This window comes from Ursus arctos, unplaced genomic scaffold, assembly GCF_023065955.2.
Source record: "Ursus arctos isolate Adak ecotype North America unplaced genomic scaffold, UrsArc2.0 scaffold_9, whole genome shotgun sequence".
Taxonomy (NCBI): Eukaryota; Metazoa; Chordata; class Mammalia; order Carnivora; family Ursidae; genus Ursus; species Ursus arctos.
In genome coordinates this window covers 7,789,410-7,861,027 of record NW_026623111.1, presented here as the reverse complement: position 1 = coordinate 7,861,027, position 71,618 = coordinate 7,789,410, and the positions used below count along the sequence as shown (strand labels likewise).

Genomic DNA, 71,618 nt, shown 5'->3' with positions numbered 1-71,618 from the left:
CCAAACTCTGAATCAGAGGCGCACCTTTGTTTCCATTCCAGTATAACCAAAGAAAGCAAGCTCATGATACAGCAGTTTAATTAGAGTATGCAAATCACTACGCTCCCATTTCCCTCCTGTGTGTTCCAGGTCCTGCCTTCTTTCCAAGAGGAGAACGCAGCTCAGGAAGGGGGAGGCTGGAAACAAATAAAGCAAGCCATCTGCATGCCTCCATGGCAGAGTGGCGGGAGGGTGGTGAGGGGTGAAGGGCCACAGACTCGCTGCCACGGGGGCCAGCACGTGACATGAGTCACATGTTGAGCCTGGGAGGTGTCTCTTTGCCGTGGCTGAAAAGTGGAAAGCGTGCACTGCAAACAAGACATGACTTTTGTAAATGTCTTTTTAATAAGCATACGTTACAGTATCCTCTTTCATGTACAGTTTTTGAGATCTGACATAGGCCAGTGTAACCACCACCACAATCGGGATACAGGAAAGCTCCATTAACACACAGCAACTGCTTTCTAGTCAAACCCTTTGAATCCATATTCTCCACCTGCCCCGTCACCCTGGCGACCACCACCAGTGCTTCATCCCTATAGCTTTGCCTTTTGCACAATGTCATATAAATGGAAATCTGGCTTTGTTCATTTGCATAATGTGTAATGTATTTGAAATTCGTCCCTGTTGCTGCGTGTATCAGTAATTTGTTCTTGTGTGTGGCCCTGGGGCGTTCTATCGAATGGATACACCACGGCTGTTCAGCCATTCATCACTTAAAGGACATTTGGGTTGTTTCTGGGTTTTGGTGATTACCAATGAAACTGCTACAAATACTTACATACATGTTTCTGTGTGACCTGTACTTTTGTGTCCTTGGGTAAATACATAGAAGTAGGACTGCTGAATCGTGGGATGAGTGCGTGTTTCAGTTTGTCAGGAATCACCAAACTGTTTTCCAAAGTGATTGTGCCCTTTTGCACGCCCACCTGCAGTGCCCCACAGTGCTAGTCCACCCCTCACCAACACTTAGTATCGTCGGGTATGGTTGCTGTTGTTGTTACAGCAATTTAGCGAGTGTGAAGCGGCATTTCATTCTAGATTTCATCTGCATTCTTCTTATGACTGATGATGTCGAGCATCTGTTCACGGGCTCACTTGCCATCACCTATTCTCTTCAGTGAGATGTACGTTCAAACCTTTTGTCCGATTTTAAATGAGTTGTTTTCTTATTCCCAAATTCAATAAACAATTTCGAAGCTTCCAGTTTTTATTAACTAATTTTTATTAAGTAGAAGCTGAACAGCCACAATTATTATAAACAGAATTTAAATCACAGATAGCAACAGAATGCTAAATTTTAAGAAGCCCAAATATTTATAGTTCTAGAACAATGTTTCCGAAAGAGTCGCGTATGAATGAATCACTTCGGGATCTTGTTAAAAAAGTAGCTTCTGATTCAGTGGGTCAGGGGTGGAGCTTGAGAATCTGTATTTCTAATAAGCTTACAGGTGACACTGGTGTCAACGATGCCTACGTCACATTTTAACTAACAAGTGTCTAAAAGATCTTAGTTCAAATCTCCTTTTATAACCCCAAAACTGGCCAACACTCATCATGTAATTAAATCTTCCTTTACTTTTGGAAGAAAAAGGAACATGAAACTAATAAAGACATAAAGACCTCTGGAGGTACTGCTAGAACTTGAATAGGTGTGTCACAGAATTCCTGTGCCAAGTATCTGTCCGAAATTATGCTGTCACGTTGGTTGATTTTGCTAATAAAGAATAGAGGGATTTCCTCCTTGAAGTCATTCCAATAAAGAAATAGTTATCTATGTCCCTTATTAGGATCAATGATTGTTTTACCCTCAAAATCTTTGTCGTAGTCACAAAACTTTTTTTATTTTTCTCCCCATTATGTGGAAGCAGGTGGGCTATGTTCAACCTAGAGCCTAATTTTATTGTCCACATCTCTTTGAGGCCTGGAATTTCTGTCTGATTGTTAATTTTAAAAGAATTGGAATCCTACTAGCCCAAAGAAGAAAATTATTTACGATTTTGGGAAATACAAAGACTTGTTGTAAAAAGGGTTATATATACTTTAGTGGGTAACCAAGATGAGCCATTGAGATTCAGGAAGAAAATATTAAAACTTCTATTTTCGTTCATTTTTAAATTTAAAAAATAGGAAAATTGCATTTCACTGTTGTCGAGTGTATCAATGGACACATGGGTCTTCATTCTGTCTCTATGCCATAAAGTAGAAGATAAAGAATTCCATTTTGCACAGAAGTTTTAAACATCTGAGAGAGATTTTAATGGAGATGTCCAGTGAACAGACTGGCAGTCACAAGAGGAGGAGGGCTGGACCCGTAAACCAACGAGGTGTCATAATGGAGAAGAGTGGATAGGATTGTTTGAGTAACAAAAGAAGGCATTCATGGGAGGGAATTCAAACACTTCGATTTGAATTTCCCTGATGGCTAATGATTTTGCACATTTTTTCATGTGTCTGTTAGCCATTTGTATGTCATCATTGGAAAAGTGTCTGTTCATATCTTATGCCCATTTTATGATTTGTTTATTTGTTTCTCACGTATTGAGATTGAGAAGTTCTTTGTAGATCTTGGATACCAGTCTCTTATCTGTAGTGTCATTTGCTAATATATTCTCCCATTCCGTGGGCTGCCTCTTAGTTTTTTTGACCGTTTCCTTGACTGTGCAGAAGCTTTTTATCTTGATGAAGTCCCACAAGTTCATTTTATCTTTTGTTTCTCTTGCCTTTGGAGATGTGTCATGAAAAAGGTTGCTTTGGCCGATGTCATAGAGGTTGCTGCCTCTGCTCTCTTCTAGGATTTTGATGGATTCCTGTCTCACATCGAGGTCTTTCATCCATTTGGAGTTTATCTTTGTGTATGTTGTGAGAGAGTGGTCAAGTTTCATTCTTTTGCATGTAGCTGTCCAATTTTCCCAGCACCATTTATTGAAGAGACTGTCTTTTTTCCACCAGGTGTTTTTTCCCGCTTTATCAAAGCTCAGTTGCCCAAAGAGCCGAGGGTCCATTTCTCTGTTCTCTATTCTGTTCCATTGGTCTATGTGTCTGTTTTTGTGCCAGTACCATGCTGTCTTTGTGATCACAGCTTTGTAGTACAGCTCGAAATCCGGCACTGTGATGCCCCCAGCTTTGTTTTTCCTTTTCAACAGTTCCTTGACAATTCGGAGTTTTAGTCAGTTAGAATGGCAAAAATTGACAAGGCAAGAAACAATTGCTGGAGAGGATGTGGAGAAAGGGGGTCCCTCCTACATTGTTGGTGGGGATGCAAGTTGGTACAGCCACTCTGGAAAACAGTGTGCGAGGTCCCTTAAAAAGTTAAAAATTGAGCTACTATGTCCTAGCCATTGCACTACTGGGTATTTACCCCAAAGATATAGACGTAGTGAAGAGAAGGGCCATATGCACCTCAATGTTCATAGCAGCATTGTCCACAATAGCCAAATCGTGGAAGGAACCGAGATGCCCCTCAACAGATGATTGGATTAAGAAGTTGTGGTCCATATATACAATGGAATATTACTCAGCTATCAGAAAGAACGAGTTCTCAACATTTGCTGCAACATGGACGGCACTGGAGGAGATAATGCTAAGTGAAATAAGTCAAGCAGAGAAAGACAATTATCATATTGTTTCTCTCATCTATGGAACATAAGAACTAGGAAGATCGGTAGGAGAAGAAAGGGATAAAGAAAGGGGGGGTAAACAGAAGGGGAAATGAAGCATGAGAGACTATGGACTCTGAGAAACAAACTGAGGGCTTCAGAGGGGAAGGGGTGGGGGAATGGGATAGACCGGTGATGGGTAGTAAGGAGGGCACGTATTGCATGGTGCACTGGGTGTTATACACAACTAATGAATCATCGAACTTTACATCAAAAACCAGGGATGTACTGTATGGTGACTAATGTAATATAATAAAAAACATTAAAATTTAAAAAAAAGCAAAAAAAAACAAAACAAAACAAAACACAACACTTTGAGCTTCAGTAGAGGAGGAAGAACAATCAAGGGAAACCGAGGAAGCGGCCAAGAAGTCAAGAACCTGCATGGAGAAGCAGGTAGGCTCCTGGGAGAATGATATTTCAGAGAATATTAGACAGATGGGGCATCTGGGTGGCTCAGTCAGTTAAGCTCAGGGTCCAACTCTTGATTTTGGCTCAGGTCATGATCTCGGGGTTGTGGGATTGAGCCCTCTCCCCCCACCAGGCTCTGCACTCAGCACAGAATCTGCTTGGGATTCTTTCCCTCTGCCCTTTTCCCCACTTGCATGCTCTCTCTATCTCTCTCTAAAATACATAAATAAAATCTTCAAAAAAAAAATTAAAATAGCAGACAGAGTTTCAAGAAAGACTGATTAACCCCGTGAATTATTGGTAGAGGGCTTAGTAAAATGAGGGCAGAACATGCCTATTGGATTTGCTTATTGGGACCAATACCACTGGTGACCTCAGCAAGAGGACGACCATCTCTAAAGATCCCATGTGTAATATTGTGTATGCATAATTTTACCTAAATGGGTGTACACTTAAAAAAATAAAAAAAAAATAAAGATCTCATGTGCAAAATGCAAGCACATTTATTGTTGTAAACAGAGTTTGTTTTATTTGGGTGTAAATAAATACATGCATACTCCAAGTAAAATTTGGGGGGATTAAAGAATTGCAAAAGGTGACAAACAGAAATGTGTTTTAAATCGATTGCCAGTAACCCTATCATCGAAAGGCAATCTCTGTCATAATGTTGTGTGTCTAACTCCTGTGTGTTCTTACTTGGTAGGCTTTTGGCTTTTAAAAATCTCTTCCATATAATTGCGATTATATTTTAGGCACTGATTTCTCACTTCACTTTTTAACAAACACATTCTAAATGCTTTGTAAGCATAGCATACCATAAAGGGAACATACCATATAGATATTCAGCCCATTTAGATCGTTTCCAATTTGAAGGCTATTATAAATAAAGCTGAAGGAGCATCTTTCTGAACAAACCTTCCCCTGATTATTTTGGATTATTTTCTCAGAGAGGAAGATCCATCCGGTAATTCCTAGGTCCTGTGTTATGAGTGCCTTCAAACTCTAAGGAAGGACCTACTTTAAACGAATATTGATGTGCTGTAGATGAAGAGAAAGACCCCAAATTGACCCCAAAACAAGAAAAACTCCTGGCAGATTTAATTCAGCAGCGTCCATGAATACAACGTCTATTTTCCTTTTCCTCGTGATTTGGAATATTACTTTTCCATCTTTTCCTTCAAAGGTCTAAAATTTCTCTAGTACTGAGAAGGAGAACATCACTTCCAAGAAAAAGAGAATAGGGTGGGGGGAGAGAGAGAGAGGTGGGAAGGGAAGGGACGAGACAAGAAGAGAGAAGAAAAGGCCGTTTGCTGCCATTGATTTTAAGAAAGTCTTTGAGTCTCATGTAAACTTCTCTTTTTCTCCAAATATTTGCATTGCCAAAAGCTGGAGCGTTGGCACAGTAGACACTCACCAATTTTAGCTTCTCTGACCACCGACCTCCCCTGCCAGCTATCTGTAGTGTCCCATTTGGGAAACGTCTATTTGATAGAGTCTTGGGGAGAAGCACCTGCCCCTTCCTAGAAAAGGAAAAGCAACCACAGTTCTTCTAGTCTTGGCTTGAGTCACCAGGAGGTTAGCACATGGATTGGGTTCGACAAGTAGACAATCAATGCTGGGGTTTGGCTCTTGAGAGAGCGGTGCAATCATATGGGAACAGAGGTCAATCATCATTGCCATGGTGGTCTGAGCAGGCCAGCCCATGCCTGTGTTTGAGCTCTCCTGCAGTCCTTGATGTCAGCTCTTCCTGGTGATTACCGTCTCCACATCTGGTCCTCCTTGTTGTTCCATGAGCCCTGAGAATCCTTCAATAATCTCTCGCCTATGTTAACGTGAGTCAGTCTTCATTGCTTGTAAGGAAGTCTCTGCTTAGGCTCAATAAGCAGGGTCAAGTCACATGTAGGATTCTGGACTTTGTCTTTAGAGCAATAGAAAACCACTAATGGGTAAGAATTCTTTCAGCACAGGACAAATTATCTGTGGAGAGGGGAGGAGGCTGGAGGCCTAGGGAATGAATGAGCGTTGGGTAGAAAGAGTGGCAGCAGGAACAAAAAGGAATACACGGGTGAGGGCTTCAGGTCCTCAAGGAGCAGAAAGTGGGCTGCTTACCAGGAGCAAGGGCACTCTCACTTCTGCGTCATTCAGAGGCTCTGGACACCAGGGAAGGAGCATCGGGGGACTACATGTGTCTGGAAGCTGTTACAAGGACAAATGAGGATGCCCAGAAAGGCCTTTTATGCAGCTCCTGTGTAGACTCACAGATCTGTGTTTCTTCCACTTCATGGGGCCAAACATAATGAGTAATTTCTTAATAATCTGTTCCCCTGACAGCTCTCAACTCCTCCGTACTCATCTCTGACATGCAGAAACATGCCACACCAGCATAAAGCCATCTCTCCCACCTTCAAGAAGAGTTTCCCAAGCTTCACTGATAAGATTCATCTGCAATTCTGGTTAAAAATTTAACTTTCCAGGCTCTTCCTTCAGAAGTTCTGATTCAGGGGGACAGGAGTGGAACCTGAGAATGATTTTTAACAAGTTCTGTCATGTGATACTTGTCATCATGGAAGTTTCAGAAGCATCCTGTAAAGTCTTTTACCTGATGAGGGTATGGAGTAGACATCTAGCAGGGATTTTCCTGGTCATCTGTAGTTTCATCCCACAAAGGGGTGATTTGAAGCCCAGAGCAAGTGTTCTTGATTTTTCAGCAGCATCTCCTGGAGGGCTTGTAAAAATGCACATTGCTGGCCCCACCCCCAGAGCTTCTGTTTCAGAAGGTCTTGGTTGACATCTGAGCATTGATAGGTCTACAAAATTCTCAGGTGCAACTGAAGCTTCTGGTCCTGGACCGCATTTTGAGAACTGATGTAGAAAGAGCACAATGTCCCCAGGTGCGCAACGCACAATTATTACTCACCGATTCCTCCAGAGAAACCCCCTTCCAATCAACAGCCCCTCAGCACAGGACAGGGGATCCTCTCTACAGAGTTACAATACCTGAGGCACCAGAGACCTAGACCTCCTCCCGCACAATATATCAGAAAACAAAACCTGGAATTCTCCATGTGGTCCACAAGGAGACTCAGAGATGCAGCCACAATCCTAACGCTTTTTGGAATAAATGAAACCAAAGTAGGAGATCAAAGGGAGATGAATACCTGTAGAGAGATGATGTGTCTACAGTCCAGCCTTGGGAGACCCATGGCAGAGTTGAAGCAAGGAAACAGGCTAAACCACCAGGACCTTGGGACACATCTGTGCATGTTAGGGAGAGGACGGCCTGGATGCAGGGAAGGTTGTGCTGAACATGGTGCCAGGGTGGGGGCCGGGGTTGTTGACAGGGCCAGGCTGGAGCTTTCCCCTCTCCCCCACCATGTGCCGTGCTCCGGGGGCACACAGAGCATCATGCATAAGGTTAGGACCACAGGACCTGAAGGCTCTACTTTCAGGAAGGCTTTGGGTAAATTCCAGACAATGCGATGTTCTAAACACTTTTCATGAAATAACTCTCTTAATACACTAACCCAACAAGTGGATACAACAAACATTGCCTTTTACAGATTAAGAAACAGGGTCACAGAAAGCCACGTATCCTGGCGGAAGTCACAAGGTTGGGACTCCGTGGAGCCACATGTCAAACAAGGTCGTTTGACTTCAGAGACCACAGGCCAGACCTCAACACACCGCTGCTGCTTTTTTTTTTTTTTTTATGATTTTTTATTATATTATGTTAGTCACCATACAGTACAACCCCGGTTTCCGATGTAAGGAGGGCACATATTGCATGGTGCACTGGGTGTTATACACAACTAGTGAACCGCTGTTGCTTTTTAACAGCCTGCATCTTTCTTGATCACCTGCAACCTTCAGGTCATCATTTTAGCTGCTGGAGGTGGGGACCAGAGGAGGGAGAAATACAATAGATACTTCCCTTGCCTTGAAAAGAGTAAAATCTGGTAGGATGGACAGACCCACTTACAGCGAACTCTGAAACCAGGCAGATGGCAAGCAGAGGCTTCTACATTCCGTGAAAAGCTACGGGGATACAGAGAAAGAATGGATGGTAAGTCATGGAGACCCCAGGATCCTTTAATCTAGGCCCTAAGTGGATTGTAAGCAAAACAATAAGAACCAGTCCCTCAAGGGTTGACACTTGAAAGAGGATATCTTGGAGGAAGAAGCAGCTGATTCTGAGGCTCTGACCTCATTTTTCAGATTCTCCTTTGCTTTGCACCCCTCTCTGGTTCCTGCTATCACCATCCTGCTGGCTTCAGAGGGTAGTAATCTTTTTCAAACACTCTAGTCCAGACAAAAAAGACCTTTCTATTAACTCCCCACTGTACAGCTGAGGCCAGGCTGGAATTAACAATATTGAAAATCAATAAGCCCTTCGCTAAATGCTCAGGCACAGAAACAAGAAAATGAACTGTCCTGTATTACCAAGACTCTGTCTAAGAGGACTGCTCTGTCCACACGGAACCCCCCGGGGGAGCACGTGATGGCTGGGATGATGCCTGCTCTTCTTAGACCCTGAAATGCTTGAGTTCACAAATGCTAGTCTCATCCCTGTCAGTTATCTGGGTTCCTCAAAGTCTAGACAAGGAGGTGGAGAACGATCTTCCCTGGAGCTGGCGCCTGTCCTCTCAGGGCCAGCCTCCCCTGTTCTAACCCCCTCTTCTCCAAGCCATTGGAAGTAATTGACTTTCTCCTCTGGGCTTTTCTTTATGGCCTTTCAAAGAACACCATGGCTACCTTGTCTGAAATCCAGTCTGGACACTTGTTAATTAACTGCTTAAGTTTGATCCAGGTACCTTATCTTCCTGACTTTCTATTTTTCTGTTGGTGAACTTTGGGGTGTGAATTAGTGGTTAACCCAGTCCCCTTTCTGACCTTTCTATAATTCTAGGCCCATTGGTGGGCATGACTCAAGTTGCTCATCGCATATATTTTGCCTCAGCAGTAATACATTAAGGAAAATTGCCTGAACCTGAAAGGTCAAGTCTATGAGGAGGTTCCATGAGCCTAAGCTCAAAGATCCATTGCTTTTAAAGAACTAGACTGGGTGAGTGGGATCTGGGCTCCTGGATTCTCTATATCTACATACATGGTATTGAAGGTGCATTCGGACTAAGGGAATCCAGGGACCCTTCCCATCTCTGTCAAGCTCAGCCACTCAGGCACATGTAGAAATCGTGTGGCTGGTACAAAAACAAAGGCTGAGTCATCAGCTTCTCCCTCCGGCCCCAGCGTCCAGCCTGTGAGCCATCAGAAATGACAAGCAGGACTCAAGCTAGTGCTTTCCTCTGATCTACACACCATTGCCCTGGGAATTCACCAAAGGACCATCAGCACGTGTATGGAAGCGACAGAATTTTATTATGAGGATGATGATGATGATAAGGATCAAGCTCAAAGAGGATAAAGCCCCAGTGGAAACACAAAGTGGCCTGAGTTGACCTTATTGACCTCACTGTCATCCTACCTACTGTGTGTTGAAGGCCACACTATTGGCTAGAAGCTTTTCATCAGTAAGGGGCCTAGAACAATGCATGCTTCCCCTTTGGCAGGGGGTCTAGGAGAGCCAGATCTGGAAGATACAACAGAACAAGATGGAAATGCATCTCAATGAGTGTAAAGGCGGGATCAAAACCGGAAACTCTGCTCCAATGGAAAGTCAAAGTTAGGAGACGAGGATGGTAGGAAACAAATATTGAGACCTGGGTGCAGAACCAAAGGATCCAGAAGGTAGAAGAAGAGGCGAGCCAGGACCATTGAATGAGATGGGCAAATACTAAAAACAAAACAAAACAAAACAAAAACAACTCTATTTCTGAGGTTGGATATTAAGGTGGCTTTTTACATCCTGGTAGGATAATTCGTGGGAATCATGAAAGTCTCTATAAGCCAATCCAACTCATCGAAAAGAGACGATGGTCTTCTGTTTTCTGGGTTTCAGGGTGCATTGGCTTCCAACTGAATTTGGTTTCTTTCTTGTTTTCTTAGGATTTTTTTGTATTTATTTGACAGAGAGAGAGAGAGAGAGAGCACAAGCTGGGGAGGAATAGGCAGAGGGAGAGGGAGAAGCAGGCTCCCCACTAAGTAAGGAGCCCAATGCAGGGCTCGATCTCAGGACCCCAGGATCATGACCTGAGCTGAAGGCAGACACTTCACTGACTGAGCCGCCCAGGAGTCCCTGAATTTAGTTTCTACCACCTAATTGCATGGTATATTAGCTACATACCTGCGTAACAATTTATGACAAACTTAACAACTAGAAACAACAAGAGTCCAGTCCCAGCTTCTCTTGGTTCTCTGCTTCTGAGTCTCATCTGAAAGCTACAATCAAGGGGTTGGCCATGGCTACAGTCTCACTTCAAGGTTTGCCTGGGGAAAAAAATTCTCTTCTGGGCCCACATGATTGTTGGAGGCATTCTGCTTCTTGCAGGCTATAAGAGAGAGAACTGAGGGCCTTGCTGATTATCTGTGAGAAGCTACTCTCATTTCCTTGCCATGTGGCTTTCCCCGAAGGGCAACTCACAACATGCTTGGCTTCTTTGTAGCCAACAAGACAGACTCCTAGATTATACCGCTGTTATATCTCATGTAATGTTATGTGTGTGTGTGTGTGTGTGTGTGTGTGTGTGTGTGTATGACATTGTTATAATCTCGTGTAATATAATTGTGTGCATTCAATCACCTATACTCATCACCTTTGCCCTATTCCAGTAGTTTGAAGCAAGTTAGAGGACACATCACACTCAAGCCAAAGGAATTATGCAAAGGCTTGAATACGAGGACATGGAGATCATGGGAACCATCTTGGCATCTGTCATATGTAAATAGACCTGCTAGTTGGTCCTGGATCTCAAGGCCACTCTACTGTTCTCCTTGAGAAATTACACAAAGACCCCGCAGTGTGTGATGTAGTTAAGTACAGACTCCTGAACCAGACGGCAGAGCTCACTAGGTGTGCCGGAGTTGTTGGGACAGGGTTGTTTTCCCTTCCTGTTGGCTAGTAGCTGAATTTCCATCCCCAGGAATAAAGCCTTCCTTTTCCCAAATAGACAGGAACCATGGACCAGATGAAATAAGGCAGAGAACTTAACAAGGAACAATATTAGGAGCTGTACTGGGGTCCCCTAAACATACTGCATGAGTTGAGGCAAATTTTGGTAATAAAGGCCTGTGAATAAAGCTTGAGGGACTCGGTTGACTCAGTATGAGTCAGCAGCGTGATACGGCTGCCAAGAACAGCAAAGGCTGTGTTAGACTCAGTGTAATTAGTCCAGATGGAGGATTAGTCCAGAGGAGATGACCCTTTCTCACTTTGTGCTGCTGCGGCCACACACGAAGGCTGGTGCTAATTCCAGAGCCCACATTCTAGGAGGGACATGGTCAAACTAGTGTACCTGCAAAGGAGAGTCCCCAGAAGGTTAAAGAGGTTGAAAGCATGGAAGATAACAAAAAGAATGAGGACTGGGAATATTTAATCTGCAAAGGCAAACTCCTGAACTGGATAGGAGTATTGTTTTATTTTTATTTTTTTTAAAAGATTTTATTTATTTATTTGACAGAGAGAGAGAGACAGCCAGAGAGAGAGGGAACACAAGCAGGGGGAGTGGGAGAGGAAGAAGCAGGCTCCCAGCGGAGGAGCCTGATGTGGGGCTTGATCCCAGAACGCCAGGATCACACCCTGAGCCAAAGGCAGACGCTTAACGACTGACTGAGCCACCCAGGCGCTCCACGAGTATTGTTTTAAAACACTAGAGGACTGTCTTATGGACAAGATACTGGGGGGACAGAAAGTCTTATATGAGCCCAAGGGGTAGAACCAATGGCCATAGTGGAAATCTTGGAAGATCAGATGTCCGCTCAGAGTGAGAAACATCTCCCAGTGGGCACAGGGGCCATAGCAGAGGACAGACGTTTCTCACTGGAGTCCTCAATGCATCATCCAGTTATTCAACAAACACTTCTTAGTTCCAACTGATTGCCAAGCACCAAACTATGCAAATGCCCAACAAAGAAAATGCATCTCCTGTCTTCAAGGACAGGAGACAAGAAAGAAACAGGAAAGGCAAGAAAGGCAAGACAAGAACACAAATAATTTCAGTGAAAGACTGAAAGTAACCAACACCCCACCCCCCCAAGCCTCAGACATGTATTTCTTGGTCATGTCATATGCAGGAGGCCACAGCTCGCTTCCTGTGGCTGGCTCTATGTGCCTTCTCATTCTGGAGCTTGGGACAGAAGAAGGAAAGTGCTAGTGGAAACTTGTGATGCTTGTGATGACTTTGAAATGTTCCGCTGGGGCGGGGCGCTGATCTGCTCACATGACAAGGACAGCAGCGTGTCACTGCCAACTCCTGCCACAGGGGGCACTGTGAGTGACACAGCAATAGGCACATAAGCTCTACAGGCAAGAGGAAGCAAATTATCAGCAAAAATAGCACAGTTTCCTACAGTGCCCTCAGAGTTATTGTGTGGGTGTTGAAAGGACAAAATTTTGTGGAAGTCACAACTGTTTAGAAGGGTCTTCAAGGAAGAGGGGGATCACTCTTGACTGCGTTGGGCCAATCCCTCTCTCTTTCTAAAATCGCTCTGTGCTCACACTTCAACGCGGTGTAATTCATTTCAGTGTGAATGTTCCTAAGTTAGTTAGCTCTGGTCTGAGCGGGATGGTTTCCTTGCCTGGGGAGAGAAGTGAAAACGTAAACAAACTTTCCACTCCGGGAGCGAAATCTACAGAAATTTAAATGAGGTGAATGAAATTTAACAGTTGAGAAATTACAACTGTGAAGAAGTAGGTTAGTCCAGGGACGAAAGGGAGTGAATCAAGAGAAACACATAAGAAGCTGAATTTAATTAAGGGACCTAGAAGGAAGATATTAGTAGCCATTCTCCATGAGGAATAATAAATGAAAGATTGCCTGTCATTTTGGATTGTAAAGGCCTAAATTATGGTCCTCCTCGTGCTCCCCTCCTGCAAAAAGAATTTATTTAATCTATCTGTGAAAATTTCACAGATGGAGGGAGCAAAGCAGGCTGATTACAGTGTGTTTATTTGTTTGTTTATAAGAAATTCTGATTGCCTTGGCCACCGGGAGCAAAGCAATTCCCAGTACTGGAGAAGAGAAAAATGGTCCCTTTTTTCCGAAGTGTGGCTGGTGAACCAAGAGAAGTTGGATGAGGCAGGAATGGGCACGTGGCCCAAAATACTTCATTGCTCACATTGGCCGTCCTTTAATTTTTAATACGTTTTATTTCTGTGTTCGGAGAGGTTTTGTTTTTTTAACCTCCTGGTGCAAAATCCTTCTGTTAAAACTTATGGAATTAACATGCCAAACGCCAACTGCAATGCGTAAGGACTGTGAGATGCTTCCTCAGGAATTTTCAGTTTGAAAACTACCTTGTTCTCCTCAGAGGCAAAGCACAATTGTGCTGTTTTTAAGATAGTGTGGTGATGGTAAGAAAATGACAGCAGCGTTTCCCTCCAAAGCTACCCTTGGGGTCCTGGGCTGGCACCGTGAGGGTTGAAGGTGGTGACTGCCAGTCCTTCTGGCCATGCGAGACAAAGTCACATAAATAGCAGTGACCACCAAGAAAAGAGGCAGATCTGAAGTCAGACAAAAGCATTTATTGGGCAGGGGGCGTCTCAGAATCGCAATTTGGGGAGCAGAGATTTGGGTAGCAACCCAAGTCGTGTCCACTAGGGAACAAAAGTCCAGGGTTTTTAAAGGCAATAAGGAATGCTTGTATACATTGTTTTCAAAGAATTTGGATTGATGCTGGTGGCAGAAAACTAATCTTGGCTACCTGTAATTGGTTGTTAAGGCTTTCATTCACTAAGTAAAAGGCTGTTACTGTGGCAACTTCCAGCTTTTTGTTCAGTCCTTGGATTACTTGCAGTTTGGCCCAGTTCAAAAGTTCATGGTTCCACCCAGTGAGAACATGCATAAGGCCCACCTCCTTAATGATTTCCTGGCTCCATTTAAGCCCCTTGACATAAGTAACTCTATTTTATTTCGACTTTCACAGAAGGAGAAAGGCCTTTTCGGAATTCTGTGTCCACAACCTGCTGGCAGTGGTCTCGGCTAATAATTGTAATAAACTTTTATTGAACACGTGCTGTGTGCCACATATGGTTCTAAACTTTTACATGGATTCAGTCATATAATCTTGGTAACAATATCATGGGAGATAGCTGTTATTCTTCTTTCCATTTTCTAGATGAGAAAACTAAGGCCCAATAATTTGCCCCAAATATGTAACTGTCTTCTAACTTGATAACAAAAAGATAAACAACCCAATGGGGAGAAAAATGGGCAAAAGACATGAATTGGCACTTCATAAAAGGGGGATATCCCAATAGTCATTAAATGCAGGAAAATGTGATTGACCTCATTTGTCATCACAAAAATCCAGATTAAAACCAGAATGACACACCACTGCACACTCTGACTGAGTGCCTACAGTTAAATAGACTGATGGCACAAAGTGCTGGAGAAGCAGCGGAGCGATGGAAACTCATGCTCTCCTGGTGGGGAAGGCGTCAGTCCAGCCTCTCTGGAAAACAGTTTGATATTAACCACTCAAGTCGGACATTTGCAAGTCTTATGATACAGCAATTCCACCCTCAAGGGTAGAGCAAATGTAAATATTTGCACCTGTGCACAAAAAAATATGCAGCAGAGTGTTCATAGAAGCATGATCTAGAAAGTCCTTCATTGGAAACAACCCAAATACCATCAACAGTAGAATGACTGAGAACATTCAGTATGCACATACAATGTAATACTTTTCAGCAGTAGCAATGAACTTCAGCTCCATGAAACGGCATGAATAACTCTCATAAACATCATTGAACTAAAGATTGAAACACAGAAGAATACTGTATGATTGCATGTAAATAAAGCTCCAAAGTTTGCAAAATTAGTCTCCAGTTTTAAAGTTAGGAGGGTCATGACCTTGGGGGAGGACAGAAGTAGTAATGATGAGGATAGGCATTGGGGTCTTGAGGAATGACCTCAGTGTTCTTTGCCTTGAGTGGTAAAGGCAAACCTCTCCATGTGTCTTGAACCACTTCTTTATTTCTGGTTCAAGAATTGGGTTAGGGGTACCTGGGTGGCTCAGTTAGTTAAGCATCTGACTCCTGATTTCAGCTCAGGTCATGATCTCAAGGTTGTGAGACTGAGCCATGCCTTGGGCTCCTCATTGGGCATGGAGTCTGCTTAAGATGCTCTCTCTCCCTCTCCCTCTGCACCTCCCCTCCTCGAAAAACAAATAATAATTGGGTTACAGGTCTACTTGACCTTCTTCAGAATTCCATGCACAATCAGACAATATTTTTTTTTCTTCACCAAGAAAATACTGAAGTATTATACAGTAATTGAATTTTTAAAATCAAACATCTTGCCCCTGTTTGCACCTGTTTCTAGGAAACTGGGAATCCAAATGTACAAGAAATGTTGTGCTTAATAAAATTAAACTTAGAAACTCTAAGTACAACAAACTGGCAATTTCAATTTCATTTTTTATTTCCCTTATCATTTATCCGGTCTTAATCCAGGAATTGCCTTTGGGTGGCTAGTAGAATTATTGTCTTGTTTTGTTTTTTCCTCCTTTCTTGTTTTCTGTGATTTTCCAAATTAGCCATAATGAACAAATATTGTTTTGATAAAACAAGTAAAAAGTGTACTTGAAAATGTAGCTTAACTCCTGGATAGGGAGAGGTGGAGATGTAAAAGTAACACGGTCCTCTCTCTGTCTCACTCTGTGTCTGCAAATGCTTCTTTCTCTCCTCACTTTTGCAGTAAACTCAGTAGTGAATTTTGCCATTTCAAACCCTCTGGTAAAACCAAGCCCCTGATTCTGGGACTCCAGCCCAGGTCCCACCTCTTTGTGAGGTTTTCCTTCCCTGACCAGCCAGCTGGAAGCCGAAAGTCCCTAATGGTCAAGTTAAACTGATCTTCTTTCTCTGAACACATCAAACATTTTGAAGGTTGGTACACGTTCCTGGGACATAGCAGTATCCATCTCTTGACTGATGGGGTGACTTACGAATCAATAAGTGCCTCGAAATTTGATTCTGTGTTTTTTGTACTTTCTTTATTCTCTATTATAACATGTAATTAGAAAGGTCACATGGAAATTATGGGGAAAAAATGTTATCAAACACAACTTCAAGGTGATGTTCCCAGGACCTTAAGAAATAACACATTATATTTCATTGACTTTAAGATTTTTTTTCTTTTCTTTTTTTTTTTAAGATTTTATTTATTTATTTGACAGAGAGAGAGACAGCCAGCGAGAGAGGGAACACAAGCAGGGGGAATGGGAGAGGAAGAAGCAGGCTCCCAGCAGGGAGCCCGATGCGGGGCTTGATCCCAGAACGCCGGGATCACGCCCTGAGCCACAGGCAGACATTTAATGACTGAGCCACCCAGGTACCCCAAGATTTTTTTCTTTTTACATTTTATATTTATGGAATTGGATTATCTCACGATGGATGGCATCTGACTATTATTGTTGGCCATACTGCTGTCATGACCCTGATGCCATTGCCTGCTCATGGATGGACTGGCCTCCATGCTTCCAAACTGGCCTCCATGATCTCTGCCTCCTGGGGTTTATGCTTTCCAATTGACTTTAACCCCCTTAGTGTGGGCTGGACCTACTGACTTGCTTCCAGCAAATAGAATATGACGAATGTGGCAGTATGTCACTTCTGAGATTGGGTTACAGAAAGATAATGTCTTCCATTTCGAGTACCTTCTTTTGTTGTCTCACTTGTTCAGTATGAGGAAGCTGACTGCCATGTTATGAGCATCCCTACGAAGATGCCATGTGGCCAAGGAACGGAGGGAGGTCCCTGGACTGGCCAGGGAGGACTAGCTCTCCGTCCGACAGCTTGCAAGGAACCAGAGCCTGCCAACCGCTGCATAAGTGAGCTATCCTCTCTCACTCAGAGTAGCCCAGGTTCTAGGCAAGGTGTGTGTGTGTGTCAGAGCTGCTGTCATGCGACGGCTCAGTGAGAGAGGATAGCTCTGACCCACAGGCGCCATGAGATAATAAATGTGTGTTTTGTTAAGCCACGAACTTTGGGGGTAATTTGTTATCAGCAGTATATAATTAATACACCCACTGGCTGTCACTTCCACGGAGATATTAGCATTATTTGATGTACATGTGGTAAATATAATTGTTTTTAAATGTCTTGGAAAATTGTGCGAAGAATTAGCATTTGAATAAAGAGGTAACATATATTCAAAAGCAGCAGAAACAGAGCACAGGGGTAGTATGACTTTAGGAAGGCAATGTCCTTATTTGTAGGAAGGACCCATAAAGCAACAAGTACTTTATGAGACATCATTAGTTGTCTAGGGCTATCCTAACACGATACCATGGACTGGGTAGCCTAAATGACAGAAATGTATTTCCTCATTATTCTGGAACTTAGAAGCCTGAGATCAAGTTGATGGTGGGGTGGGTATCCTCTGAGAGCCTCTCTCCTTAGCTTGTAGATGACCTCCTTCTCCATCTGTGACTTCATCTGGCTGTTCTTCTGTGCATGTCTGCACCCTAATCTCCTCTTCTTATGAAGACACCAGTTCTTGGATTAGGGCCCACGCCAGTCACCTCATTTTCACTTAATTACCTCTGCAAAGTCTCTAACTCGAAATATAGTCACATTCTGAGGTCCTGGGAGGCAGGACTTTAACTCTCGACTTTTGGCATGAGCACAAGTCAGCTCATAACACGACGCAAGGCAATATATTCACCTTCTGGGTATTAGGATACGGACATCTTTGGGGGTCATTATTCTGCCTCCGTTTGGGTACATGATGGAAGAAAAAGCATGGACAATTTCCTACATGGCCCAGCACGAACGGCATATCCCACCTGTCGGGGGACTCATGCGGGCCAAACCAGAGGTAGAGTAATGTGCTCTGCACAAGAAACAGCCCCCACTCTCAAGGATTCCAAAGGAAAGAGGCTAGTTGCTTGACTTTCCACGGGGCCCTCTTCCTCTTGCTCTGTTGTGCCCGTTCAGCGTCATCGCTTTTCAGGTGAGTGCAAGTCAGCTCGGGCAACATCAGTGCTCTGGTTAATGGCCCTATTTAAAATCAGCCACAGAATGAATATTTTCCATATTCAGCTGCTCAACATATATTGACCTGCTACGTGCCGCATATAGCTGTGTCATCTCACCTAAATCTCAAGTCCTGCATTCTGCGTAAGTACCGTGGCAGTGTTGTTTTTTGTAAGATTTATTTATGTATTTGAGAGAGAGAGAAAGAGCATGCAAGTGAGCACAAGTGGGGAGGGGGCAGGGAGAGGGAGAGGAAGAGAGAGAACCTCAAGCAGACCCCCCGCTGAGCGCAGAGCCCAGGCCTGGCTGGATCCCAGGACCCTGAGATCATGACCTGAGCGGAAACCAAGAGTCGGACGCTTAACTGACTGAGCCACCCAGGCGCCCCACATCCGTTTGTTTCTAAAGGAAGAAATGAGTTTGGCACAGATATGCAAATGGCCTGGAATGGCGGAAATTCATACTCAGCTTTGTCTGAACCCGAAGCTTTGCTCTTTAGAACTTGCCTACTTTTCTCCTCCGTGATTTTTCAAGCAACGATGACTTCGAGGCAAATGTTGTCTGTTCACAGGAAAAACTGTTCCCTGAAAGGGCCTGTATCCACAGGTCATTCGGATGCTTACTAGCAAAGTAGATGTGTTCTGTGGGACTGTTTCTTGTTAAGAAAGCAAGGACCGGACTGTCTGATTTAATTCCTTTTTTTTTTTAAGATTTTATTTATTTATTTGACAGAGAGAGAGAGAGAGGGAACACAAGTAGGCAGAGCCTCAGACAGAGGCAGAGGGCGAAGCAGGCTCCCACAGAGCAGGGAGCCCGATGTAGGGCTCAATCCCAGGACCCCGAGATCACGACCAGAGCCGAAGGGAGACGCTGAAAGAGCTGAGGCATCCAGGCGCCCCTGATCTAATTCCCTCCTATAATGACAGCACACATGCCTTCAGTGTGCCCTATAGGCCAGGTGTTTTACGGGTAACAACAAGAGAAGGGTGCCATTATTCCCCCCCTCCCTTTAAAGGAAAAAAATGGAAGAGAAGGAACTTGGGTGAAATCACAGAGCTGATACTGCAGTGCCCCAGCAATCTGACTCTGGAACCTGCCCTCGTGGGGTTTGTGATATCTACCGAATTCTGGGGGAGTTTACTTCATGTTCTTTTTCTAAATCTGAATAGGGCGAAAAGACAGACTACGAACACAACAGATTTACAGCCACCCCAGGAAAAGACCATGGCCACGGTAACAATTAGAGACTAGGACAGGACATAATGAGCTCTGATTGCTGGCAAGGGGTCCATGAATTAGCAGCCAGGAAAGAAAGGGATCAAGGGAGTTCATCAGTTTTGGGGTTTTAAATTGGCCTCAAAAATGGCCCCCTTCTTCCCTGCCCATGCAACAAAGACTGACAGATGAGAGCTGAGTAAGTCCCGTCTCACAGATAGAAGCTAGGTTGGAGAACGTAACCATGTGAGAGCCAGGAGGCCCTGCTGGTTCAACCCCAGAACGGGGTGCATTTCCCCAGGGAGGAAGAGACACCCCCACACCAGAGCAGACCTCTCTCCCACAGCGAGGACCCCGGAGGAGCAGTGAAGCCTCGCAGGTTAGCTAGCAAGGAGAGAGCTGATGAAGCATCTACAGTTTTTCTTCCCAAGTTTGCCAATAAGTTAGTCCATCTGTCTCCCTAGGCAGGCAGAGTGCTCCTGCCAAACACGGCAGCTTCCAGAAAGAGGTGAATCCATAAACGCCGGCTGAGGGTACATAAGGAACAAGACCGGGGAAAGGGCATTGCAGCCACCGCAGGATACCCCGACACCTTTCTGATTTCCAACTGCGTGACGACTGTGTCCGGCTCCCTTCTGATCTCCAGGGCTGGTAGAGAATAAGAGCTCAAGAACTCGGCGATGCTGGAATGAATGAGCAGGGACACCAGCGCTGAGATCTGAGGCACCACGTGAAATCGGGGGGTCCCAAGGTGAGATAAAGTTTGCTGGGAGCATCATCTCCATAGTAGCTTTTATTTTTAAGGGCTGATTGTATGTGGGGAGAGAGGGAAAAAAAAACCAAAACAAAAAACAATTATACCGAGAACTGAGCTCTGTAAGCTTAGCATTTCATTTTGTCAAGTAGTTTACTAAATGCAATTATAACAATATCATGACTATTGGATTTAAATACCTTATGGATAGTTAAATTTCTAGAATGTAAGTACATTTTCAGGGCATGAATAGGAACCCAGGATCTCTGCTCCTTCATTGGGAGATAAAATATAAAATACACTGGAGCCGTCTTTCTAGTCGTATAAAGTGAACACATGCAGTTAAAAGAGGAAAAAGAAAATTATATCATGGGACAGAAAGAAAGCATAGAGGGACTGATTTTGACCTAGTTCTAAATCTAGCCTTGCTAGCTGTGTGACCCTCAGGAAGTTATTTAACTTCTCTGTATTCACATGAAAAATGGGGATAAAAAAAGAATGCATTCAAATCTTGTAGCACAAAGCTGATCGGTAAATGCCAGGATTTTTATTTACCTTTCTGTACCTCTTCCTTGCTTCCCATACTGTTTGATGGATTTTCCTAACTTTATACAAGTTAGCCAATTTTACAGTAGTTTACAACAAATATTGCTACAGATAGATTGAGATATGCTAACTTGATCCTTTTAAATATGAAATGCTACCTTTTTTTTTTTTTAATTTAAGAGTTAAGTTGCCTGAGCTTCAAAGCATGCTGCAAAATACTACTACCATAAAGGAGAAAAAAAATATATATATAGGTATATATATATAATTAGCTCTTATGAGTGTCATTGTAAACCTTTCCATAAGAACAGTATTCCAAAAATCTGAGGAAAGACAACGGTAGCATCTCTTAAGAGATGCTTGCTTTGGCTCTGTTATAAATCTGGAGTCAAAACAAAGCTTAGAAAAGAGAAGGCAAAGCTGGCAGCTCTCAGGGACAATAGGGCCACACTGGAGACCTTCAGGGGGTCCTCCCAGAGGAGAGAGCTGCTAGGAAGGTATGCTGCTTGAAGCTGAGTGCGGGGAGGATGTGAGAATTTGATAGTCACAGTCCAAATGCTCCTTGGATCTTCCTAGTGTTCAGAGAACCAGGGGCTCATGAGAATTCTCCGACTGAATTGTAATTTTTCTGTTCATGTGTGTCTGTGAGCACCTTCAGGTAGGGATTCAATTTTATTCCTCTCCACAAATATACCTACCACCGGGCTGCAATATGGGACGGACGTAGCCAGCCCCCAGCAGAGGTTTCTACTCAACTGATGGGGCTGGAGAGAAAGGAAAAGATCTTTATTTTTTTAAATTTAATTCCATTTAATTTATTTTTTTTTATTTTATTTATTTTATTTTATTTTTTGAGAGTTGAACTTTCTAGCGTCCTTGAATAAGGCCTAAAAGAGAAAATCAGCAAGACCTGCTCATCAAAGCATCGGTCAGCTTTGGTCCCAGCAAACCTAAAATCAAAGGGAGTGCTACAATTTCCCACCGCCCTGAAGGCATTCCAGCACTCAGCAGGGCCTAACAATTTGAACAAGAGGGCCCCTTCAGGCCTGCAATATTGCAATTTTTGCAGCACTGATGTGTGTGATTCGGGGCAAAGTTTGACACGGGATCAGATAAAAAGCGTCTAGCTGTTTATCCGACACAACAAATGGGCTGTAAGATATGTGTGGGAAATTGCGTTGATCATGCGTACTTTACCTGAATCAATTAGGCATTCATTCTGTACAATATCGCATCTGCACGAGCCAATTTCTTCTTTAGAACTCATAGGAGCCCAAGGTACTTTCAGAGCCTCTCAAAAACGTTTTAATTTCTTTTAGAGCTTCCCGGCCTCAACAAATGTGGAACGAAATAAGAATAACAGATCCCTCTTTCTGTCGACGCGGTCATGAAACTTAATTTTTAATTAATTAATTTTGAAGGCTAGGTCCCGCGAAGGTCAAAGTTATAACTCAACCCTGCAATCACACAGGTAGAGAATAAATCTGGTGTTACGAAGGGGATTAACATCCTCTTTTCAGAAAAGCATCAAATAATCTCTTAATCGTAGATGGATGTATTGTTGTTAAGGACATTGGTGAAGTTGGGAGTTGGGCAGGTGGTGGGGGAGGCAAGTGTTGGGTGAGGTGAGTCAGAAGGAGCCTTGATCCTACATGTTTTCAGGATATGACCCTCATTCTCTCTCTCCCAAGCTGGCTGCTCTAGCTAATTAGCAAATCAAAAGAAATGGAAACAATTCTAGACCTGAGCACAATCAAATTAGCTGGAGTTATTTGAGGATACCATTCTCACGCAGTGTAATCATGCTCTCTTTGTTTTGATCAAATGAGCGAAAATCATCTTTCAAACCCAGTGCCCGCCCCCCTGCCCAGGCAGCTCTCTGGATGGTGGCTTTGGATATCTCTTCTCATCAGTTTTACACACGATCTTTTCTATGAAGACGGGAATGCACAATGTACAATTAGACAATACCCATCAAGCTTCCCCTACAACAAGGACCTTTTAAAAATACATCTGACTTTTCAGGTGATTGAGCAGTAAGAGCCATTAGTGCACCATCTAAATCAGGGCTTGGAAAGTTTATTAAAATTGGATTTTTAACCTGATCCCAATTTCCTCTGCTTATAAAGAATCCCATTGGACTCCTTAATATTCATGCTATTAACCTGAAAGATTCAAACTGTCACTATGGGAGGAAAGACTATACAGGATACGTAGCCCCGCAGGAAGGACTTACAGACAAAATCACACTGAGCCCAGGCAGGTAGAAGGACTGTGGATCCTACATCTTCAGGAGAAGCAAGCTCTCTCTATTTCTCTCTCCCCTTCTCCTAGACTCCCTAGTCCATGGCATATTTGGGGGAAAGAAAACAAACAGAAACAACCAAAGCAAACCTAAGCAAACCATTGAATTACAGAGAGCACCCGACTCGGAGTCTAGTTTGTACTGGAAGGGTAGCTGCCTTGGGTGAGTCACCTGCACCCCCGGTGCCCTAATTACTCCCACTCACTCATACCATGACTTGAAACTTCTGTGCCTTTGTTTTTGTAAACTGAGGAAATCATAGGGGCGCCTGGGTGCCTCAGGGAGTTAAGCGTCTGCCTTCGGCTCAGGTCATGATCCCGGGGTCCGAGGATCGAGCTCCCTGCTCAGTGAGGAGTCTGCTTCTCCTTCTCCCTCTCCCCCTGCTTGTGATCTCCCTCTCTCACTCTCTTTCAAATAAATAAATAAAATCTTTGAAAAAATCTTTTAAAAAATGAGGAAATCAGAATTTCTAAGAGGTCTGGTACAAGGACAAAATGTACACATCCTGTAATTCGTCTTGCCCGAGTACCTGGCCCCAGAGCCTTGCATGAACCCCAGCCGGTATTATTACGGATTGTTGGCTGAGCTCAGCTCATTTGCTTTTGTTTCCATTTTACCCCCTCAGCCTTTGTCTTCTGCAGAGCATAGTTTGCAATTTAACTGATGCCAGTGAGTTTTGGTAAAACTGGGTTGTGGGGGTCAGTCTGGTTCTCCTTGAGGTAAGATTTTCTGCTCCCGCAGGGGGTGGTGGTGTCTTCACTGGCCACTTCTTGCTCAGTACCTGGCATAGCGTTGAACACATACTAGGTGCTCAACAAAGACCCTGGTATCTTATGATATTAGCAGCCTACAGATCATCTGTTAAAACCCTCTCGTTTTCCAGGTGATGGCACTGAGTAAGAGGGTCTTAGGCCACACGTGTACCAATGGCAGCCCATCTTCAAGTGGACTACCTCTGTGTCTCCCGTGAGCCTCCATTCTGACATTGACGGCTCTGATGGGAAACACATCTGACCTAATCCAGCGGTCCTTGAGGGAATGTACTATGTTTCAGACACCATGCAAGGTTCTGGGGAGACAACACAGAGTTCTCTGTGGTTCCCATCATGCTCCCCATACCCAAAGCATTTCTAATCTGGTGGGGAAGACAAAGCCCTAAGCTGATATTTTCAATACAATATTTGTGTTGTTACAGCCGAGCTGAGTTCCGGCGGTCTATAATGCCTGGTTAGGAAACCTGACTCATGCCCAGAAGAGGTCAGAGGAGGCTGTTTAAGAGAAATGACAAATGTCGTGGCAGAGACGTAAAGCTCACTAAGAACAAAAGAGCCAAATAATACTTCCTCATTTATCTAAACACAAGAACGCTGATCATTGATCAATGAACGTTGGCCGAAATTTTCTTAAAAAAAGAGAGAAGCTAAAAATCCAGTCCTCAAATTCTTTTTTTTTTAAAAGATTTTATTTATTTATTTGACAGAGAGAGACAGCCAGTGAGAGAGGGAACACAAGCAGGGGGAGTGGGAGGGGAAGAAGCGGGCTCCCAGTGGAGGAGCCTGATGTGGGGCTCGATCCCAGAATGCCAGGATCACGCCCTGAGCCGAAGGCAGACACTTAATGACTGAGCCACCCAGGCGCCCCCAGTCCTCAAATTCTTAATCACTTGCCAGATCTACTTGGAGTTGCTTCCTGCAAGCAAAGTTTCTAGCAGAGACTCGGGGCTGGGGCCTAAGGTTCTAGTTTCTTTTCAGGACTTGTGGTAGGGAACCAAGCAGATGAGTTAACCTGCCTTTGGCTCCCAGCGTACTAATGGAGTCACTGCCAGCCTCCGTTTGCATCTGGCAAATGAGTAGTGAGATGCAGACTATGCAACAGAAGCATTTTGAACTCTCAAGGAAAAGGAATCATACCAACTTAGAACATCAAAGCTGCTCCCCATTTTGAAGAACCCATGATCTGCACAGGGCTTAGCTGCTGGTAGGAGCTTAAGGATACCAGTAATTGGCAAGGGTTTATCTCAGACTACCATTTGACCTGCACAACCTCCTACATGGTTTTACACAGCTTCATAGGATTGGGGAGGAGAGGAACACTCCTTTTAAAGCTAATCTAAATTTAAATGCTGAGGCTTTTCAAAGTAGGGCTTTAAAGTGGCTTAAAAATTCACACACACACACACACACACACGTGTATATATACCTAAAATACACCTAACAACATTAGTCTGGCTCTGAGAAGTAGCCAGGGTCACAAAAACCTCTAAAAGCTTATTTTCCAGAACAAGTCTTAGTCTTGGCCTCCCAGATGCTACTGGCTTTATCAGATAGCCAGAAATGCTGGTCTTTGCTTTGCTTTCTTAAACGGCAGTAGGTAACAACAGGAGTAAAGGGATCAATTTCCTATGGCAACCATTCCATAAATGGGGAAGTATTTTTAAACCAAGCAAAATTAATGACAGGTTTTTAAAAATTAATGACAGATTAAATGACAAAGTCGAATTCTTCCAAATATTTATCTTCCAATATTTAAGGTATGGGAGATCTACTGAAACCTCACCTAAAATAACTTTGATGTGCAGTTGGCAGTTTTTTTCCTCTTTCCATGCTTCTTTCCTCCCTCCTTCCTTCTTTCTAACATGTTTGCTGACCTGCGTTTGAGAGCAGCTTCCTTTGGCTCAGGTTAGTGGGTAAGCAGGCAGTCCAGCCTCTGCAAGGAGGTTCCAACCCCACGCCCCTCGAAATCTTAAATCTGAAGTTGAACTACTTGGATGCTGGTCGAGTTCTCCCCCAAAACCTCCAGCTACAGGATCAGGGGAGGGGACAGAGAAACCCTGCTTCATTTCAGAGCTGGCGTTTACCACCCTGGGGTGCTAGCAAAAGCAGAGGTGAATTCTCCGCGCTCTCCCGGTGAATCTGCATCCACTCCCGGGCGCCGAACGAAGGGGGACGGCGTGTTCAATGGCTACCCGGGGCGCTCAGGAGCAGGCTCCCCGCGCCCATTCAGGCTCCACCTGCCTGGCCGCTGGCGTCCGGGACGGGGGGCGGCGGCGTCAGCTCCAGGGGATGGTTCCTTTGGCCTCCAGGGCGGCGCAGGGAGCACCAGCACCTAAGCGGGGTCACCTGCCGAGAAGGAAACTGGCTGTGCGATGCACGTGGGAGCGGCGCAGCCCCGGGAACCCTGCGGGGTAGGAGAGTGCGGGAGGAGGTGGGCTCGAGTTTGCTCCTAACCTTCCCCAGCCGGGGAGAGGGAGTAGACAGGATGTCCCAGATTCGCCGCGAAGGCAGCATCACCCAGCCCATGACTGGCCCCACCCCCCGGCCGCGCTGGTCCCCTCCCCCTGGACTGAACCCAAGGAGCCGCCGCGCCGCTGGGCCAGATCGACTCGTCCGGGACCCGTCCGCTGGAGGCCTGAACCCGGCGCCGCAAGCCAAGCCGGCCCGACTCAGGGCAGCACCGGAGCCGGCCGGGCAGCAGTGGGCGCTCGCGATCCTCCTCTGCCCTGCGCGCTCTCCCTGAGGGCCCGGCCTCCTCCGTCCCCTCCTCCTGCTCTTGCTCCTCCTCCTGCTCCTCCCCTCCGCGGGACTGATCGCCAGAGCCTCCCTCCTGCAAAGTCCCCGGCGCGCGGGCAGCCGCCAGCCGCCGCCACTGCCGGGTCTCCGTGAGTGCCCGCATCCCCTGCCTCGCCCGCCTGTCCCGAGGCGCCCCGAAGCTTGCTCCGCTGGCCGCCGGTACTCCGCGGCGCTGCCCATGGCTCAGCCCGAGAGCCGACTTCGGGCGCCGGACCGGCTCGACCGCGGCGCTGCTCAGGTGAGTGCCACGCGCCTGGGGCGGGGGCCGCCCAGCCTGGGGAGTGGCAAGACCGGGGACCGTCAGGGTGCCCTCACCTGGCGTCCCGAATTTAGGGCAAGCGCAGAGCCCAAGGTGAGTCGAGGCTGGAGCAAGTAGAGTGGATGTAGGGGGAGCAAGGAAGGAGAGACCCGAGGTTTTCCATCCTCTCACCTCCTGCCTTGCCCTCTCAGTTCTGCAAATCCCGAGGGAGTGCTTTTTTTTTTTTTTTTAATGTTTTATTTTATGGACAGGTATGCGGTTTCTGACTTTGTGGATTGGATCCTCCCCCAGCAGAGTCGGGGGGCTCACTCCTGCCCGCCGTATCTCCCTAGGACCGTGCGGGGCAGCCGGAGCGCAGCGCGCAGCAAAGCCCGGGTACCACTCTGGCTGGCAACTGGAGCAGGGATACAGTCAGCAGAAGTCAGTGGGTCGAGAGAGCATCTAGGGTGGGGGAAACCTGGGTCTGGTTTGCCTTTGCATTTGGTCGGAGTGGAGGAGACTTGGGACATCTCCCGAGGGGCGGGGATGCTCAGGAGGAGAGAGATTAAGGCGATGAACTGTAGGTAGCCTCTTTTCCGAATGCCAATTCTACACAGCCCTGCTTTTCCATTTTACTTTTTACCTATTTTTTTTTTTCTGCTTCTGTTTCTATTTCGAGCACCTTGGGTGGTGGCGGCAGATGAGGGTGCAGGGAGGTGGGGCGCCCACCCGCGGAGGTAGCGAGTAGACCCCCTCTCAGATCCACGGGCAGACTCCGCAAGGCTGACGTTTCCAGGAGCGCTCTCGGAGCCAGATGGAGGACTGCGCGCTGCTCCCCCTTCTGGCCCCTGCCTGTCCCGGGAGCCGGAGGGCCGGCTTCCAGAGCTGGACATAGGATGGAGAAGCCAGCGAGAGCAGGAGCGGGGATGCAGGACGCGGGTGTGGGGTGTGCTTCGCCCCGAGGTTGTGTACCGGCGCCGGGCGCCTTCCATTTCATCTCCTCCGCGGGCGGGCGTCCGCGCTTTCTCGCACACCCAGTCCCCTCTCTTGGGAATGGGGTTGAATCCCTCCACCGCCCTCCACTGTGCTGGACCAGACGTTGCCTTGCCTTGCCTTTCGCGCGTCTCGCTCCTCCCCCAGCATTATCCGCCGGCTATTTTTATCCACTACTTGCAGGAAGATGCTTTTGGGGGGATTCTGGGGAGGCGACTCCAAATCCACTCTCTTCGCCCTGCGCTCCCAGAAGCGGTCCCCTGCTAGCAGGGAGTGGCTCCAAGAAATGGACAAGGAATTGGGGATGGAGTATACCTGCTCCTCCTCCGGGAGTCAGCTCTCGAAACCCCGGCACCATCGGCTCCGCTGCGCTGCTCTGCGCGCCGCTTGCCCGGGGAGCCGGTACCCGGAGAAGTCCCTTCCTTGGCTGGCTTTTGTGGCTGCAGCCCAAGCGCATACATGATCCTTTGGGTCCTAACTCGTGCGTTCGCGCTTTGCAGCCAAATCTCACTTTATTTTATTGAAATGCAATTACCGACTTCCACTCAAGGGTTAATTCCAGGAATTCCGTCTTAAAAAGGGGTGGGGGGGCATACCCTAACTTCTGCCGGCCTGTATTCCTAAAGCCCATCCTTTGGCATTTGGAATTATTCTTATTTTCAGCGTTTTCAGTAAAGATTGGGCGCAATTAGATGAGCCTGACCTCGTGAAATTCCAGGAGATGGACTCTGCAGCTCCAAATCCCCGCTTTACTCTTCGTATTTTCAGGGTTTACATTCTTTTACTCCCATAGGGCTGCAGAAGTAACATGTTCAAATGGACCATTGTGTTACATAAGGTTTTCTCCAGCGCTAGGAAGAAAAAGAGCAGTTTCTCAAGGAGACTTTTGGGGCTTCCCTGGGTCCCTTTAACTCTCAGCCGAGTTGGGCGGGGGATCAACAACTTCGTGACTAAGCACTCCTAAGTCCTAGCAGTTAATTAGGACAGTAGCATTGAGTGAGAATTGGTGAAGCTGCCTGGTGTAGGAGGCACTGCAGCTTTAAGATAGGAGATTTCTGGGGTTTTTTGTTGTTGTTGTTGTTTGTGTGTGTGTGTGTGTGTGTGTGTGTGTGTGTGTGTGTGTTTTCCTTAGGAAACTGGCAAGAAAGTGGTACTTTGAACTTGCTAATGGGATCAGGAAAAGCCCAGGGCTCTTAGCTCTGTAATTGGTACCCCAGCTATGAATCCAGGAGTCCTCCAGCTTAAGGCCTTGCTTTGCACGGTGTAGATGTTCAGGAACCCTTTACTTGGACTCCACAATTCAGCTGAGGCTTGTGCTTTTGTTGTCAAAAGAGGAAACTCCCTTACTGGAAAAGCCCTGAAAGAGCTCTTTGAAAGGAAGGCAATGTGGAAGCTTTTCTTACCTTGAATCACCATTTGATGGTGCCTGGAAGGGGCTGGAAATATGGACTGCCTTTCCCCTCTGTCAGGGCATCCACCCAGGGTAGCACGTGCCCACTGTGAGTACTGAGTCCTATTCTGTCTGTTGAGGCTAGAGGTTGGGGAGAGCAACCCTAAAATAGATTGATGCCCTGATTTCAAAGAGCCCATGCCCAGGGTCAAGGCTCAGACAGCAAGTTGCAGGGCTTGTGTCTAAGCCAGAGTCCTAGCAGTCCTGGAAGGGGTGAAGGTGAAGCTGGAGAGTAGTAATGTTCTAGTGGCTATGTAGGAAATGCTGTAACTTCTCAGTGGGCCTTGGAAAAGAAGGGGGTTGTTCCCCAACACTTTGGTGTATCTTCCTTCAATCCCAATGACCCAGGGCTTCCCGCGAAGCTGCCCTTTCTAAGTGGGGAGGCTGGCGATCCGGCTAGCTGGATTTGGAGCCAGCCTCTTGCCCCAGGCCTGAAGCAAATAATCTTTCCCTCTCTGAGGGAAAGAATCACTCAGATTCTTCCTCTGAAAAATAGAGACTGAAAGGTTATTATGAAAAAGTGAGAAAATGTATGTGAAAAGCATTTTGGCAATTCTAAAACCCTGGTGGAGTATGTTCAGGGCTACTGAACATGCTTTTCCTGCGAAGTTCATTAGGTCTATTTTAATGTTAATTTTAATTACAATTTGTGTATGTCCTTGTGAATTACATATGCTAAACGTTAAATGGGAGAGAGGATTTCATGTAATGGGCCAGTATCTCCTTGTGATGACCTGAAATCCATCAGTACCAGACCTCAATGCTTCTCGGGATAATTAGTCTCTTGTTTTCAGGGTCAGAGTTAAATTTTTTAGAGTTTTTTTTTTCTTTTTAGCTTCATAGATTTTATATGTCCTAAATTATATCTATGTATTTATCTATATTTATCTATCTATCTATCTGGACGAAGGGCCCTGATACTGATTAATCAGGAAAGGAAAAAGTTGCAAATGAGTGTATCAGTTGGGGAAAAAGTGATACATGCTCAATTTCAGGAGGTGACCTCGGTCTCCCTTTTCTAAATCTGTCATCAGCATAAAGCACGGGCTCTCCGTTGCATTTTCGGCATTCCAAATTGCCCCCAGGACCTAGCTAAGTGCCTGGTCACTTAGTAAAGGCTCCATAAGTATTTTTGAAATCAGTGAATGAATGATTGAACGGAATCTTCACAGCAACCCTGTGTTGTGCACAGGCAGATGGCATGCTTTCTATTTTAAAGATTTGGAATCTGCAGATCAGAAGAAAAGTTAACTGGTTTTCCGAAGGTACAGAGGATTCCAGATTGGAGCTCTGGTCTGTCTGTTCTCCTTCTGCTCCGCTGCACTGTTTGCGGTGTCCTATCTGTCCCGTCACCTCCTAAACTCCTCCTCATCCGTAGCGGACTTTTGCATTTTGGAAGGTGCCCATGGAGGGACTTCTCGGTGGGAGGTGGAGCTCTCTTGGCTTGTTCATCTCTCTGGGCCCTGCACTGGGCCTCAGGATGACCCCACCTGGGACGGAGCATCTCGAGGGACCAGCTGAAGGACACAAGGACAGCTACGTGTTCCTTTACCACCCTGAGTCATGGATCAAGTGACGTCAGTAACGGCATGAATATGTCAGGATTTCCCCAGGGTCCTGTTCCCATGGCATGATCCTGCCGTGTTCCCTGACACTAAGGTTCCTATTATCCCTTCCCTTTTAACAAGCCAGGCTTTTCAGCTTCTCCTCAATTCCTAGAGGTAACCCTTAGTTTCAAGTAAATTCCTTTTTCTCTTTGAGCTAGCCAGAATTGTAACCAGCTGACGTACAGCCTCTCCCGATCCTTCTTCAGGCCTGCCTCCGGCATGAAGCTTTCTCAGCTTCCTCTACCCACAGGGAATTAAGCTCATAGCTTTTTCAGGCCGTTAGAATAATATTTACTGGGCCATAGTTTGTCAATAGTTATGTGGTACCACCAGAGTTCTAGAAAAATGAATACATTATTCTTCCGAGGAATAGCTTGAACATAACAGAAATAGATCCCAGTTGGCATCTTTACTTTTTTTTCTCCATGCTGCCTGCTTTTTGGTAGCTTTCCAGCAGGGGTCGCACACCGAAATGCCTTAGGTGGCCAGGCCACTCACTGCTGGAGCGAAACAGGCTTTAGGGCTTGTGCATGGGTAAGAAGAGGGGAGTGGGCACCTGAGCTCAGACCCAACTTCGGGTTGCCAGTGGGACCTCTGGCCCACTCCGGCCACATCTGACTTTCTTTTCTTTTCTTTTCTTTTCTTTTCTTTTCTTTTCTTTTCTTTTTTTTTTTTTTTCAAGATGGTGTGTAAGTTCACAATTTTATGTGGAATCTACTGAGTTTTAAGTGCCAGCAGCGGAGTCAGTATTTTTAAATAATACCATGTGGGCCAAGCAGAACACTTCTGTAGGTAGGCCTTATATCCGTCCCACAGGCCTCCAGTGTATGGCCTCTGGTTTCTGGGGATAGAAAAGAAATGGGTGGGAATATGAGACTTCGTGAAATCGGTCACCCGGAATTTTGGTGCAAGGGTGTATGGCGCATGCTGTGTAGACAGCATCCAGTGAGTGGACCTTCATGGTTATGGAGTGTTTGCTTGTATTGCTCCTGTTCCCTGTTTTAGTTGCAGTGTTCACATTTAGACCTTTAGCAGGTGTCCCGAGTTCTGACCACGGACTGAGGATGGTGCTACTCCCTGGTGACCCCGTAGGGAATAACACAGATGGAAATCCTTGCCGTTGTATTTAGCTTCTAGTGGACGGGACAGACGAAAGCAAGATAAATAAGTACGATCTGTCCTACGCTAGGTAGGGTAGTGCTAAGGATAAATCAGAGGAAGACCATCTGAAAATCCAGGGTGCAGGGGATAAAACCTCAGGCAGGTAGCAGGGACCTCAGAGTTTTAGTCTGGACTCAACGTATTCAAAGTAAAATGTCACCATCTGACATAAAAGATTCCTGCATGTGGGCGTTTAGACACTTGATTATATTCTCGGAGTCGCTCTTGTGTGTAAACCCCTGATCACAGACTGTTCTCTTAAGTTTAACGAAATCGGCTACTGAGCCTGCTTACTGAGTGTCCAGCATGTGCCAGACACTAGAGTAAGTGCTGGAGTCCATTAACGCACAGAACCCATCAAGGACCAGTCCTCAAGGAGACCATAGACCAGCAAGGAAGACGTTAATAAATGATCCCGACAGAGTAGGTAACTAAGGTGAGGAAGCAGCGGGGAAAGGCCGTCTTCACTATTGAGTTAGGGCCCTCAGAACTCTGAGGTTCAGCACCTCTTTAATCGAAAATCTGATCTGTGCTACGAGAGTTTCCATCTCTGTGGCTCTACCTAGTTGAAACCAGGACCCCATCATCAGTGAAGATACTTTGAAGCTTTAATTTCTTTACCTGGCAATGGCATTTGGTATTATTACGAAAGTTCTTTCTGCGTCACAAAAATGAAGTATTTTAAAAACTGACTCTATGTGTGAAATGTACTTGTGCCCTTTGCGACTCTGATACACCCTCCCCCAAACTGCCCCAGGCTTTGATGTTGCCTCTTGTCACTGGGGCATTTGTGTAGAAGAAAAACAAAACAAAAAAAAACAGTAGGTCTTGTCCTTAAAGAACTTATAGTTAGTCTCGCAGGCAGGTAAATGAGTACATGTTTGCCTAGGAGGTGGTGAAGGCCTAATGCTTGGGCCTCTGCCTTGGTCAGTGGCGGGCCTTTCCTGGAGAACACCTCCCTGCAATCACTGTGTTTCTTCCTCTCATTGCAAGCCTTTCTCTCACATCAAGATTTGTGGCAATGATGATTCTCTGGAGTCATCTTCTTACTGTCTCTGACTCCCCGTCAGAATCCGTGCCCTAGGCGAGCAGACATCTGGACCCACACCAGTGTCTCTCCCACCAGCTCCTAGAACAGTGTGCCTCCTTCCAAGTGGTTACTCAGAAAAGAAACAAGAGGCAACGTTTCTGTCTGGGGGAACTAGGGAAGGCTTCGTGGGGGAAGAAATATTTAAGGAAAGAGAGAGGCATGGAGAGAAGAGCCAGAGAAGGATGCTAAAACATAGTCAACACGTGTATGGACCCCCCACCCCAAGCCCTCGCTGAGGCCTCATCTGTCCCAATTAGGGATTCCCCATGTGGTCAGTGCAGGTGAGTAGCTGGCATGATTGTGCACACCCCCTTTCATGGAACAGATCCTGGCTGTGCAAAAGCACTCTGGCATGCAAAGAATGCAAAAAAGATTTCAAAAGAATTTTTAAAAACTGAAAAAAAAGAGATAAGAATGAAACTGATAATTCCTTATTTCTGTTTACCGTGATAATATCCACATTCTCCTCTTTGTACCTAACCCTTCAAGGGAGATGGGAGCTCTTAGCATCTTCATTTTTATATTTAAAGAAACTGAGGTCTGGGCAACTTTTCTTAGATCCTCAGAAAGAGGGCGGCAGACCCTGATCCACAGCCGCTGATTCTCTACCTGCAGGGAGCAGATGGTTCAAGGTGGAGACGCCTTGAGTCCCCGGACCGAGGAGCCCGTATTTTCTATAAACGAAGAAATATATTTAGATTTAAAACATTCGCATCTCCTTTCATTCGTCAAGAACTTCCATTTCAGCACTTTCCGAGACGCATTTTGTGTCTTGTTGAATTTCGCCTAGAATTCCTGCAGATTCCCTACACCCTGCGGTAAACTGTTTTATGTAAATGTCTCCACTCCTTCCTGGAGGAGAGTAAATCAGAGTCCTGCATCAGCAGTTAAATACAGCGGGAGAAAGGTGATTGCAGACGCATCTGAAATGAAAAGCATGCTTGCCTCGCTGTGCTCAGAAAAATAAATACTCGAGTGGTGAGGAGCGAGCGCGGGCTGGGCGCCTCCTCCGGAAAACTCGCTGGCACTTTATTTAAATTACGTCTTACACCAGATTTTTCCCAGCGTCCTGGATAGGAAGGAGGGAGAAGGTGACAGTGACAGATTTCTGGGATTAGATTTTGGAGTTATTCTTGGGGCGGAGGGAGCATGGCTTTTGAAGTCACATCTGTTTGAATTTCTGATCTCGCCCTTACTGGCTGTGGCATCGTGAGAAATAGACAATTTTCTGGGCTTCAGTCTTGTCAACGTTCTAATGAGAATTATAGGAGATTGCCAATATAAAATGCTTAGCATAATACCCAAGGAAACACACGTTCTTCTTGCGTAGCATTGCCAGATTTTACAAATAAAACTACAGGATGTCCAGTTACATTTGAATTTCAGAGAAGTGACATGCAATGTGTTAGCACAGGTGTATCCCAGATACTGAATGTTAAGAAATTATTCATTATTCTGTGAAATTTAAATTTAACTGGAAGTCCTATATTTTATTAAACATTCCTATTCTTGTGGAGATGGTTCTAAGCGATTACTTTGGTGAAAGTCCTGTAAGTCTAGGAAGTTAGAGAGGGGAGAGCACAGTAATCTTGACCTTGGACCTGGGTGTGGTCCAAGAAAACGAAGGGTTGTTTTCTCCGGTGAGCTAAGCAACCATCAAACCACGACAAGCTTATTTGTTTGCTTGAAGAAGCAAAAGAATTGTGGGGCAAAGCAGGTCTCTCAGTGCATTTAATAAGTGAGACAGATTCTCTCCCAAGTGGTGGCGGCGTGCGCCGGATTATTCCCAGCACCCTCTGCAAGGTGTTTCTACCCCGTGAGGCCACCAGGGTAGCAGTGAGTCCACCAACGCAGTGTCTTATTCGACACAAACACCGAGCCTGTTCCTGTGGGGCTGGGATTGCAAAGACGAGGCCCACACAAGACCTCCACCGAGCCCACTGAAGGAAACTTTGTGCTTTGAAAACCCACACCTGCAAATGCTCCCTCATCCACTGAATCCAAAGCTAATAAAACTGTTAGGGGGCCTTCCAGACTCGCTCCTCCAAGTGGATGACCTCAGGTGATAACATGGAGTCAGAGGGCTCCCCTAAGACCGCTGGAGTAGCTTGTTCTGACAATGGCAGTGAAAATGTTGTGTTTCTAATTTAGGTAATAACCTGGTGGGGAACGAAATTAAAAAGGCTTCTGTTGCCTGCAGACCTTCTGAGCATTTTTATGCTTTCTGCAGGGCTGAGATACTGCTCGGCCCGATCACTAGATTCTGTGGCAGAACACATTACTAACTCTTCATTTAACCTGAGCTGCTCACTAGCCACGTGCTCACGTGCAGCCTGGACTCGAAAGTAGGCAGAAAGGCGCAGCGGTTCGCACACAGGCTTACCCAGCCAGGGAGCTGGTTAGAATCCACCGTGCTCCTCAGCCACGCAGCAGGAGGCGTGACTGCTCATTGCTAAGCCTCTGTCTCCACATCTGCAAAATGGGCATAATTTAAATTACCACAGAGGATCGTTTAGTGCCCAGTAAACCAAATGAGTATGGCGAGCATTCCAGTGCCCGGATCATAGTTAACATTACCAAAAAAAAAAAAAAAAAAAAAAGATGCCGTTATTAAGATGACAGAAGAAAGCCATAAGCACGCTCAGTATCCTGTATGGAGACCAGGACTGATCGCACATGACATTTTTATGGGAGACGGTCTGAGTCTTTTGCTCTTTGTTTCTCTTGTCTTCATTCATATAATTTAAACAAAACTTATTTCAGTTTCTGGGCCAAGAGATGAGAAGCAGCAATGTAGAGAAGGTATGGAAGGAGCTGTTAGGGCAAGCACGCAGTAGAGAGAGGAGGGGGATCCCCAGCAAGAGGGGAGGGAAGACAAGGAATTGGAGGAGAAGCCAGGGCAGGGAAACTATTAAAAAACAGACAGGAGTTCGAAGAACATGCAAGGCCGCGACGTGTTGTAAAGGGGCAGTCTTTAGCAGCCTCTGCCTAAATCCCCACGCTGTCATCCCTGCTCCCTTCCGCAGAGCTTCCCAGGACCCCAGCTGAGTGTCCACGGCCTTGAGGGCAGGACACAAAGCTGTCATGGGGACGCTGGGAGGAACAGGGAGCGGGGTATAAGAGGTGAAGCTCCAGACTCTCTCCCGTCCGTGTGGCACAAAATCACAGATAAAGATGCGAGACAAGGGGACCCAGTGCCATCTTGTGGAGGAACTGGCCGCGGTGCCTCTTGTGGTCCTCCTCTGACTGCAAGGGGCTTTGTGGCTCTTGGTTTGGTTTTAAATTTCTGTTCAGTGAGCATCAGCGCTTCTAAAGAGGGTTTCAGGGGGCATCTCTTCGGCCCTGTGGCTCCCTGTGAAGTGGTTAGGCACTTCTGGTCTCTAAGCCCCATCTACACACAGCATAGGAACCAACCCTTGCCGGGGGTGGGGGGATGGGCCTGCCCTCCTCAGTCTTTCTCCAGGGGAGAGCGTCCTCCGGAGTTGCTGGTGACTGGGCACAAGAGGGACACCTCCTGCTCCAGAGGGGAGTATATTATTTGACTTTGGGGAAATGATTTTGATTTTCTAAACTTATTTGCCTTACGTGTTCACTGGATTTATACGTCCTCATGGATGTTTGGGGTGAGAATCACATTATGTACTGCCCGTAAAACATCTGTTTGAGAGCCTGCGGTGGACTAAGCATCCCATTGGAGTACTTGGTAGCACCCATTAGCTTTGCGTGCTGGTCAGGCTGACTGTATTTGAAAAGCAGGAATGTCCTTAAGGACCTAGTCATGTATCACCTTCTGGTCTGCCTCTTCCTTCTGGCTGATCCCCTCCAGGCGGTGAGAGGGCCATGGTGTCCCCGGGTGGCCCCTCTCATCATCCTGCTCTAATTTTGGTAGAGAGCAAGGTGGGGGGACTCTCTTCTTTTAATCAGGGAAGGACATCTTTCTCAAAAGCCTGTGCAAGATTCCCCTGTAGGGGGACGCCCAGTGGCTCAGTCCGTTAAGCGTCTGCCTTCAGCTCAGGTCATGATCTTGGGGTCCTGGGATCAAGCCCTGAACTGGGCTCCCCGCTTAGCGGGGAGACTGCTTCTCTCTCTCCCTCAGCCCCTCCCCCTGCTCGCGCTCTCGCGCGCGCTCTATCTCAAGTAAACAAATAAAAAAAAAAAGATTCCCCTGTAGGTCCCATTAGTCAAAAACTTGGGTCACATGCCCATAGCTCAGAATTATAAAAGGGGAAACAGAGGCACACAGACATTTGACAAAGTGGAAGACAGCAGTTAATCGAATACAGTAACCTGAATTGATCTCTCTTGCCTTTGAGCAACTAATACACTCAGGTTTGTACACTGCAGTCGGCGATTGATCCTGCTTCGTTTCATAATGTCTTTTATTGCTGTCTTCAGCTGAAATACAGATCTCGTATTCTTCTGCTTTCACTTTTATTTTCCTTCCTAGCTCAGTAACTTTCAGCATCCTTTGCCATCTGCAGTATTTCTCTATGTAAATCTCCCCCCCCCGCCCCGTGACCCAAGCAAATTTTGCAAAACCTAATCAGGTCCCTGCCCTGCCTGCTGATAGAACATCCCATGGATCCCCATTACTTAGCGTATTAGAGTGCAGGCCCCTTAAACACAGGGAGAGGCGTGGACCCTGCCACGTTGCTTCGTGGCAGCATCCCCGTGGGCAAGGTAGTCATCTCTCTAAACTTCATGTATTCTTCATGACTTTAAATTATGCATTTTATACACTTATCTATTTAATGCTTAATCTGTTTCAGTAGATTACATTGTAGGGGGCTGGAGATGTTGTCTAGAGCCCCCAAACCTGGATCAACCCTGAATCAATGCCTGGCAGACAGCACCCAAGAAATTATTCAGGCCCCCGATAGCCTCTGTTTCAGAGCCGTGGGGATGAAATGTGATTCATACGGAGTGTTTAATGTGCATTAGTGGGTGTCCAAAGGCGGGCTTTTCTTTTGCCGTTTTGTCTTTTATAATAAAAGTAATGAAAATTCACATGCCGCAGCATGGCATTCAGTTTCCCACCTTTCGCGCCTCACCCCTGCTGTAGTCTGTTTAATGCAACACCTCACATTCAGACCACAGCACCACCGGCCAGATAAGCCAGGAATGCGGGCGTTCTGCCCTGAGCGGTGGGCGTCCTTCCCTCTGCCTTCCTCCCCAGGCTCAGACCTCACTCTCTCCGGCTTGTCTTGGAAGCTCTCCCCACCCACTGCCCCCCCCCCCCCCCGCCCGCATGTTGAATAGCTGTGCTGTGGTCGTCCTGTGCACAGACACGAGGGTTCCACTTCTCCTGTTCGGAGGTCAGCGTGGCCCTGTGACTCGCTGTGCACAAGGGAAGCGAGGGGGATGTCGCATCTGGCTCAGAGCTTCGGGAGCCGCCTTGCGCCTTGTGCGTTTCCCCTTCCGCTCTGGCGTAGTGACGGGCGCTACTTGAGACAGCAGTTGTTCTGTCTTTCTAGGTCTCTGAGAGACTTCAGTGAGCAGAGGCCCACCCCCAACCCACGTGGGACAAGCAGCTAAGGAGGAGGTGCTGCTTGGTGGGGGGGGTGGCTGTTTATCTCAGCCTAGCGTGGCCCGTGGCCCGAGTGGGGCCCTGACTTTTCAGTTGTCCCAGAGCGCGCTTTCCCACGCAGGTGGCATCGGTGTAATGACTTCCCGGCTCGGCTGCATCTTCGGGAAGCAGCTTCCCCGGAGAGCAGGACCCGCCGCTATGCACCCCTCGTGCCGGGTCCAGGACGTGCGTGCCGGACTGCTGAAGCACACGGGACACGTGTGGTGAGAAGGGGTGGGAGGGTCCCCGCTGGTGGAGCTGGGAAGTAACAGTGCCAGGATTATAAATAGAAATAGCAGTTTCTGAGAGGAGGCTGATGTTGGAGTTCGGATTTCTTGAGCTCAGATGGGCGGCTATGCTTTGTCCCCCACAGGGGAATTAAGGTGTTCCGAGAAAATGTCTGCTGTCCTCTGTAGAACGTTCTTCCCTGCTGCGTGACCTTAGCCTCCCCCATCCTCGCCCCACCCTGTTCCGGGACATCTTCACACCTTCAGTCTTGAAGGTGGGTCTGCCTTGCCGGCTTGTGATCCCCAGCTACCCTCTCTTCGCCTCCCGGGTTCCCCAGAAGCAGCAGCAGGGCTGTGGTTGGCATCGAGCAGCCCGTGAGGATCCTGGTTACACAGGCCACAGGCCCCGCTGATTTCAACTAGCCCATGTGTCCACAAGTGCCTTCACCTGCTGCCTTTGCTCACTTGAATCGTGCTTTATGGTCCTCTGCTAAAGATGGCACAAAGGCTAATTACCTCATAATAGTTGTCCTTTAAAAACATTACGTTAAGAGCCACTTTATGCTTTGAATCCTGGCTTTTTCTTATCATCTGCATCTCTCTGCATAGCTATCCGCGTGGCAGAATTTTCTGCTTTCAACGAAGAATTCTTTTTTCTGATTTGCCAACTGGGGGAATGCTGCAGTTCGTTCTTATGACAATTATTTAAGCAGCCTAGTTGTTAGAAAACCTGAAGTGTTGCTGGTGTCCTTCCGTTCTTCTTCTCAAGCTAATATCATCACACCACTGTGGCTTGAGCAAATATGAGTGAGCTCCTATGCATTAAGGGTCAACCTATCCTGTGTCAGGTGAGCTAGGGTTCCCCCCCCCCCCGTAATATTTAATTCTTACAGCCACTCAAGATGGTAGAAAAAGTATTCCCTTTCTTTGGTTGGGGAAACTGAGGCCCAGAGAGGAAAATACCTTTTCCATGGGCAAATAACTAAGGCAAGGACTAAATCCCAGTAGATCTGAACTCATTGCTTTGATCTTCCCTCACCATTCATTCATTTCCCTATGTCCCTGTTCATATGCTTTACGCTGGACTTCGGTTAAAAGCATTGAACTTGGTTTTTGTCCTCACCAGACCTCAGAATGTTTCTTAGGGATCTCTTCCATGAAGCATGTCCCAAACTACCCTCTTCTTGGCTGATTTTTAAGTTGCTAAAATAGTGTCTATCCCTAGCTGCCTGTGTCTCAGTGGGTTGGAAGTATTTGTCCCCGTATCTTTCCTCCTACACAGTGGGCCCCTGGCGGGTTAGAGGGGACCCATTTTCTTCCTGTGTCCCTGGACAATGCCAGGGAGAGCGCCAGTAAGCAGGAGGCCTGGTATCTGTGTCCTGAGTGGATGACCTGGACCCCTGGGTCGTGTCTGAGGGAAGAAGGAGGATAACAACGGTAAGAGGAAATCCTCTTGGAATCCAGTTTGGTGACTCACATTATTCAATGTCTTTGTCTCCACGACTCTAGCATTTGCAGACAAATTACGGAAAGCCAAAACCAGAAATCTCAGCATGATCTTCAAAGCCTCGTTTAATTTGAACCATTGTTCCTTGTCAAGCCTACTCTTTTTCCACGCACGTGGGACACTAATAAGCCTGCTGGTTTAGGTTTGATACCAGCGTGAAGTACAAAGGCCCACCTGCGTGTTCAGGGGAAGTGAAGGTGGTTGTTGAAGTCGAACGGGAACATGGCCGCAGTCAGTTTTGTTCTTTTGACGTCTCTGGAAACTCATCGTCTTAGAAGCATCCCATGGGCTGGCAGATTGCAGGGCCTCAACGAGTGTGTTGGCTTCTTTCCTGCATTAATGGCCTTGAAGGGGTGTTAGGGTAGCAGGGAGCCTCGAAAACCCAGTTCATCATCGGAGCTGTCACACAGGTGCATAACACACACACACACACACACACACACACACATGAACACACAAGCACTTGCAAACACTCATGCACACTCACACAGATTTGGGGCCACGGGTTCCTTTTGGGAGGAATTGCCTGGGGTGCCACGTGAGTGAACCCTACTCAGTCCCTGCAAATTCACCAGACACAGCTCCAGGCAGACTCCTGCTTCTCCTTCACTCCCTCCCCCACCAATGCCTTTGCTTTTTCCTTCTGGTTCACAAACAGTTGGAGAAAGAAAAACAGTTCATGGGACGTGGTCCTGCACTCCTACATCGTTTTTCATTGATCTTGAAACACAGACATAAACGATTTCTTTCTTTTTTTTTTTAAAGATTTTATTTATTTATTTGACAGAGAGCCAGCGAGAGAGGGAACACAAGCAGGGGGAGTGGGAGAGGAAGACGCAGGCTCCCAGAGGAGGAGCCCGATGTGGGGCTCGATCCCAGAACGCTGGGATCATGCCCTGAGCCGAAGGCAGACGCTTAATGACTGAGCCACCCAGGCATCCCCTGAGCCACCCAGGCGCCCCAAACTATTTCTAAATGTAGGTCTGTAACAGTTCTTATCTCATGACACATGAGCGTGGCCAAACTATTTTATGTATGATGCATGTGTGTGCAGGATTCTGCTGGCCGTGCGTCTTTCTGCTCCTCTAACAAGCAGCCTGTCCGCAGCTCCCTTCCAGACCTAAGCCCAGTGCATTCGCCACACCCTTGGTGCCTCTTTCTCCTCGATTTCCACCCCACCCCTGCACTCGGGCAGGTACCTGAGGTGTTCCCAGGAAGGGACGGGATGCTAACTTTGTCTCCAGTTCCAGTGCCTGGTACATAGCACGTCTATTTAGGTCTTGATTCTGAATTGTAGGTATTCTGGGCAGACTGACGCTTTGGTTTTCTCCCATCCTAATATTCTTCAGAGGTTACTTCTTCATTTATTTAGAGAGAGGCTGAGTGTTATATGTGGTAAGAACCAAGTAGTCGGACCTCCGTGGGGGCTCTCACCCTCCTCTGTTATCCCGAGCAATTCTGCTCACCCCCAAACTTCCATACCTCACTTAAGCAAGCAAAAGCCCGAAACTATCTCCATCCAGCCTGGAAGGTCATCAAGCTGACCCTTTGGGGTTGGGTAAAGGGAAACCGTAGCTCACTCCATGCAACTCTTCTGCCCCCACCCTGAAAAGAAGCTGAAGGGCTTCTTCTAACTGTATATTTTATTGTCACTGAGACACTTCATATCGTGCTCATTTCTACATTCTTGTTTTGTTCCAGTGATGGCTAAGCATTCTTTATAGTTTGTCCCCAAATCCAGCCGATCCACCTTTTAATCACATCTTAGGTTGAATTAATATTCATTGAAGGAATGCTGAATATGGTCTGAATAGAAGCAAGGCGGCAGGTGCCGTTAGGGAGATCTGACCCATGGGAACAGTCTTTTCCTGCTAGAAGCTCTCTTGTTTCCTATTATCCAAAAGACCTCAGCAGTATAGAAATTTAATATATGTGACTACCTTTACCCTATGAAATGTTAGATTGATTGCCCACACAAGTAACAAAACGATGTGGTTTACTTTCCATAGTAATCGTTTTGTTTGGCATTTGGCATAATAGTATCTTGCCATGACAAACAATTGCGTTTCTTGATTTCTCTAAAGCCTTCACAGTTTAGGGTAGATATAAGAGGGCAGAGGATCTTTGGATTTATGACCCGATTGTTTCTTGTTGTAAACAAGGCTTCGAGTATTTCTGCGTCCTCGCCAAGGTCACACAGAAGTCAGGACAGAACCTGGGGCTAGACCTCAGCTCCTGAAGCCCCAGCTCAGTATCCTGTTCACTTGTGTGCATAATTGACCTTTTCAAACAAAGAAGACTTTGTGGAGATGCATTGTATGTGCCCGGGATGATCCGTGTTGGCGGTATTGGCTACCCGAGTAGGACCTTTCTGGAGCAATGGAAGCTGGAGATCAGTGACAATAATGACATTTGATAAGGGTTTTCTTCTTAGCACTTTATATGCTGTATTTCCTTTAATCCCCATGACGATCTACAAAGTTAGTGCTGTTACCAACCCTACATGTCAGGTGACGAAACGAGGCCCACAGGGTCACATAACTTGTCTTTGGTCCCCCAGGGGGAGTAAGGGATGAGGCAGAATTCAAACCCACCCTTTTAACCACCAGCCTCCGCCTTCTGTCTGAGCTCTTATAATTCATCATGACGATTCCTGAACATCTTCCCCTAATGCCAGGTTGTTTTGGAAATTTTAAGTCATCAAAAATGAATAATATTTTAAAAGTAGAAAATAGAAATCCTATTTTGCATCAACATTCAGAAAGAATAAATGATCAGGCCGGTGCTGATTTAACTTAGCATGTAGTAGAATATTGAATCGGAAGATACTGGAACAAGATAACAAGAGATCACAGAGAAGGTTGTGTCAAGTGTGAGGTCTTGGTGTTCTTCCGGGTAGATTACACGGCGCTTCAGGAGTGAGATAATTAGACTGGTACTCCCTGTTTCAGTAAACTCCTCGTAGAGAAGGTAAAGCTCCAGTGAGAGGCAGAGGAGACACCGACTCATTTCGAGGAACCCAGAGGTTCAGAAAAAAAGAATATTCAACTTGATTGGTGGTTTTGAAGTTTGTCAAGTGAAGGATAGAAAGAAATCATAGTCGCGCATGTGTACATGTGTTTAGTGGAGGAAAAAGAAAAAAAATGTGTTCTTGCTTCATCCCATGCCATCACGCGAACGGGAAGGATTTAATTCAGGACAGGATGAAACACGGGCGACATCAAATCAAAACCAGCTACGGCAGCCCGATTTAATTGTCCCCACGCCCGTTCCCCCCTCAGCTCCTCCCGGGCAAGGCCGGCTGCCTCATTGATGTGCTGGTGTGTTTCCCGGTCCCTGTCAATGCCAAGTGCTCACTTAAATGTCTGTTTTTAAATGACCCTGTTAAACCAAGAACAGGCATATTCAAAAAGAAAGACAAAATCTTGGGCCAAACGTGAGCAGTAGCTTCCAAGATTTTCCATTAAGTCGCCCCAACTGGGAGCGTGTAAGTGATGTTGCTGGGATTCAGGCTCAGGACCTGACGCTTCCTTCCATCTCCACGGCTCTTTTCCCTCCCTGTCTTTCCAAATCCCTGAGCCCAAGCCTCTCTGGACACCACACCTGCTGGCTGGGGCAGCCTTAGACGGTCTGCCACCGTGTCCCACAGACGGCCCCTCCAAGCCAGCCCCAGCGAAGGAGCGGACCCCAAGTCTCCTCCCAGATGGGCGCCCGGACATCGGCTGTCTTTTCCGGGGGATCGTACAGGGGCTCCCCTGCTCTTCCTCCAGCCCTGGGCTGTCTCGTAGCTGCAGTCGGATCTGTGCTTATGCTGAACATAGTGGTCACTCTCCTTCCAAGTGTGTCTTCTACTTTACAGGGTGCTTTGAGGACAGAGGCTGGATTCTGTCTCTATCCCCCGTAACTCAGAACAATTTTAGAAACATTGCGGGTGCCTCGCGAAAGCGATCGCCTCTGTGCAGAGTCTGGACCTCAGGCATCACCCGTGTCTGCAGGCTTACCCATCAGTCTTCCCCACCCCCCACCTTCACCTTACTTGGCAACTAATACCTGTCTGGGACCTTCATAAAAATCAGAAGTTTTCACATAAATATCCACAGTTGAATCTGGAAAACTTTAAAGATCAGACATGCTAGTCCTTCATCTCCAACATCTGGGGAGTTGACAGCAGCGGCGTCCTTCAGATAGATCCATACACAGCTGCTTGCTGAAGTCCTCACCAGCCAGCCAGCTTTGACCTTAGATGTCACCTGTTACCCCAGAAAATACACAGCATTCTCAGGAAACCCTTTGTCTTTGCTTTTACCTGGAGTTGCTGTGTGTTCCTCGTCCTGGGCATCTGTAATGAAATGCAGAGACCACATGGCTGAAACAACAAGAAACATTTTCTCCCACTTTGTGGTGCTGTCTGGGAAGTCCAAGATCAAGATGCCCCGGGTTCAGCTCCTGCCGAGAGCTCTCTTCCTGCCTTGCAGGATGTGTCCTCACATGGCCGAGAGAGAGCCCTGGTCTCTCTTCTGCTTATCCCGTCTCTAATCCTGTCCTGGGTCCTTCCCTTATGACCTCATCTAGACCTAATTATCTTGTAGAATCCCCACCTCCAAATACCATCCCATTGTGGATTAAGGTTTTAACATACGAATTTTGAAGGAACACAGACATTCAGTCCAGAGAAGCAGGCTCAAGAAACGAGATAAATCCTCCCTCCACTTTGCTTGTCTAGGAGAAGAATTTCCTTTGGTTCGCTCATATTTATATTCAGCAGCAAAGTATTCTAAGGTTCTCTGCCCTCACACGAGGGAAGCACAGATCTCCACGTGTCTCGCGTCCAGTGGGGTGGGAATCAGGTGACCTGGATTTCCAATTCAGTTTAGGCTCTGTGTGCTTGACCTTGGGGTTCCCATGCTGCTCCTGCCTTACCTCCCCCTCCTGCGGGGATTAAGGATGAGACAAGATGATGACATGTGGCCCTTGGGCTTCTGATAGCCTGTGTGTCTTTGCTGGCTCTTTCTGGGGAAATGCTAGGGATTCGTGGCTGTTGGCCACCTGCAGGGTGTTGATGACTGTCGTCTGCCCAGCCGCAGAAGTGCCCACAGTCACATGGCCCCTGTGGGGAGGTTGGGTCACACCTGGAGCAGGGACCGAAGTGGCCCATCCCCAGGTACCCCAAGGCGGCGGGTCTCGGGTCTTCTGCCTGCTAGCACGGCCCCTTTTCCACCCCGCTGCACCGAGTAATAAGAGAGGCTCTGTCCGCCCTCCTGTCACAGAGCTCCTCGGAGCTGCCTGTGCCAGCGTGTCTCTGCTTCTAATGAAGGATTTATTTAGGTCACCGCTGCCTTCTGTGCACAGCCACGCAGATTAAACATGTCGAGGAGCTCCTCCTCCTCCTCCCCCACGGGGCCTCACCCCTGCCGCACACCTGGCCGCTTCTCCTTCCTGCAGGGGGCATTTACGGGGGACCCACCACGTGGCCCTTCACAGACAGAGAGCCTGGATCCTTTCTCCATGTCACTGTCCTTTCTTGCTTGAGCCTCCGTCTGGTTGAGTCACTGCAGTGCTTTGGACCGCGAGCAAGTGTGTTTGACTAATTATCATCCCCAGTCCCATTTATACCACAGCCGGCTTTTTTCTTTTTTCTTTTTTTTTTTTTTTAGGGACAAAAATAGCTAGCATGATTTGAGGGCTTGCCATGGGCCAGGCAATGTGGCAATACCTACAGCTTGCACATAGGCCGTTCTAGTTAATCCTCGCAATTAGTATATAGAGCCAATGCCTCCTAGCTGAGGCTCCAAGTTTCAATGCCGTCTTGTGGATTTGAAATTATAGAGCTGAGATTTGAGCCGGTGTTTTTGGCTCTAAATCCTTTGTTCATTCCAGTATGTCCCCTCCGCCCCCCTCTGCAGCTAATTCCACCTCTGCGCCCAGGCCAGTCCCTCTCTATTTTGTCTACCACAATGGTTACCAATCCTGGAATTAAAAACAAACTGCCCCAACAATAGGAAGAAACAAAAACCAAAGGAACATTGGCCGCCCTTGGCCCCAGGCCAAGGCGATCAGAGTCTGTCCCCGAATGAGCCCCGGGGATCTGGAACTCACCAGGTCCTTGCCATTCGGAGGGCTGAGGGTGGGCAGGCCAGTTCCCCCGGGAGCTTGTTAGAAACATAGGCTCTTAGGCCTCTCTCACCAGACCTCCTGGATTAGAATCTGCGTTTTGAACTAGATCTCCAGGGGACTGGTGTGCACGTCTGAGCTTGGAAAGCACTGTGCTAGGCAATCGCAATGCGGCCTCCAGAGCCCCTGGGTAGGGCGCTGAACTCACCCCCCACCTGCAGCTCCTCATCCAGACCCTTTGGCCCTGATCTCTCATCTCGTTTGGAGAAGGATGTTGTGCAGGTTGGCTTAGCATTGATCACCCTCATGGTATCACGGAATTCTCCGAGGCTCAGGAACAACAGTGAGATAGAAACCTTCTGGCCCCAAATCCCTGCCACACCATGCCGCCCTGCCTGACTTGTCCAGGTACTTCCTTCCTTCAGTCCTGCAGAATTCATTATCCAGCCTTTTGTAAATAGGGAAACTCCCAGCACTGCTGTGGATGCCAGGCAGCGTAGAAAGGCTGGAGGAGTCCGTGTTCAAAAAGTCCTCTTCTCTCTCAAGGGGAAAATGGGGCCAATTACACTTCCTTTCCCCAGACAGTGAATGTGACCCGGAGAAACTTATTTGCGTCATGTGGACTGACCTTGGGTCTTTTCTGCCCTGCACCCTTTCCCCCCATGTGAGGTAGGCCTCACAGCAATTTCCATAAGTAAAGCCAAACAAATGCAGTGTCAACATTTGTTGAAGAGTGTCATGTGCAGGCAATTTCAAGAAAATAAATATTTATGGAAGTCTTGAGATATCACTGTCCTTTCATAGACTGACAGGCACGAGCTGAATCTGTTTCCTCCCTCTTGGTTTCCAAGATGACCTGCCAACGATGGAAATTCGACATCACTGCAACGTGCCCTTAAGTAGTTGTTTAAAAGTGAAAGTGAAGGTGTTTTTGACTCCTAAAGAGGAACAAAAAAAGCATACACTGTTGATTGCTCAGAAGTTTGGTTGGATATGGAAATGACAGTTCTGTTGTGCTCACTGAGGTTTCAGTACATTCCAGAAAATCAAATCACTCAGCACCCTTGGATGCCTGTTTTTGTCTGGCAGTCTAATAGCTCTCATCCTTTCTCCTCTTCTCATCTTCCTGGGAAAGCTCCCCCCTCTGCCTGCAATGCACTCCCCACTGCCCACAGGGAGGCATTGCCATTCAAAGGAAAAGAAGCACGGGGGGCTTTAGAGATGGCCCATGGCATGTTCCTTCTCTCACTTCTTAGGTCTGTGACCATGAGAAGGTCATCGAACCTTAACAGGGGAGAAAGGCAGACCATTCTCATTTGTCGAATGTCTGCTGTGCTATATATTTGGCAAGGGTAATATTACTTAATGTTGATGGCATCCATGTGGAAGTACGTTTCGCCCATTTTGCAGACTGGCATGTTGAGCCCCACACAAGGAAGACACTTACCTGAGTTCAGACAGCTAGAAGAATACGAGCCTACATCTGCCCAACTGCAAAAGCGCCTTTGCTTTTCCACGACTATATGTTACCTTTTCATTGCTTCAAAGGAGGAAGATAAAATGAGAATAGCCACCTCTTCGTTCTGTTGCGACTATTAGAAGGGATCATTTATGCACTCGTGCTCGCCCCCTGGCCCACACTGGGCGCCCGATTCGTAATCTCCTCCTTTCCATCCCTTTCTTTAAATCCCTTAAACGACTTTGGTTGAGTGTTTCCAGCATCCCTGTTATCCTAGAGGAGCTTCTGGTCTGTGCCAGCTGTGCCACTAGTTTTTGTTGAAGGGCTGCAAGGCTGTCCTGCAGACAGAGGGATTGTAGGCAGTGCTATTTCTGATGCATTAAATTTACCGCTCGTGGAATATTCTAGTTATTTCCCTTTCTCCACGAATATGTTGCAGTGGTGGGACGGAGGGAATATATTGTAGTTAATTACATTTGAAATCTAGGTCATGATGTGAATTATGTAATAAGAAGACTTAAGGAGAAAATTAAAATATTTTGAAGGGTTATTTCGTGGTTTCCCCTCCTTTTTTTAATTAAAATATTTTCTAGACTCTCAGGTGGTTGTGTCCAGTCACCATTAGAAATCATGACATCTAGTTTCTGCCTGATTCTCTCGGATGAAGAGCTCACTATGTTTGATACAGTCTTTTTCATAGACAAACTGTTCAGGATGTCTTTCTATTGAATTAAAAGCCTTTCTCGGTACCTCGGGCCATTTGCTTAACCTTCCGCTACATTCGACATGTTCATTCAGCAAACAGGATCTCAAGCACCTACTGTGCACAGAAATCACGCCAGGCCCTGGGGGATGCAGCAGAGAGAGTCAGGACACTGTTGGGAGGCTCTGAAATTATCATTGTCGGGTGGAGGGGCAGACTGCAAACAGGCATATATAATTTTGGATAGTACATGAGGCATATAAAATGGGATGCTGGGAAAGAATGTGGTTAAAAGAGAACGGGTGGGCCCATGTTGTTGGGAAAGCCAGTGTTTGAAATAAAATCTGTATAACAGGAAAGAGCCAGCCCCAAAAAGCCTTAGACCCAGCATCCTGGAAAGAGGGAGCCGTGAATGCCAGGGCCCAGAGCTGGCACGAGCTCGGGGTGTTCAAAGAGACAGAAAGGTCAGCGAGGTGGGAAGTTGGCTTGAAGGAGCAGATTGAGGCCAGAGGGACAAGTAGTTCCCACCCTGGGGCATCCCTGGGCGTGGAAAGGAATTTGGATTTAATTTCAAGTGCAAGGGAACCTCCATCTGCAAAATGCTGTGAGCTGTCCCTGGGTCTCCCAGGCCTGGCATGTGGTCAGCACCTCCGGTGGGGCCCAAGGAAGCCTAGTGTCGCTGATGGGGAAGACTCTTGCTTTTTGAATTTTTGCAACTCAGGGCCTGGTTTAGCATTGCAGGACCAAGAAAACAGCATCCTTGATAAAAGGAAGTGAACAGAGAGGGAGCTAGATCTCTCTTTGGGACCTTTTAACCCACGTACAAAGGGAAAGGAAGGGTTTGTTTTGTTCATCCTTCCAAGAAATCCTGTCCCTCATCAAAGGATCGTTACCAGGCATGAATGTTCAACAGGACCAGAGACGTTCACCGTCAGGCCCAGGAACTAATTGTACCCCAACTCCAGGCATCGCCAAGGGGTGAAAGGGGCGGCAACGTCCCTGGCTTTGTCCGCTCAGACTGAGTTTGGATCCTAGTTCAGCCTCTACCTTTCTGGACAAACGCTGAATTTCTCTGAGCCTCACTTTCTTGTAGTGAGATCAGTTCTCCTGAGGACTTGCGATGAGCGTCACAGGGGCCCCGCGGGCAGACCTGATGTCTGCTCAGTAACAAATACTCCAGATGGGAGCTGCCATCATTGCTTGCGGTGAGGCAGCTGGCCTCGGTTGCAGGTGCTGTTGAACATTCTCTCCCGGCCCATGCCAGCTCAGGGCTCCAGGCTTCCAGAAGGTTCTATTTGGTCAATATTAACCTGTTTCGCTTCTGGGGAGAGGATGATCAGTTTGTCTTTGTGCTGCCTATAAGTTCAAACTTCCTAATTTGTGAGTGGGGTGGGGGGATCTGACTATTCAGAGAGCACTTTCCTCCCCTAAATTAAGAATTGCAACTCTGCTCAGCACTGGGTAGCTTCGTGCTTCCCCTTCAGCTGCCACCAGCCACACGTGGCCTTGAGATGTGCTGTCGGAGTAAATGGATACACACTGGATTCTGAAGACTTCAGAAAAAATGCAAAATATCCCCTTAATTTTATATAGGGATTATGTGTTGAAATGATATTGTTTTGGATCCTTGGGTCAAGATAAAAATATTTCTTTTTTTAATGTGGCTCCTGGGTCATTTGAACATTTATAATAAAAGCTATAATAATAGATGGCTTTGTCATAGGGTGAGATGTGACTGTCAGAGACACTTAGTAAAAAATAGATGGTGGTTCCTGTCGCCTTTAGGAGGGGGACTGTTGCCTCAATGAGCATCTCTAGATTGCCTATGAATAAGGGGATTTTCCTGGGAATGTAGTAAAAGTCCATGTTATACTTTGATTTCTATAATTCATTTATATATACTTTTATTTATATAATTCATTTATATAATTCATGGCTACTGTGGGGCAGGTGCTGCACTTGGCATTATGGAGGGGAGAAGGGATTGGTAGGAATGGAAAGTTAATCTTATAACTTAGTTAAAATGTCAGATAGGTAGCTTAAATTCAATAAATTTGGATCTTTGATAAATGAATCAGTGCATATCACATTCATATTTCCATTGTAGAGTGCTTATAGATACGTGTCACCTCATTTCAGTCTCAAGGAAACCATTTGAGGTGGGCAGACTTATGACCATTTTACAGATAAGGAAACTGAGGCTAAGAGCAGTTAAGCTGCTTTGACTGAAGTAAGACCCAGAGACAGGATTCCTGATCCCAGATCCTGAGTTACTCCTGTGAACTCCCCTACTGAATAGAACAGTGAATTCTGACCCCATGCTGTTCTGTCCCTACCCTTTGTGTCAGTGGATTCTGGACTCAGTGGCTTGGGACTTTGTCGTGGCTCGCTAGGTTTTTGAGGGTCTTCCTTCTTTAGGACCCCCAAATCTTTGCCCTTATTAGCCTGTGAGGGCCACACTCTAGGGAGACTGCAATAATAGCAGATAGATCATGGAAAGAACTGGAATTCTAGAGCTACAAGGTCTAGGCCTGGATTTTCTATGTGACCTCAGACAAGCCGTCTTGGGCCTCCTGGGCACGGCTCTCGTGTGCTCTGACGTCAGGATCAGTGTGGCTCCGGGGTCGTGGCTCACAGGTTCACCCGAGCTTAGGGTCATCTCTTTCCTGAGAGTGTTACGAAAAGGCCCAGAAATTCTGGCTGTGCCACTGAGGTCAAATTATCCAACTACCACAAGAGGAAGTTGGCTCGTAGTGACCACTGTGTGTGTGTGTGTGTGTGTGTGTGTGTGTGTGTGTAATATGTATTATACATATATTTAGATGTCCATATACGTGTGTATATATACATATGCATGTGTAAAACTTAACTAAAGATCGTACATATACACGCTATACATACGTATGTAACATACATATATGTATATAGCTCATACATATACATACTTTTCTCTATATATATAATATGTGTGTGTGAGACTTTAGCTAAGGTTTTTTCCTATATACCTCAAATATTTTTGGAACGTAGAAGGCTTTAGACATTGAATTCATTTTTAGAAAGCATTAAAGTAGAAGTGAGGAGCTTTTAAATTACTAGCTGCCCTTTTTTTTGTAAAAAGTGTATATATATACGTATATATATATAAGTTCTTCTCGGCTGTCTTTTGGTAATTCCCCTTTAGGAAAAAAAAAAACAACTCAGACGTGCACTGTACTAATCAGGGTGCCTCCTAATAGAGTAGCAAAAGCGTGACTAGTTAGACCAGATGGATTTCAGACCTGGCCTCTGATTCTGTACCTTACGTGTTGAAGGATTGGGATCCCTGGTTGCTTTCTGAGTCTGAATGCAGAGCTCAGAGATGGGGTCAGCAATACTCCTCATTGAGAATAGAGTGATATAGGGGAGCCTGGGGGACTCAGTCGGTTAAGCATCGGACTCTTAATTCAGCTCAGGTCATGATCTCAGCATCATGAAATCGAGCCCCCTGTCTACACCTCGTGGGGAGCCTGCTTAACATTCTCTCTCTCCCTCTCCCTCTGCCCCCCCTCACCTCGGTCTCTTTCTCCCACCTCTTAAAAAAAAAGTAGAGTGATCTAGCATGGACTTCACCTGCCTCATACAAGAGCACACACGTGCACAGACATACCCAAGCAAGCACATGCACAGGCGAACACGCACACCCCTGAAGCATGTAAAAGGCAGGTGCAACGGCATCGTTTGGTCAACCCATACGGGTCAGACCCACACCGAGGAGGAGATGAAATTTGCCTGAAACATACTAAGACATTCGACTGAGTAAGGGAAGCTTCCATTAAATTGAGCTCATTCAGTAGAACACTTTGGACCACATCTTGATCCGTCATCCGTCCTTTTTTTTTTTTCTACATAGTTATGTCCACTGATCTTACAAGTCCCTTCTCCAATTCTGTGATTCTCTCAAAATGTCCAGTTTTTCATTGCTTTTTTACATTACAACATTTGAATAGACATTTTTCAAAGCAGCTAATACAGTTGATATCCGACAGAGGTGGTGCAATTGGTTTGATTATAAGAAATGGAAGACCATAAAAATTCTTCGTTTATACATTCTGAACAAGTTTTAAACTAATAAAGTGAATTTTAAACCTGGCATAAAGAAGACGATGGGCCCTCTTGATGGAGAACATTCTCATTGGCTCTTTAAAGCCCACAGTCCCCAAGGCAGGCCTGTCACTCACCCGTCCCTGTGTTCGGACAGATGACTTACAAGAACTTCCAACAGCCTCTTTCTGGGAGACGGTCAAACAGCTCTTGATGACTGTCGTTTATCAGTTCCCTGAAACATGGACATGACTCCTCTGTCCTTGGGAACCCCCTGCCCTTGTGGGACTTCAATGCCTAAATGTTATAAATTTCAGATAGGTGAAGAGGAGAAGGTATAAAGGAGGCAGTTTGTGGAAAGAGCCCTGCGTTCAGAGTTCTGATTTTGGGCTCCGAATTTTGAAGTGGACTACATTCTCATGTCCTTGGGCAAGACTCCTGCCTGTACCCATCCCGCTTGCTACGTGCACTGTAGGGTCACAGTGCCCATCGACTGAGCAGACTGCGAAACCACTTCATGAGTCCTACGGCCTTGCACACGGGGAGGGGTTTTGCTTTCTAGCCACCTCCCCTGTTTGTCCTCTAGGCTCACTTCAAACACCTTCTTTACCATGAAGCCATCCCAAGTTGTTCCAGGCGAGATGAGTAAACATGTGTCCTCATATTAGCCTGCCTAAACCGTAGTCAGGGCGTATAGAGCACGGATGCCTGCAGCCACGTGAGATCATTTCACCTTAGCCACATTATTCTGCAGTACCAACCACCCAGACCCCACCAGCTCGCAGCCAGAGTGATGCATTCTCTCACAAGCCGGGATGGCCGTGTTGCTCACAGTGGACTTGCGTGGTGCTCTGCTGTACAGGTCTCTCACCTTCCTCTGGAGCCCAGCGGCTGGCCCAGCACCTTCTGCTCACGGTCATGGGAGAAGTGCAAGTGGGCAAGTGCAAACACAGAAAGCTTCTCGAGGCCGAGGCTGGGAACTGGCACCTTGTCATTTCCACTCACAGGTCATTGGCCAACCCCAGGTCAAATCGCTGGGGAGCACACACACTCCACAGTGAGGCCGTAGCAAGAATTGGATGCAGGGAGGAGTAAAGACCGGGGGTGAATCAATTCAGTCTTTCATACAGGTTCAGGAGCCCCTGCTGGGTGCTGGGGGACAGGAACACCATCTGCTTCTATGTCAGCAGCCCCTCTGCCTGGGGCTGCCGGGTAGTAGGTATTTCAGTGATGCTTGCTGAGGTCCAAAAGACCTTTCCCACCCTTTCATTTACAGCAGAGGTTGGCACAGTCTGACCGCAGCGCCAAATCTGTGCATGTTTTTGTGCACACAGGAGCTGAACGTATGAATTGTTGAGAAAATCGAAAGAAAATCGTATTTAATGATGCATGAAAATTATATGAAATTCAGATTTCAGTATCCATAAGTAAAGTTTTATTGGAACACAACCGCACCCATTCCTCTGTGTGCTGTCTGAGGCCACCTGAGCAAAACAGTATACTTGGAGTTGCCATAGAGACTGTGTCCCGCAAAGCCTAAAACATTTCCTGTCTGGCCCTGTACAGAAAATGTTTGCCACCCCCTGCACCGTAGGGTAAAGAAACGCAGAGAGCCCCAGAGAGGCGACTGCCGTTCCCAAGACTACAGCGTTGTCGGCTCCAGGCAGCCCTGTATGTATTTGGGGTTAACATCTTCCCCCTTTGTTTCCTAGTAATTGGCGGCCTGCGACACCCATGTGCCACTGATCAGGAGGCAGTCCCCGCGGCAGCGCTTCATGACCCAGCGGCACCGGGCCCAGTGAAGCCACCATGGTGTCCAGCACGGCCGCGCTGCTCCTGGGCGCGGTGCTGCTGGTGGCCGAGCTCCAGCTAGTGCCTTCCCGCCCCGCCGCGCCAGGGGCCGAGCCGGGCCAGCCGGAGCTCGCGCGCAGAGCGGCCACTCTCCAAGGCGAGGGCCGGGAAGGCGCGGCCCCTAACGGCTCGGCCCAGCAGCTGCCGCAGACCATCATCATCGGAGTGCGCAAGGGCGGCACGCGCGCGCTGCTGGAGATGCTCAGCCTGCACCCCGACGTGGCGGCTGCCGAGAACGAGGTCCACTTCTTCGACTGGGAGGAGCACTACAGCCAAGGCCTGGGCTGGTACCTGGGCCAGATGCCCTTCTCGTCGCCGCACCAGCTCACGGTGGAGAAGACCCCCGCGTACTTCACGTCGCCCAAAGTGCCTGAGCGCGTCCACAGCATGAACCCGGGCATCCGGCTGCTGCTTATCCTGCGGGACCCGTCCGAGCGCGTGCTGTCCGACTACACCCAAGTGTTCTACAACCACGTGCAGAAGCACAAGCCCTACCCGTCCATCGAGGAGTTCCTGGTGCGCGACGGCCGGCTCAACGTGGGCTACAAGGCGCTCAACCGCAGCCTCTACCACGTGCACTTGCAGAACTGGCTGCGCTTCTTCCCGCTGCGCCGCATCCACATCGTCGACGGCGACCGCCTCATCAGGGACCCTTTCCCCGAGATCCAGCAGGTCGAGCGGTTCCTGGAGCTGTCGCCGCAGATCAACGCCTCGAACTTCTACTTTAACAAAACCAAGGGCTTTTACTGCCTGCGCGACGGCGGCCGGGACCGCTGCTTGCACGAGTCCAAAGGCCGGGCGCACCCCCAAGTCGACCCCAGACTCCTCAATAAACTGCACGAATATTTTCATGAGCCAAATAAGAAATTCTTCGAGCTCGTGGGCAGGACATTTGACTGGCACTGATTTGCAATAAGCTAGGCTCGGGACCTTTCCTGTTGTAAGTTCTGGTGTACATCTGGGGGAGGAAAAAAAAAAAGAATTTTAAAAGGGCATTTAAGCTATAATTTATTTGTAAAATCCATAAATTACTTCTGTACAGTATTAGATTCACAATTGCCATATATACTAGTTATATTTTTCTACTTGGTAAATTGAGGGCATTTTGTATTGTTTTTCATGGTTGTTAACATTGCGTAATATGTCTCTATATGAAGGAACTAAAATATTTCACTGCAAAAAAGAAAAAAGAAAAAAAAAAAAAGTCCTGGAGACCCTGTCGTTTTTGTATATAATTAACTTGCCCCCGACTCAAAATAGCTGTCTGTGTTATACTCATTGCAAAATCTATATTCCTTTGTTACTTTAAAAAGAAATGTTTTTCATGGCTATTATGCTTCTCTCTTGCCCTCTCCTTTCTTCATTGTTCATTTTAATTTTTAATGTCTCTGTGGTCATCAGATTTATTTTTTACTTGCATTGTGAGATTTGTCTTCACTGAGATCCCCTATTATTCTGGAGGTAGAAGGTTCACCCATTCCCGACTTCAGCGGGTCCCTGAGCGTGGATGTTAAAAAGCCCAGTAAACTCAGAGTGGACAAAGCAATATTCAGACTGGAGAAGTAGTTTATACTAGCAAGAAGCTCCCTTGTCACGCATCTTTGCCTCGAAGAGTGCTTGCATACATTTCTGATCTCAGCAATGGGCAAAACCTACAATAATGGGGGTGAAACCACTGGCCTTCAGAATGGTCTCGGGGCTGTGTACTTTGCCCCAGGTGGCAACGGGTCTCTGGAAACCCACTTAGAAAAGAGAAGTTGCAAACTGTGTGTGTTCCCACTGTGTAGATTTTTGTGGAAAGCCGACGCATGGTGTAGACAGACTTTTGCTCAGTCTCTTTATCTATTTCCTGAAAGATCCATATGCATTTATAGACACATACTCCGTATGCACTGAGACATAAATATGTGTGTGTTTTAAAATCAACTCTGAATGTGTAGTCCTGAAATGGAAAGGAAATTTAAACTCCCAGGGGTCAGACTTGCAAAGAGAAAAGCACAACGTGGAGGGAGAGAGAGAGAGAGGGAGAGAGGCCTGATTTCAGTTTCACTTCCACTCCTTGTTGGAGGTGGCCATGCAGGCCCCCTGAGTCTTGGTTTTCTCAGGCATTCTTTCTCACTCAGCCTTTTACAGCATTAAATACACTGGATGTGTTTTCTTATCATGAAAACAAAACATAATCATTATGTAAAACAAACAAACAAAATACGAAGAGCAAAATAAACCCGTTTCCTGACAGAGTTTATATTTAAGGCAGAGGAGTGAAATGGACATTATATATAAGAACTCATTGACAATGCCCCCAAACAACCCCAGGAAGTAGGAATTATTATGGCGAGTTCAAGGAGGAAGAAATAGGCACCGGGAAGATAAGGAACTTGCCAAGGTCACACTGACTTCTCGCCAGGGCTCGGAGCCCACTCAGAGCCAAAGCAGAGATTGTGGTGTTATGGTTTGATCCTACCCTACGCTTTTTGAACTCAAAAGGAAAGGCCCAGACTCAGAGGCCCTTCTTCCTGACTTAACCTGACAGATTCCCTCCCTGGTGCCAAATGTCTTCCACCTACAGGTGTGCCTGAGCCGAAGGAGAGGGGCAAGTCAGGGCCTGCGCTTTTCTCCGAGGTGCTATCGGGGAAGTGAGTCACCTTGGTCAGAGGCAGCAGCTCTAGCCTGGCTTGACCTTGGCGTGGCCCAGGCCCCACCCCTAGCCATGCAAAGACAGCAGGAAGAAGGCCTCCCACCTCCGAACACGTTAAGGTTGCGTTACACAGCCAACTCCCCAGAGGGTGTGGCCAAAATATTTATAGCAGGCTTCCGGTAGACATGGCACTTTGCAATCTGGAGACTGCTCTCCTCTGCACACACCGTGGATCTTGCTTCATCACACTCATTAAGAGCTGAAGAGAGGAGAGGCCCAGAGAGGTTAAAGTGAGTTTCCGGGATTGCCCAGGAATTTGGAGCGGAGACTCCAATGGGAGACTCCTGACTTTCCAAAGAATATTTCTTTGCAAAATACCCAGGGATGCCTGTGCCTTAATGGGGATGTGGTACTTGAAGCATGCAGTGTTGGGGTCAGAGGTGGTGGGCAGGAATGGAGGAAGGAAGGACTGAGCACTGGGGACATGACCTAGTGGCTGGGGATAGCACAGTTCCTGGGATCCTGGTAGGAGTGGTCCAGTGTAAAGTGATAAGTCAGTATAAATTCAATAATTGTTGATTTGTGGTGTGGGTCTTGACTGAGGATGTGTTCATGGAAGTCTACATGGGCAAACGGGTCAGGGGTTCTAGTGGTTTTCTGTTACTCCATTTATGGCAAAAGCGCAGCCAGTCCTTCAGAAGATACAAGGAGTACTTGAACTCCAGTAGCCCAGGTATCTTGATTTCATCCAAGCACTCCCAGATTCAGAGAAGGCCCTGCGGTGGACCTGGGCCTGCCTTCCGAGGGGCACAAATGCAGTGACTCGGGAGCCAGATGGCACCTGATCCCTCTCCAAACACCATATCAATTCTATTAACACAGATGCCAACTAGAGGGGGTGAAGTTCCTGTCCCAATCAGCCTAGGGGCAGGGACGGCCTGGGAGCCTCCAGGTGGGGCATTCCAGAGACCCAGCTGGGACCAGCTGAGAGCAGAGTCTCAGCTATGGGTTTGGACTGTTCCCTGCACTTGATGCTTCTGAGTCGGGACAGCCCCTGCCCCCTCCCTTCCTCCAGGAATCAGGTAGTGCTGAAATCCCACTGACACTATCTAGTTACCGGCTCACAGCCTAACAATGTGCTAGTTGAGCACGAATGACGATGTGCCTCTGAGCACCGGGTGGCTTGCTCTTTCAGTCCTGGGATGCTATTACTCAGCTGAAGGGAGACGTAGGGCAGAAGAGTCCAACGCGCAGGGTGACCACTCCTTAAAGAGGTGGAATCCGAGATCACCACCAAGATCACCACAGAGGTGGTCACTATAGTATTTTTCCTTTGAGCCCTACTAGGTGCTTAGCATGGTGTTAGGCCCTCAGGAGTGTAAAAGAAAACACAACAGGGAACTAATAGGCACTGACTCTTCTGGATCTACATAAAAAGCATGGAGGGGCCAGGAAGGCAAGGGAATGACGCTTCCCTGTGCTTGGGCTGGCCATAGCAGCATGCTCTGTACTTTCTCGTGTCATCTGGGAACGTCCCTGGGAGGAGTCTGCTGTGGAGAGAAGGAAACTGAGACGGAAGAAATGGACCTGCCCTCCTTGTTTGAGAAGAAAGAGCTATCATTCCATCCAGGGGGATAGTTGCCCCCGAGATGGGGAACGTGGCACTGAGGGGCACAAAGAGAAGGTGAGAGAAAGCAGAGGCGTCTCTCAAAATGCCACTGCTCAGGAGTAGGAAGAGAAGGATCTCCCCAAAGGGCATGATCACTTAACTCCCGGGCCACAGGACCCTGTTCGTTCCATGGAAAAGCTTCTTGGAGGAATTGCCATGATGCTGGGGAGTGGAAGACAAAGGATGTAACCAGGGCATTCTGGACAAGGGTAGCTGGAGGAACCAAGACAGTGGTGACGGGGAGGGGAAAGGAAGAAGGGGATGCAGGCAACAGACTTTAAACACATCGAGAATTTGCTATGCGACAGACACTTGTGGCCTTGACAGCTACTTGCCAAGTGGTGAGAGCTTTCTTAGCAAGCACCCGGGTATCTGTCACAGAAAAATAACTAACCTTTATTGCACACTCACTGGGTGCTTAGTGTTTTAAACATGTTGCTTCTAATCCACGTGACAATTCTGAGAAGTAGGAAATGGCATGATGCTGATTTTACCGAGGAGGAAACTCAAACTCAGACCATAAAGGCTTGCCCCGGATGCTAGAGCCAGTGACCTTACAACGGGAACTTCGTCTCCGATGCTCTGCTACTTTGCGGTCCCTGCAATCTTGGGTGAGGGGAGGGAGAAGTGAAGCATAAACATCTGTTAAACAGAGCGGAGCATGTAAGAGAAATGATGGGCACCCTGGATGTGAGGATGTGCAGATAGGCATACCAGACGGTCTTCAAGCGAACGAGTGGTCGGGGACTTGATGCAACAGGCACCTGATAAAGCAGGCTCGTTCCCGGCAGACCTTCATGTAGGAAGTCTGCGCTCGCGCTAGCCGGGGGCAATGCAGCGGAGCTCTCCACGTGGCAAACAAGGGGCGAGGACCAAACGCTCCACAGAACTCTGAGCTGCGTGGCTGAAATATGCAGATGTAGGGCATGGCCTTGGTTCTTCAATTCATGCTCCTATCAATACCTTTACTCCTTTTCCTCCAAATTCCCCTGTTGGGTCACCTGAGAGAAAAAGCATTTAGAGCCAGGAGTCCTGGGTGTGTATCCCCACTTTGCCAGTTATTGGGCATGTGGCCTTGGGTTCAAATTCTCAGAACCTCATCATTCTTCTCAATATAAGTGGGCCGATATTTACTTAATTCTGTTTTGGGGGAATTCAATGAGATAAAGCAGGTAAAAAACTATAAACTCTGTGAGGATATGGCTTAGTGGTTAAAAGCATTTAGGATTTTAGGAAACAGACCCAAACTGGTTTCGAACCGGTCTGCAGACACCCACTGCCTTGGCCTCCCTATCGGCTTCCAGCTATGCAACTGTAGCCACCGCGGTTAGCACCCCACCCAGATCCCATTACTAGGAAGTCTCCCACCTCCAGCTACCGAAAGAGTTGGCTGCTGAGGGCTCACCCTGCCCTGCTTTCTGGAGGATTTCCCTGAGTTGAGGAGTTGCCTTACCTGGAGATGCCTGGGGAGTTGAGCTCCCTCAGCTTCCCTGATTTCTTGGGGGTTGCCTGTGACTAATGATGGATGGAGGTGGAAAGGCAGTAGGGTTGAGGGATAACTGCCCAGCCTGCTGGTCCCGGAGCAGAATGACCTCTGTGGTACAAGCCATGCTCCAGAACTCCTTGAGGTGCCAGGTCAACTCCAGACTTCTCCAGAAACCACACTTTGCTTAGCTTCTTTCCCTACTCTGTCCTGTGTCCTTCATTGCCTTACGCACTTCTTCTGTAATCCCATTCTCAGCAGGCAATTGCCCAAGAATACAGGGATCCTCACCCTAGGCTTTGCTTCTAAGGCTTCCATCTAGTTGATAATAGTCAACTTGCAGAAATGTTTTAGCCTCTCTGTACTTCACGTGGGTGATATGACCAACCCACAGGAGTCTGATAATTCTTCCAGTTAAACAAGAGACGAGAAGGAATGAGCCTATCTTATTGGCTGATACACAAAAATGCTGAATATAATAGTAGATGCAATCATTATCAAGTAATGGGTCTCTTTTGTTGGCTTATCAGACTATTAAAATAATGTTAATGCCTCAATACCAAGCATAAAGTCCACCTTCCCGGAAACTTCCTTGTTCTCACAAATACGAAGGCCCTGCTCCATCTTACTTATGCTATAGGGCTTTGTATCTCTACTGTTCATCAAATATTTCATGTGGAGCTTGTGCATAGATGCCCCTTCCTCTTGATTGCAACACCCTGGCACCTAACACAGGGCCTGGCACATGGCAGATAGGAAATACTTGTTTGTAGACTGAACTGTAACTCCAGTCCAGGAGCCCAGCTGCTGTGAAAACCTCTTCTCTCATATATCCCTGCTTTGTAGTCTGGCTGGCCTCCTGGAAACACCTTCTCCAGTGCTTCACAATATACTGCCTCATTTAATCCTAACAAATCTCTGAGCAAAGAATCAATCCAGGTTCCATATTTTTTGCTGACCATCATATCCCCAGCAAATAGGGCAATGCTTGACAGAGAAGGTACAAATATTTACCAACTAAATGACTTACGGAGGTTCCCAGACTCTTGCCGCTATGCCATACTATACAACGTGTCCTGACTATTGCACTAATGGAGAACCTAGTATTCTCCAAGGCAACCCACTACATCTCCAAACTGGCTATTAAATTCACACTTTCTGTACCTAAACTTCTACTCCCTAGCTTTCTCCCATGGATATGAGTTCTACTACAGGGTATCGTGAAGAACAAGTCTCATACCACGTTGTCATGTCGGCACGCTGGAAAGAAAGAACACCGGCCTTGGATTCTAAAGACCTGAACTTAGGGGTTTGGCTCAGCCTTTTCCATAGCTATGTGATGTTGGTTTCCTCGATTCTCTGAATTTCTGGTACTTATCTGTAAAACAGGATAAATGATGCCTTCTTTGTGAAGATTCTATTACATGGCTGGTGGACAATGTAAAAATAAAAGAGATCCTAATTCTATAAATACTCTTTTAATATTGCAAAGTAACTCCGCTCTCGTGATAGGTGTCATCCCCTCTAGAGGGCAATGGGATAATAGCTGAGTGTTTACTAAAAACTAGGTAGGTATTATCTCATTTAATCTTCACATCAGTCTATGAGACAGGTACTACTATTAACCTTTTATGGATGGGGAGTCCAAGACACAGAGATATTAAATGCCGCATGGCTAGTAAATAGTAGAGCCAGATTTGTTTCCTGGGGAGTCTGTCTTCCCAGCGAGCCTATATTACCTCCAGGCTACTTTCTCTTTCAATGCAAAAGAGACCTTCTTCTCCAACATATCTGTCCATGGAAAGTGCTAGAGCACAAAGCAGGCAAAAATAGAAATCAGGAACTTAAGACAAATACCAGCCAAACACTATAGCAGGCAGAATTCACAAATGGCTCTCCTATGCTCCCCGCCCTTGCTGAACACACCCTGTCTAGCCCTTACCCCTTGGAAGTTCACAGGACTTGCAAATAAGATGGGATATCTACTCTCTTAATTAGGTTACTTGATATGGCAAAGACAACAGGGTATGACCATATATGATACGTGAGACGGACAGTGGACTGGAGAGACAGTCTCCTACTGGCTTTGAAGAAGTCACCTACCATGTTGCAAGAGGTGTAGGAGGGGGGGTCAGTGTAGCCAGGGACTGTAGGGGCCAGTAATGCTGAGAGTACTTCACCTCCATGCCCCTCATCCCCCGTACCAGCCAACATCCAGCAAGAAAACAAAGCCTGCAGCCCCACCTTTGCGAAGAACTCCATATTCCAATAGCCTGGAAGCTTGGAGGAGGGGCCCCAAGCTCCAGATGACAGAGCACCTGGCTGAAACATTACGGGCTGCCTGGTGAGGTGGAAGCAAAGCTAGCTAGGACTCGTTCCAACTCCTGCCCCGTGGAAAGCGAGGTGCTACACGTATGTTGGTTTACACTGCTCAGTTTGCGGCCATTTGTTATGTGTAGGTAACTAATGCAAAGACAAGGCTACCTTCTTGCCATTCATCTTGGCTTAAGCTCACCTTTTTAATGATCTCTCTTGAAAATAAACCCACCCCAGAGTTGTTACCCAAGGAATACATGTCAATCGTATGACAACCGGATCCTTCAAGTAAGACTATTCAGGGGTAATCATTGTCCACGTCTCGGTTTGTATGGCTCCAAATTTTTCCAACTCATAAATGTGTGTGTATCTGTGCATGTGTATTAAAATCAAGTTGCATCTTTTTGATAACTCACCCAAAAACTGGAGGAAAAAAAAAAAGACAGTTGATATCTGTTGATGCAGTTCAAAGGGAACTTAGAAGTCATTTAAGCCAATCTTCTTGGTTTATGGATGAAGAATATGAGGGTGTGGAGAAATAGTCACTGGTCACACTCACAGGGTTAATAGCAAAAACCAGACAAGCACTCAGATCAACTTCCTGGTGCCTGTCCCATCACTTGTCTAACTCCCCACCTGACAGTTCGCACCCCGGGTGGAAGATAGTGCCTCACACGGTCATTTGCATAAAGAAAATGTCTAGTCGATAGTGGTCTAAGGAAGCTACAGTCCTCATTCAGTCATGTGTTTGGTGCAGTGGGAAAAGCAACAAGAACGAAAGGGACCTGGCTCTCCAGTCACCCCCGGCTGTGTAACAAACCACCCCCAAAATGTAGTCCTTTGATGCAACAATCTATTCTCTGTCCTAGTTCTGGGGGTGCTCTGGGAACAGGTGGGCAGGTCTCACTCAGGTGCTCCCCTGTAGTCAGGCAGTGACTAGGACCGACGTTGGCTGAAGGCTGGCCTGGCTTGTATGTCCAAGGGGCTTCCTTCATTGCACGGTTGAGGTCTCAGTTGGGATGACTGCAGCACCTGGGGCTGCCTAGGCCCCACTGTCACTCTCTCTCCAGGTGGCCAGCTTGGGCTTCCTTGCAGCACGGTAGACTGAGGGTCATTGGTGGGACTTCTTACATGGCAGTTGGCAGTCCCGAGAGTGAGTGCTCCAAACGACCATGGCCAAAGTGGCAAGGCTTCCATATCAAACGATTGCCACATCCTATTGTTTCAATAGGGTCAGCCCAGATTCAGCGTGGGAAAGGACTACAGAGGAGCTGAATAATAGGGGGTGTGGTTCTCAGGGGGCCCTCTTTGGAGGCTAGTTACCATACTTGGTTGTTCCTTGACAATAAAATGGACAGAACACCTACCTAATGGATCTTTGGTCATACTTAAAAGGGAGATTAATATAGGTATAAGCTTTCATGAACCTCAGAGTCCATTATACTAATGTAAGGTGTCATTATCGTAAGTCCTTGGGCCTGCTATGTAATTTCAACTATTTTGACCTAAGGCATTTGACTATTTTCAGTCCAATCTTTTGATCATATGTGATGGCGATTAAAAGCATAAATCATTCGTTCCATAAGTAGGATGCAGGCATCAACAGTGTGTTGCTTTCGCTGTATTTTGACAGAGCCCAGCCAAACCATCTGAGAAAAAAGGATATGCTCAGAACAGACTGTGGACTGGGGTCGGCATGGAGAACTTTGTCTTACGTGGGTGCAAACCCTGGCAGACCTACAAGACCTCTTAGGTAATTTGTCAAACATGAGAGAATGTTGCTGAGATATTTAACACTGCATGTTAAAAGCTGTACACAGCATTTAAAAAAGAATGCATGGCAGACTCCATTTCCACTTTCCTTAATTTGGAAGTTCTATCTTTAGTAGCAATTTGCATTTTCCACACAATTAAAGACTGTACCTAGTTCTGATTTGCACTTCAAGTATCCAATTCAGCTGTGATTTACATTTTTTTTCCCTCTATTTATCTGTTTATCTGCTTCCCAGTAAGAATGCTGGGCTTCTCAAGCTTGCCATAATCACTTAAAATGTGCGGAACTCTGGACAAATTTGATTAACCATCTAAGAGGGTCAGTTTGCTCATATATTAAGTGGGAATAAGATTTTATTTAAGGAATTGCTATGCATCTTAAAGGCCGTGAGCATATCCAGGGGCAGCGGAGGCATTTGATACATGTGCATTCATTGTTCTTTTAATCCACCCTTTGTGGGCCTGTCCAAAGGATCGGTGAATACAAACTCACTGCTGGTGGTAGCATCATCCATCGGTTATCACCTTCCATCGTGAACACCAAAACCGACACAGCAAAGTCAATGAGTTTTTCTGTGCCTCTAAAAATAAACAATCATATACACCCAGACTACGGACAAACAGACACAATGTTTGAGACAATTACCCAGATAGTAAAGGTCTGTTCATTTTCTTGAAATATTCAAATAATGAGGAAGAAAAGTTTGAACGGTCTTTTTGCTTCTTTCTTCTCTATACATGACATATGCAGATTAAAGGTAATATAAAAATAAAATTTCTTCCACTAAATAGTTTGGAAATCTACCAGTTTTGGTAGAGAAGTCTTTTAACTGGTTCCCAAAGACACAAAATGACTATTTTGTAATGAGCTCCCATATCTCCCATTTTTACCAAAATCACTCCTTTAAAATTCAGTTTCTCCACTTTCCTGATGTACAATGTCCTACCTGATTAGTTTTTTCCCCTTGGGGCAGGGTGGGGTGCGGATATGGCAACTTTGGAAAAGAAACCTAAAGGGTTCTAATAGTCAAGGGATATTATAGCCATGCCCACCTATTTGTTGGACTCCAATCTGTCAATCCCCAAAAGGCAGAACCAACTCAAGGGTTCACCAGGAGATGGCTGGATTAGAAATGTGGTCTGACCGTACAATGAAGCAGTATTCAGCCACGTAAAGGCAGGAAGGGGCATCCGGGTGGCTCAGTTGGTTAAGTGTCCAACTCTTGATTTTGGCTCAGTTCATGATCTTAGGGTCATGGGAAGGAGCCAAGCCCCGAGTAAGGCTCCACACTTAGCAAGGAGTCTGCTTGGGATTCTCTTTCTCCCTCTCTCTCTGCCCCTCCCTCCATGTGTGTGTGCGCTCTCTCTCTCTCTCAAATAAATAAATAAATAAATAAATAAATAAATAAATAAATCTCTTAAAAAACAAAACAAAGCACAACCCAGAAAGTTCTGACCGGTGCTAGGGCATGGACAAACCTGGAAAACATTATGCTAATTGACATAAACCAGACAGAAAAGGAAACATATTGTATGGTTCTAATTATATGGTAGATCTAGAATGGGCATATTCTTAGAAACGAAAAGTAAAGCAGAGGCTTTCAGGAGCTGGGGAGAGAGGAAGCAATGAAGAGCCATTGCTTAATAAGTGCAACGCTCCCGCTCAGGTTATGACAGTTTGGGAAACAGACAGGAGTGACAGATACACATTTTGTAATGTTATTGATGATTCTAAATTGCACACTTAAAATTTATATATATGTAATATTTAATAAAATATTACTTATATATATCAAAAAAGGAGAATAAAAATCCAATCTCAGACTGTATTTCACTGCAAACAAACCCAACCCCATTCTTGATTCATTGGCAGTATACGCAGAAGGACTTCCAGAGAAGTGCTAACTCTATGCCTCGTCATGGCACAACAATTCCAGCTTCCAACTGCTGCATTATTTGACAGTTTGGAGATGGGAAATAAACATGATAATGCAAAGCAGACCTAATTACACCCACGTTTTATGTGGCTAACTTGTGGCTTAGCTTCGAACCAAACCAGTCATTCACAGTCATCATTTAAACGTCTGTGCACAGTTTTCCAGTTCTCCCGCCCTGAGAAGGACATTATTGCCCGTGTAGATGGTGCTACTCCCATCTACCTGGGAAATGGTCAGCATCACAGCTGCAAGATATGTGACTCAGCAGTCAAATCGTCCCACAGTGACGACTAACCCATGGCCTTGTCAGTTCTGTTTGACAAAAATTCACCGTCACGGGTTGAGCTTAGCTGACCAAACTGCTTGAAATAAATGCTAAAATGATGAGGTCTTTAGTAAGCAAAGACAGATTAATATGCTTAACCTCTATTAAAAGTAACTGGGAAAAAATGAAGAAAAAACAAAGAAAAGAAGTAACTGAAAGGACAAATTAATGGCGGGAGGCACATTAAAAACACCAGGTTTTCTTGTTTTGTTTTGTTTTTATCCATCAGTCATATGGGCAAAGTGATTGAATAGGTATCATTATGTCTCATATACCAACTTCCCAGGTATTGAGTGGGAAAAAGTTAGAGCACTAGACATAGGACTGCTTTATATTTAACTTCATAGAGAGTTACTCATGCATGTCTTATAGAGAGAGAATTTGACACCATAGAGTTTATAGTGTGATGTCTATAATAGTTCAGCAATTCAAAAGAAGTCCTGGGCATGGGGGCATTTCTCCTAAGAGGGGTTTCTAGGTATAAAGGGTTCGAGGGATTTGGGGCTGGTTAAGGAAAAAGATTGTTTACTGAGTGACACTTGGACAGGGTAGCGTGGGGGGGAGTCACACAGCAGAAGCAAGGGGATCACCATCCAGAGAGGGAGGAGGGCGGGGGAACACGGGTGGGGGGAGACGGGGATCTGAATGGGGCTTAGGAGTCTAGGGGATGTCACTCGGCAGCATGGCCAGGAGTCTCCGAGTCCGAGAACTCTGAAGGGCAGCAGCGGCCTGGGGACTTGTAACTACAAGGCTGTCTCTTATCAAGGACTAACAGTTGCTGGGTGAGGGTTTCCAGGGTACATGGCTGGAAATCTGCTTGTTTGGGTTATGTTAAAAATAACTGGATGTGTATGAGTTAGGGGTCAGTATGCTTTTGAGCTAACGGGTCTCGGCCTGCCACGAAGAGGTCAACAATCCAGGTGCCAAAGCACACAGGCCATCTTTGGGTCATTGTTTATAACAGTAAGTCCCCAGAGTGTCTGCCTTGTATAGGAATGGGTTTTTCTCCTGTAAGTCGGCTTCTGTTAACCCAGAAGATCTGGCAAGGCGCTTGTACTAACTTCCTATCGACACTGACAGATGACTGTACACTTGACTAATGGCGTAAGACAGCACACGTTTATTATCTTACTTTTCTGGAACATGGAAGTCCAAAGTCAGTCTCAGGGAGCTAACATCAAAGTGTGGGGAAGGAGTTGTCCCTTCTGGAAATTCTAAGGGACAATCTTTTCCATTGTCCTTTCTAGCTTCTGGAGGCTATTCTCATTCATTGGCCAGTGGGCCCCCATCACCGCTCTTCTTCAGACCACTGCTTCCCTCTTATAAGGGCCCTTGTGGTTACATTGGCTCACCCAGATAACCCAGGGTAATCTCCCTACCTCAAAAGTCTTACCTTGATCCCATCAGCCAAGTCCCTGTGCTATGTAAGGTGCCATATTCACAGATTCCACACAGAATAGGGTGTGGACATTTTCGGGGGCCATTATTCAGTCTTTCACAGGGCTTTGGACAGAGCTCTGATGTGCCCCAACATGCAGACTTCAGATCTCTGAATGGTCTAAGGTTTAGACACAAGACAAAAGGAGGATCAATGGACTCTCTTCAAGGACCCTGGGTAGCCACACCCAAGGGCCTCTGGAAGGGAGAGCAGCTGTTTTGCAAATGGAGGTGGTGAGGATAGAATTCATGGTTTTAAGGGTTTTTTTCCAGTCTGGGGCTTCTTTCTGATTCTCAGCCCTGGGGCAGTTTGAGAGATGGGAGCTGGTAATGTCAGGCTAATGTTCACTCACTTTCCTTCCCAGACCATCCTGTCCTGTCTTCCCTTTTCAGTGTGGGTCTTTCTGTCTGCACTCTGAAATCCTACTGTATGGCCTTCTGGACATTCTTTCAACACATCGCAGGAGGCTTCTGATATATGCAAAACGGGGCAAATGGCTCAGACAGTCTTACAAGTGGGGAGGAGAAAGAGACGGAGAAGACCACAGTTCAACCTGCAAACCCTGCTGGAGTGGAGGATAGAGGACAGGGTCCAAAGGGGGCATGGTGGTCACCTAGACTAGGGAAGGTAGCATAGGACAGAGGATATTTGACCCAAGATTTGACGGATGGTCCTGGGTTTGCCTCCATCCCACTACGGGCCACAGTCCCCATTCTCCAGTAGATTCCTGAAGGTTGTCTTAAATTCCATGTCAGCTCCTCCATCAGAGTTCTAATGATGGCTTAGACAGACAAGGCACCAGGGAGCTTTTTCAAAAGTTTAACTAAGGAGGTGCCTGGGTGACTCAGTCGGTTAAGTGTCTGCCTTCGACTCAGGTCATGGTCCCAGAGTCCTGGTCTCTAGCCTTGCATCGGCTCCCTGCTCATGGGGAGCCTGCTTCTCCGTCTCCTCCCCACTTGTGCCCTCTCTCACTATCTCTCTCTCTCTCTCTCTCTCAAATAAATAAATAAATAAAATATTTAAAAAAAACGTTTAAGAAGATGCCACTTCCAACAGATTCTGAGTCACAGGGATGGGGCTGGGTTTTGAGAATTTGATTTTTTTTTTTTTTTTAACAACCACCAGTTATTCTGAAACACACAGAGTTATTCAATGTCATTCTCTGATTTGGATCTGAGGAGGGATACTCGAGAGTGTCTCCCACTTGACGGAGTTGGGGCAAGGCCCCATGTTGGTGGAATCACAGCCTGAGTCCAGCTGCTGGGTTCAAATCTCTGGGTTCAAAATTGTGTGTTTTCTGTTCATTCCTGAATCCTCAGGGCCTACTGCAGTGCCTGGTTTATGCTGTCATTACTTACTGAATGAATAAATGAATCATCTTTTTCATCTGGCACATAGACACAGGCAGAGAGAGAACAAGAAAGCAAACTTCAAAGATCAGCAAGAGACAGAGAGCTTGGGTGATGGGAAGCATCTCATGTTTCACCCTCCTGATTCTCTGTGGGCTGTGCTTTGTCGCTGTGGTCAGCTGTGGAAAGTGACGCTCAGAGACAGCGAATAACTTCCCCAAGGATGCGCAGCCAGACAGGGACAGAGTCGGCATTCTAATCCAGGTCTATTTGCTTTAGCGACCTCATCTGTTAAGAACGACACACACTTAGGTCGCCTGGGTGGCTCCTTCGGTTAAGCGTCCAACTCTTGATTTCAGCCCGGGTCATGATCTCAGGGTCATGAGATCCAGCCCCAAATCAAGTCAGGCTCTGCATTGACCGTGGAGCCTGCTGAAGATTCTCTCTCCCTCTCCCTCTGCTCCTCCCCTCCTCCACTAAAAAAAAAAAAAAGAAAGAAAGAAAGAAAAGAAAAAGAACAGCACAAATGTACTGATTATTGAGGAGAAAGAATAGTGAAGGATTGGTCAAGACCTCAGTCACACACGAAGTCTCTGGTCTGTGGACACCACCACATACTCCTGGAAAACTGATAGATGCTTGGATTTCTAAGCAGCTAGGGTTTAGATACCTGAAGAGATAAATCACTTCGGAGTTTATGAAAGAGGAGAAGAAGAAGAAGAAAGATGGAAAGAGGGGGGAGGGAGGAGGGAAGAAGTGGGGAGGGAAGGAGGAAGAAAAAAGAAAGTAACAAAGTAGGGCATCTGACTGACTTTTTGTTCACATCGGTGTTTCATCCTTGGCCAGCAATTATGCACTTGGAGTTGTTTCCCATCCTGGAGGGATTTCTCAATAGCCCCCTATGAAGGATTCCTCCAGCGGAGGTCCAAGACTCCTCCCAGCTGGGAGGCTGCCTTCCTTTCCCCGCGGTCCCCCTAAACCCTCTCCAGAGCCCTACATCTCTGGCCTTCGGCCAGGCACTCTGACAAGCACTGTTTTGTCAGCCCGGAGACCACGTACCTTTGTCCAGAGTGGCGGCAGACTCTCTGGTGCAAATCTGGGAGAGATCCTCGTCGGAGCTGGTGTTTCTCCGACAACATGGGCTGTGTAGGTCCTGCGCCAAGTTTCAGGTCATTTATTCACCGGCTCTGTGATTTGAGACAAATACCTCCACCTCTCCAAGGCTCAGATTTCCTTCTCTGAAAAAGGTCATAGAACTAGATATCTTGAAGGTCCTGGCAAGTAACACAATGTTGTAACCAAACCTAGGTGAGACAAGGAGGGGAGTTTTGTCTGTTCTCCCTCCTGTCTGTTTCGGTTTCCCTCCCTTCCTTCCTTCTTCTTTCTCTCTTTCCCTTTTCCTTTCTTTCTTCTTTTCCTTTTTGTCCTGTGCCAAGATTTTAAGTAACAGGCTGCTCTAGCCGAAATTAGTACCTTAATTTTTTTTTTTTTAATCATCTAGATAGGAGTCAGCTAAATGATCTCTGAAAAGCTGTGACCATTTTGTGATGCTCTCAGATGAGGAAACTTGAGCACTCCTTCACAGTCGCTCCCTCTGTCCTGAGAGCCTTCTATTTTTTTTTTTTTAAAGATTTTATTTCTTTATTTGACAGAGATAGAGACAGCCAGCAAGAGAGGGAACACAAGCAGGGGGAGTGGGAGAGGAAGAGGCAGGCTCATAGCGGAGGAGCCTGATGTGGGGCTCGATCCCAGAACGCCGGGATCACGCCTTGAGCCGAAGGCAGATGCTTAACTGCTGTGCCACCCAGGCGCCCCCCCTGAGAGCCTTCTATTGACAAATCTCATTCTCGAAATGTCACCCCCACCATCCAAAAGATTTAAGTGGAGGCTTCAGCAATGGTTTGGGAGTGCGAGCCGTTTTTCATTCCACCGGGGACCTCCGTCAGTCATTTCGCGGTGGGAGAGGCTAAGTCAGCGCTGTCCAGGTCTGCAGTGGGACCTGGCAAGGACTGGCAAGAGGAAATGCAGGTAGGATGTGTGCAAACTGCACCGTATCA

At 46.7% G+C, this 71,618-nt stretch overlaps 1 protein-coding gene across 1 annotated transcript; it reads left to right on the top strand.

Moving 5' to 3' along the window:
- The first annotated feature begins 26,447 nt into the window (after positions 1-26,447).
- Positions 26,448-55,971, top strand: HS3ST1 (heparan sulfate-glucosamine 3-sulfotransferase 1). The gene is made up of 2 exons (XM_026514414.4): positions 26,448-26,828; positions 54,495-55,971. Exon 2 carries the CDS (start codon positions 54,592-54,594, stop codon positions 55,537-55,539), a length of 948 nt encoding a protein of 315 aa, XP_026370199.1. The 5' UTR covers positions 26,448-26,828; positions 54,495-54,591; the 3' UTR covers positions 55,540-55,971.
- The last annotated feature ends 15,647 nt before the right edge of the window (positions 55,972-71,618 follow it).

Bases quoted from the DNA above. Each gene is read 5' to 3' on its own strand.
- HS3ST1 (XM_026514414.4), top strand. From the start codon at position 54,592: ATGGTGTCCAGCACGGCCGCGCTGCTCCTGGGCGCGGTGCTGCTGGTG.